Consider the following 72,089-nt stretch of genomic DNA (forward strand, 5'->3'; position numbering starts at 1 on the left):
TTCATACTTGACGGATATCCCAGCCATTTTACATACATCCACCCATTTTTACGTTTTAATACTTTTTCAATAAGATAAGTTTTTTTTGAATTTATAATTACTTTTTGTAATTCTTGCGCATAAAATATTCCTTTAATTTCTTCTCCATTCCAATCTTTTAATTTATAAGTCACAGGATTAGATTTAATACAATTATCGACAATAAATATTTCTTGTGACCATTTAGGTAAATATCCTTTTTCCAATACATGTTTATACTTACTAACACGAACATAATCACCCGAACTAAATTTACAACTTGTATTCTTTTTATTTATTGTATTTCCGTATAATGTTTCCCACACTTGATTTACATTGGAATCATTTACTTCTGCAGGCGCCATTTTAATACTTGAATGATATGAATGGTTATAATTATTGACAATTTGATCTAAGACATTAATATAACGATAAGTATTTTTTGCAGTAAAGTAACGATACAATTTTTCTTTTATCGTTCTTATAAAACGTTCTGCTAAAGCACATTTAATTTCGGAATGAACACTATAATGATTAATTTCATATTCTTTAAACAATTGTTTTACATGACGATTATAAAATTCTGTACCTAAATCGGTTTGGACATTAAACACGGGTAACTTGAAATTTTTTAAAATTTTTCTTATTGCTTTTACCATTTCAGGACCTTTCTTTGTTTTTAAGGGGACACAATATGCATAACGTGAAAAAATATCAATACAACATAATATATACTTATAATTATTATTATACTTTGCAATGTTTTGCATATCTGCCAAATCCATTTGTAATGTTTCATTTGGTGCACTAACATAATACTTTTTCCGTTGAAAAACTTTACGAATTGGTGCATGCAATGTATATGCATCTTGAGAAGCTAACCAATTTTTAATTTTCTTTTTAGATAATTTTGTTTTACGATGTAATGTTTGTATACTTGATAAAGAATTAGGATTTGAATAATCATAATATATTTTTGATAACTTTGTCATTTTTTTACATACTATATTCTTTCCAATGTTTAAATAAATTAGATACTGCTTTAGGACTGGATGATTTTCTTATTTTACGAATACGTTGTCTACTACTACTATTCAGTTTTGATGCTGGTGTACCAATAAATTCTTTAGGAACATTAAGATCTTCTAATAAATTTTTAAATTCATAAATACCTATAGGATTTCTTGAATATTTTCTTGTACGAACAACATCATTTACTAAATCTATAATATTTGAACCAGGTATTGTTTTTCCTTGGATACGGACTATGCCAGACTTATCCCACTGAATTTTATCAGAATTTGTTAACTGCTTTAATAATAGATCTGTTTTCCTACGTAGTGTTTTTGGTACTGATTGTAAAATGTCTGATACAAATGGTAAAATAGAAGTATTGTTATCCTGTTGCAAAGCAAGTGATGATAATTTTTCTTCTTCTTTTTGTTCATCCTGAATAACAGGTAATGTAATAGGTTTATGTGAAGAAGAAGAAGATGTATACTGTAAGTAACGATGCAAAGCTTGTTGATATAATTTCCATTTTTGTTGTACACTAATATCATGACGTTTTAAAATATTATTCATTTCTTCATCTAAACGTGATTGATGTGAATCTATTGATTTAAGATTGGACTGAATTTCATGTATTGCATTTTCAGGAACTAAAATCATTTTACGTAATTCTGACATAATTATCGACTAAAAATACTACTGCCTACTGCTGCTAGAAGTGGTCCCAAAATTAATGGTAAAAGTGCACCACCTTTCTGTAGTAACAACCTCTTCTTTTTCTTTAATGCAGTACGCTGCTGAGATAAAGCGCGCAAGATCTTTTTATGTCTACGTAATCGTTGCTTCTGACGAGGATTTAAAGGGATGTTTCCTTTTATTGTGTTTTTAGCTACTTGAGAAATTGTTCTTATTAAATCCCCTGAAGCATTTTGTAAAATTTGTTTTCGTTTTGTATTTTTGCATTTGCACAGAGCACGGAGCGTGTTGTAGTGTTGTTTTACCTTCAACATCTTGATAGCAACTAAATAAAAATTTCTGTATGCATGTCTTTTATGTTGGCGTATACATGCATGATTTCATTAGGAAAAATATTTGTACGTATTCGCAATGCATCGTTTGTTTTTTGGGTTAGGTCAAATAGCAAATAAGTGTGAGGCTCACGTGTTACCTCTTCGAATACATTCACAATTTCCTTACTATATCGAGGCATAATTTGCCTTGCTAAATATTGTATTTGTAATTTATCACGAGGATTTTTAAATACTATAATATAATGTGCATTTAAACTAATATCACGTGCATGTTTTCCTTTTGGAAATAAATTTTGAATAATAAATATAACAGTCAACTTTTTATGATGTGCATACTTTGTAAATAAATTAGCAACATCGCCATTAGTTTCTGACATTAAATCATCAAGTATTAATAATGAATTTTCTTTAATTTCAAAATTATTCATGTCAGGTATCCCTTCTACAAAACGTATTTTTGCATGTGCATCCAGGTTTGGTATTACTGCACCATAACACCAAACAATATTATTAAATTTTATACTAAACATTTGATCACGTTCATTAAGTAATCGATTTACAAAACATGTTTTTCCTGCCCTTGATGGACCCGCAATTAAAATGGTAGAGGGATGTTGAAACTTTAACATGTTGTACTCAAATGAATGCATGCAATAGAGCTTTTGCTTTATATACACTCACACAATTAAAAAGAAAAGAGATAGAGGTTTGTAAGAAAACAATCAACGATTGTCCTGAACTTCTATAAGAAGCAAACAAATAAATAATTAACAATGAGCTTCTATAAGAAGCGAAGAAAAAAATAATTAACAATGCACTTCTATAAGAAGCAGTCCAACAAATAATTAACGACTTTCCACTGGAAATTTTAACATAATTACATTCAATTTTAACAGGGAGTTTCCAAAGAAACAAAAGAATATAAAAGCAGAGTTTCCATAAAAAAAGAAAAAAAAACATTCACACAAGTCACATTTACTCGTTCGTGGGCCTATATCCGTAAGGTAAAGTCGCACGTTTTGTTATTGGTATATCGTCAGTCACGTCATCTTCGTCAACACGTTTACGTTTTTTATTTACCTCACGGTGTGTCTTAGTCTCTGTACGACTAAAGATGCGGAACCCTGGTTTACGCACAATACTATTTGGGTTTTCTATTACTGTGGACTCTAATTGTTCAGACACTAATTTATAAAAACTCTCAAAGTTAATTTTTTGAGAGGTCCTATCGTTTAGTGTTATCCCCCTAATTTTGAGTATGTGCCGAACATCCCCATTGGCATTAATTAGCCTATAACAATAATTTTTCGCACCTAGACCGTAGAAGGTTGTAAATTCCCAACCTTCTGGAATTTCATCTGTTAGATCACCCAGATAGTTTCCAAGTGGTAACAAAGGTTCCTCATCTTTTTTCTGTATATACATAATACTGTCAGTGTCACAGTAAATGGCTCTGTCTGGTCCTACAGTTGTTAGTAATTTATATAGTTCAAGTCTAGCCCACGAAGTAATAAAGGCAGCTAATATAACGTTTGAAAATTCCAGTGGGACATTTTCAGTTTCATTATCTCTATATGTGATAATTAAATGATCATCATTAATTGGGACCACACTTTGAATTTCATACCTTGCCGACGTTAAATACCTAAGGAACGTAACTTCGTCACTAACGATTACACTATGTGACATATCAGTGCGCTGTCCCCATTTGCCATATAATGAATTGAGGTAAAGTTTTGCACATTGCCTCAATCCCGGGTTCGTCCTAATGTTATCATAATTTAACTGTATGCCTTCATGGGCATAATAGTCCTCGATATATTTTTGCTTGTCTCCTTCATTTTTACAATAAGCAGGAAAACCAGAGGCTTCCTGCTTCATCTGAAGAAAGGAATTCACATAAGTTCCGAACAAACCACCTGAATTCCCCTCTTCAGGATCCATGAGTTCGAATTCCCATATTTCATGTATATCGAGTATTTTGTACCCTTTTTGAAGAGCCAGGTGTAACTCTGGAGTACAAAACGTACCTGTAATAGCACACTCATTGTCACTATGAGTACAATCATCAGTGTTTTCCTCTTCCATACATGTCCGGCATAAACCAAAAAGTAATCGGCCTCCAGCCACATACGGAATAATTGGAAAATACAAGTTTTTCGGGGGCAAAATAGTGCATTTTACTACACCATGAATACTTTCCACATCTGGAAAGTCCGGCCCCGTATGTATCTTAGGTGATTTAACGGGCATAGGTTTACGTGACATCACATATGGATATAACGAAGTTATATCAGCGTAACATAACTTCTCATTACCCGTACAATTCACAAAAGATTTGAACACTTCAGTGCGTCCACCATTGTAACAATTCTTGGGAATAAGGAAATCAGGCAGGCTAGTACAACGTTCTTTAATAAACCTTTGTACGTCCTTATCCGTCTTTACCTTTTCATCCCAAGAACATTCCCAGATTTCGTATAGGTTTATACCTAAACTTTTGAGATACTTTCGGCGGAGCATTGTTTGTTCATATCTTTTTTCCATTGTATTGCATGAGTCTTGAGCGTCATGTAAAATGTCGTTACGGTTGAAAGGGTAACAACGCGGGCACGAATGCCAGTAACAACCATAAAATTCGAAGGCAGCGTTGAGTCCCTCATGCCATCCATCAACTTGGTACCTACCAATATACTTTTCCCCACCTCTCCTAGCATGCTGGATTTCTATCCCTAATTGTTTTTCCATATACATAAGCCATTGCATAGCTTTAGTACTATACTTTGTCTTATGATGGAAACCCAACGCGGGAATTACGGGAATAGTATTTTCAGGTAAGTACAAAGTACGATATGTACGCATTGCAAGACCTGCAATGGTGGATGATGTCATGAAACATTGCAAACCATTTGTTTTCTCCTCGATAATGTCACTAAATTTGATGATCGCTTCTGCTAGAATTCTAACATCGTTTTCGCAATAAGACAGCATTTCCTTTTCGAGGTTAAACTCCTCGCCACTTGCCGCACGTTCTTGGTGCCAGGCTATTAATTCTTGTTTTTCTTCAGTGCTTCGTCCTTCAGGGTCATAGAATTCAATTGGCGGATAGGGACCAACATAATTTTGATTTTCCTCGGTGTTAAATAAATATGGGAAATCTCCCTTTCTTAAATTTCCGCGCAGGCCTAAAGTTTTGGGAAGTTTAGATAATTTACATCCAATAAATAAATAAAAATCTTTAAAGAAAATACGATTACCAATATTAATATTAAAAATTTTCTGACCCTGAATTACCACATTAGGAATAAGATGCTGCTCTTCTATTAGATTTCTAAGGCAGAAAAGACCATCATATCTGCTACCATTATGTGCAATACAAATTATACGTCTAAAGTCAGGTCGGTCTGCCAATACATGGTTAATAAAGTCCGTCATTGTCTTAAAAGAAAACGAACGATTTCCATTATTATCACCACATGTTTTACAGGACTCATCGATACCTTTATTCATACAGTTGTGGCAAATATGCTTACAGCATACAAGTACTACCACATGTTCCCTTTCACCGCGCGCATTTGGTGCCTTTAACATCGTTTCTATATCATATGCAATGTACATAAACCTATCAGTATGTACAGGCTTTTGTTGTTGTACAAAACATGTGTGAGTAATATCAACATGCTTACGACAAGTCGTGCAAAAATGTTCACCACACACATGGTTTGATTTTCGACGTCTGTTATCAAAAATAATACCACAATTATTGCAGATCTTAACATTATCACACACAGATTTCCCGCCTTTATTACATTTCTTATGATTCTGAAAGCATGTACCCTCAGCAAACTCTCTATTGCACGCATTACATTTAATTTTATCACTATCATAATTTCGTTCGTGTTTGCATTCACAAAGAGAACAGTGAGTTTCACACTTATGTTTATATGCTAACCCATTATATGCTTGCAAACAATAATAGCAATACTTCAATTTTCCAAGTAATTTTTTAATGTATGGAATGGGTTCAAAATGGCCAACAGTGTCACCTCTCTTATAGAAAATAAAGATTTTATTCTCTGCATACTCTCCCGGGTAACGTACTATATATTCCCGGTCATTATTTTCATCTTCCTCATACACCACAATTTGATACTCACCACTTAAATATGATTGTATCAAATCCAGGTCCTTAAAATCACATCCACCCTTTGCTTTAACGTCAACTCCTGCCATTTCGCAGAGAACTTCTGCTTTAAGAACCCATGTATCATAATCTCTTGTTTTTAATTTATATAAACTTTGCTTACTTGCGGTGTGCTTTGTAATTCCCCAAACAATTGCCATGGGTAGGCAGTACATATTATTGTTTTCTATGCGTATTAAACGCTTTTCCAAATAATCTTGATGTTTGGAATACTTTTCAACAGCACTTGCTGCATTTCTTCCGTTTCCATGCATACTCTCCGCTACATGGAAGCGAAACAATACCTCATGCCCCAAAAGGAAATCCTCATTTGAATTTAAAACTCGTTCAACTGAGGAAAGGACAGTTTGAGCAGAAAAATCGGGTTTTCTTCTAAATGGAACATATACAGACTTGTTATTTCTACTATTGCTACTATCAATGTATAGTCCAATATAATCAGTGGGGCGTGCATTAGATAACACATGTTCTAATGCAAAATTAAATAAGCTTTCAATATAGGCCTGCGGATTATCAATACGTCTTTCATTATCCACAGGTCTAACCGCGATTTCATGGCCCGTAAGGTGAAACTTACGAAACCGTTTTCTGCTCTCTCTTACTACTTCGAAGTTATTATTACTCTGATTTTCCCCCTCATTATTATTTCCACTACCACTACTACTAGTACTACCACTAGTACTACAATCAGTACTATTTGTACTTTTCTTATTATTGCTCCCATATCCAACAAACACGGGGTCAGGAGCATGTGAGGGTCCAGGTTGAGGATCAGATTGGTCCCCATAACCATGATTATCCTGTACACAAGGCTGATTGTATACAGGATTTTGTCCCTGGACTTGTTGCGTGGGTTTAACCACAGCATCGTCCACATTTTTAACCAATCTCCTCACTTCTTGTTCTTCATCGGAATTTAGATTTACTCCATCTAAAAATGCCAAGTCTTCATCACTCAAGTTACAATTTTCTTGAGGGGTCACAGTTATGGGTGATTCAGATGGAATTAAAGATTCATCCAAAACAAATCGCGACCCAAAATCAAAAAAGTTGGATAACTCTGTATTATTTATTCTATCTATTTGCCCTTCTCCGCATGCCATTAAATACATAAATCTGTCTTGAGCAAAATTGTAAAACTCCTTATTACGAAAAAATCCATATACAAATAACTCAAGCACATCGGCGGCTGAAACGCAATGATTTAAAAGTATAAGGTCATTACCTTCTAAAGCACGAAGAGCGTGTAGTAAAGCATCACATCTTACACTGGCTCGATGACCTAATCGCTGCAGCTCCATTATCGCCTTCCACGTACTGAAGACACGAGAATAGTCATCAAGCCCGCGTAAAACTTCATGCAGAAAAAGTTCATCAATCATATTGAACTCACCAGTTGAACACAGGAAATCCATCTAAAACAAAAGAAAAAGAAAAATTTTGAGTTCTATGTAATAAAAAAATCTAGCAAAACAGGCAATAATCAATAACTTGCTTTGAAAAAAACTATAAAAGAAACTTGTTTATTAATTACCGGTTAAAAAACAAGCTCAGCTAGAGAATTGTTCATGAGTTGGTTTTAAAAAGTCTTGTTTACTAAGTGTTGGTTAAATAATTAATGGTTAGAAAACAAGCTCAGCTCAAGAAATGTTCAATAAATTGGTTTTAAAAAAGTCTTGGTTACTAACTGCTTTCAATAAATATATTAATAATAATAATTATGAAATACACTCACCTTCTAATTCTTAGTTGTTCTTCAAAAACTGATAAAAATGGCCTCGCTAATTTTTATATATTGCAACTGCACACTGTAAAACAGTAATAATATTTTTTTACTAAATGTTATATTTTTAATTCAGTACTAGTATTAGCACTAATAATAAGTCAGGGGTAAACAACACGTTACGTCCAACGGCGTACAATAAAATGATATTAAAACGGAATATATAATATTATATATGTCATTACATTAAACAAGTTTACGCATGTTTTAACGCAATCATGTGGTAAGTATTGCCACCTAGCGGCCTTATTCAAAAGCATTCAGTATAGTATTAAGTCGTCTGCAAACGGGTTCATAAAACAACACGTGTCTGTGCATTTTTTTTTCCAATTCCCATTCTATACGTGTTTCCAATAACAGTACACATGTATGTAGCCTTGTTCCAATTGCAAAATATCCTAAAGCCCATTCTGTCCATCGCAATATTTATTCTCAAACTAAATATACCAAAACAAAAGGCCCTCATTCTGTACTGCGGCCCACCGCAAAATTTATACTTAAACTAAGTATAGCAAAAGAAAAGGCCCTCATTCTGTACTGCGCCCCACCGCAATATTTATTCTCAAACTAAATATACCAAAACAAAAGGCCCTCATTTTGTACTGCGGCCCACCGCAAAATTTATACTTAAACTAAGTATAGCAAAACAAATGGAGCTCATTCTGTACTGCAGCCTACAGCAATATTCATTCTCAAACTAAATATACCAATAGAAAAGGTCCTCATTCTGTACTGCGCCCCACCGTAATATTTATTCTAAAACTAAGTATCGCAAAAAAATCCTCATTCCGCACTCTATAATTAAGCTTCCTCTAAATATTCCTTCAATATACCATAAATATTCCTTTAATATCCCCATGAATATTCCTTGAATATCCCCTAAATATTCCTTGAATATTCTTTGAATATTCCTTGAATATCCTTTTTTTTATTCTTAGTATACCGCTTGACTATCTTTAGTATCCCCTAATAGTCCTTGAATATCCTTAGTAAGGGATAACTACCCTTTAATTATCCCCTAAATAGTAATTAATTATCCTTAGTAAGGGCTAACTACCCTTGAAATATCCCCTAATAGTCCTTAAATATCCTTACTAAGGGGTAACTACCCTTTAAGCATTCTTAATATCCCCTGATTATTCCATGATTAACCTTACTATGGGCTAACTACCCTTTAATTATTCTTAATATCCCCTAAATAGTCCCTGACCATCTTTAGTATCCCCTTGACTATCTTTAGTATACTCTAATTATTCCCTACCTATCTTTAGTATCCCGTAACTAACCCTTAACTATTCTTAGTTTGCCCCCTAAATAGTCCCTGACCATCTTTAGTATCCCCCTTGACTATCTTTAGTATACTCTAATTATTCCCTGCCTATCTTTAGTATCCCGTAACTAACCCTTAACTATTCTTAGTTTGCCCTAAATAGTTCTTCAATATCCTCTAAATAGTCTTTCATTAACACAATGTATCTTACTAAGTTGTCTGTTACTAACACAATGTGTCTTACATACTGTTTGCGTAAATAATCCATCGCAAAATCCATAAAATAAGCAAATGTGTTACATTATAGTCTGTTGCTTGCAGTCTAAATATCATAAAGGGTAGTGAATCGGCTCATATTCCTACAGGCTACAATACAAATTGACCTAAAGCATTTTCATTTATTTTTATTTTACAAACTAGGCAACACATATACTTTTTCTGCACTTGTAATTAAAGTATACCAAAAACAATTCCCCATTTCATAATAATTGCTTATTTATTAATCTCTTTAAATCAAAAATCTTCCATTACCATTCTCTAACTAAACACAAAGTATTAAGATTTACCAACACTGCTACAGGAAGTTGAGTCACTTCCTGTGCACGCGCTTCTTAGCATACGTATACTTCAAAATGTGGTTTCGAAATGTAATTAAAAGAAGATTATATATAAAGGTAAGTTTAATATCATTTTTAGCATTAAATTATTTAGTATGTACTAGAAATGAAATATTTCAAATTGATAATCTTTTTTTCTACAATTATTTTATGAATACTTATGAAAATCGTATTCGTCACTATGTGCATTAAGCAAATGATGGTACTCTACACTATTTAAAAGTATTTCCAACATATAAATGTTAGCCGATCGCAGGTTGTTCTTCTTTTCCGTGTTTTAAAATCAATTATATTTAGTATTTGTTATTGTAGATGTATAAAAATGTAGCAGTAAAAGTCCATTTGGGAAAAATACTTGCATTTATACGGAAGCATTCATACAATTATTATTATTAATGTGTAGCAGTGCAAGTCCATTCGGGAAAAATACTTGCATTTATACAAAAGCATGCGTACAATAATTACATTTATTAGTTCTAAACATGTAGCAGTCGGTGTACATGTAAAAAAACTGCGTGCGTTTATGTGGGCGGGGCAGGATAAAGCATACGCGCAACCAAGTGGTTTAGGGTAGGGTAAAACCGTCGCGCAACCAAGTGGTTTAGGTCAGGGTAAAACCGTCGCGCAACCAAGTGGTTTAGGGCAGGGTAAAACCGTCGCGCAACCATATGGTTCAGGGGAGGGCAAAGTCGGTGTGCATTTCCAAGCAATTATTCAGTATTAGCAAACGTGTAGCAACAAGTTAAAACAAAATAATAATAATTATTTTATACATTATTATCAAAAGTGAATAATGCTCCATTAAAATAAAGGCGCGTTACCGACGGTCACAATACCATAGGTGGCGTTAGCAAATATAAACATCTTAGGTTACTTTAGTAAAAAACCATGTGGTTTTCAAGTAAAGGCGCGTTGGCGAGTATAGGCATCTTAGGTTAGTTTATTAAGGAACCATATGGTTTTCAAGTAAAGGCGCGTTAGCGACGGTTACGTTACAATAGCTTAGTAAAAAAATATGGTTTTCCACTAATGCACATTAGCAAGTATAAACATCTTAGCTTACCTTAGTAAAAAACATGTGGTTTTCAAGTAAAGGCGCGTTAGCAAGTATAGCCATCTTAGCTTACCTTAATAATGGATAGGCAATTTAAATTTTGTGCTAGGCAACTAATTTGTCCGCGGAAGTTATATGATACGAACTATTTTATAATGCGTTCTTAAATGTAAGTTGGTGGGCGTACGTGCAATTGTAAAAAGTACAACCAATATGTGCTAGGTGCACACAGTAATTTTTATTTTATGTTTGCGTACGTGCAATTGTAAAAAGTGCAAGCAATATGTGCTAGTTGCACACAGTAATTTTTATTTCGCGTTCGCGTAAGTGCAATTTTAAAAGTAAAACCAACATGTGCTAGGTGAACACAGTAATTTTTTTTATTTCGCTTTCGCGTAAGTGCAATTGTAACAAAAGGCTTCGCCAACTTTTGTTAAATGGAAATGAAATTTTAAAATTATTTCTGTAAATGTTTGCTATAATTAAAAATAAATCTTTGTGTAAGCGCGCAACATAAATAGCATTTTAAACAAACGCGTAGCATTAATGCTAAAATATTTTACAATTAATCACTTTTTTCTCACGTTTCAATGTAAATGCATGTGGTGGTACGATAACGAATATGTGTTATACTTTTGAAGTGAATTACAATTTTACATTTGTTCGTTAGCCCTAGGTTTAAATATTAATGTACAAAAGGCGCGTCAGTGAATATGTGTGAATATTTATATCAACTACAATAATAACTTACAGTTTTCGCTGGTCGTCCAAACTTTTTAAAAATCGCAAACACACACACGTAAAATCACACAATTAATTATTATAAAAGGCACTCTCAGTAGCAACAATTATAATATATAGAAAAAGGGAGCAAGGGGATTTATATATAAGTACTTTATTTAGTATAGGCGGAACCATTTTTTTTACCCATAAGTCCGTGTGCTTTATTGTATATAGGCGGGGCATGGTCAATGTTCTCACTGTGAACATTGAATCCGTACAATAATAATTGTTCAGTTCGGGGCATTAATCTCTAAAGTTACAGTTTATTTTCTCGTATTAAATTGTAATAACAAAATAAATGTTTTCGACGTTCTCTGGTTATCTCTAAGTAATAACGTTTCCAAATTGTTTATATATATATATATATATATATATATATATATATATATATATATATATATATATATATATATATTTACAAATACAAGTTCAGTTTGTAATAGGGCAAGCGTTCAATAACCATCAGTTCTCGTGATTATCGGTTCATTTTTTTCTATCGTCAATATCATTTAAACTTAGACACATAAACTCGTGATCCATCTGTGATTAACTCTGTTAGATATCACTCATGGTTGTCAATAATAAAGGTTTTTAACCTTGCACGGGATTGTTATTCAGAGTTCTGATTAAGTTCAAATCATACAAATGTTTGTAGATGATTGCAAGCAAGCGTTCAATAACCCATCAGTTCTCGTCATTATCGGTTTCTCTATCATCAGTATCAATTAAACTCGTACACATAAACTCGTGATCCATCTGTGATTAACTCTGTTAGATATCACTCATGGTTGTCAATAATAAAGGTTTTTAACCTTACACGTGATTGTTATTCAGAGTTCTCATTAAGTTCAAATCATACAAATGTTTGTAGATGATTGCCAGTAATCTGTGATTCGTGTAAATAATTAAAGTCTATAATCACTTTTATCATTCTGATACGGTACAAAGTTAATCTTGACGTCACTAAAGCCACGCCAAACGCCTTCTCGCTCCTTCATTTCAATTTCAACGGCTCTCAAGGAAGGACGTCTGTACCACTCAGTCTTCAGCTCATAAGTAAGAAAAAAAATAATTTTTAATAAATATTACCCTTTTCATAGTATACTTGTAGGAGGGGGTAGGAGGGGGGGGAGGGGCTTATTTTTAACTTTTCACTTTGATCAAGTCGAGGGATGCTCACATCTTTTTAACAGGTAGCTTCTAATCAATTATATATGCTCACATCTTTTTAATAGGTAGCTTCTAATGAAGCGTAGGAATACATAATGTGGTTCCTGCATAGGGGCAATGGGTCCTGGGAGTCATTTCCAGGGGCCCTGCAAGGCAGGGAAGGGAACCATTTCCTTTTATCTGCTCCCACCTTTTTAACATGTAGCTTGTAATGTTCTCACATTCTGTTCGTATGGGTGCTGCATAGGGACTATGGGTCCTGGGGTCATTTCCAGGGGCCATATTTTTACCAATGAGTAATATTTTACATATTACGAACCATTACATAAGCTGCAAGCAGGGAAGGAAACCATTTCCTTTTATTTGCTTTTTAATAGGTAGCTTCTATTGAAGCGTAGGGGCCATGGGTCCTGCATAGGGGCTATGGGTCCTGCATAGGGGCTATGGGTCCTGGGGGCCATTTCCAGGGTCATCCATTGTGGTCCTGTACAGGGGCCATCCACTGTGACCTTCGTAGTGGTCATTCAACCTTTCCTTTCGTCATCTATCTCCAGGAAAAAAAAAAAAAAAAACTGACCCTATTTCATCACCTCCTTCGATAGTCCCCCTTATCCTTAATTAAACAAGCGATAAACTATCTCTTATCAACTGTCGCATCTCTTTCATGGATACCTCACTAAATCTATACTACTGTCGTCCAAGAGAGCTGATTCCAAGAATCGCGCTACAGACTCTGTCTGGAATCCAATTGTGGACATAGTCCATTGAGGACTGAAGCTGTTGACCATTGGGCGTCAAGTGTGAGCTCTGAAGACAAAGTGTTACAAGAATTGAGAGAACCAACAGAAGTTTGCAGAAGTTTCACCGATTTCGGAATAAAATGTAGACCATATGAGGAAAGTGTAATAAAAAGAATTGTTTTATTTCTGATATTTAGCAACAGAAGAACTATTGCTACTAAAACTTTTTTTCATTCATTATGTAATGATTACATGTTTCTTATAATTTTTGTGAGCTACAAACTTCAGTGACATGAAAAAAAAAAAAAAGACAAAAGCAGAAGAAAGTGCGGCCATTGTTACATAACCACATATTTTAGGCACTTCCTTACAAACCCACTTGTTTTTTTGCTGCACCAAAATATATGATTTGTCATTCAAACAACGCTGGCCACGGTGTGAAGCGGTCTATGCTGTGGATTTTTTTTATTTTGTGAAGACGCGAGAACCAAGGAACCTCAACAATTTTGACGTGCTTGATTGGCTATTGCAGGTTTAGCAGACAATATTTTTTTCTCGGGATTTCGTTGATATAAAAGACCGCTCTATTCACTGAACATTACAGATTTTAAGAAGGTCTTAAACTGTATTAGTTCAAAGGATTATTCACTTCACCATCATGAAATACTTGGTAAGTTGTGATCGTAGATTGTTACCATGGGAAGTTCTGCATTTATCGAATTAGCTACTTTTCACATGTCAATAAGGAGAAACTTATTTTGCCGTGAGGTGGGAAAAGTATGGTGTTAGTCCAGTGGCGTATTTAGAATTTTGTTTCGGGGCGGCTATGCACAACACGAGGAAGGAAGGGGAGGATCAATTGCCCATCTGAGTTTGATAATTAAATATATTTTAATTTATGCATAAATTGAAGTTTTAATGGCCAGAATTGCAGACTGGTGAATCTTACGTGATATGATACACACAAAAATTTAACAGTGAATCTAACCGTTTATTCTATTCATTGAAGAAAAAGGAAGCATCCTCTTGGGCTACCTAATTTCCCGACCTACTTATTCGCCCCTCTTGCGTTTCTTTAATTCAAACTTTACCTTCTTTATAACTAAACGATGTAAATATTCCTTTGCTATAATAACTAAAGTTCCGTTATGTTGATATCTGTGCAAGTTGGTATGGAATACCAGTTTCGCTTATCAGCTCCTCTTAGTTTTGGTGTCACTGACGACGGCCGACTTGAATCACAACTAAGCATGGTCGAAAGTATTATAGGAGAAACGAAAGAAAGTAGCAACTAAGAAAAAGGAACAGAAGAGTAGAATGGACGAAAGGAAGAAAAAAAGATAACGCAATTCTTACATGGAATGAAATTCGACAAATACAGTATTATTTCTGAACAAAGAGCATAAGAAAATGGAAAGTCAATGAAATTCTTAGAAATGGTAAGAAGTATTATTGTTGCACGTGGAATGCGAAAACTAACAAATTTGTTTCGGGGCAGTGGAGACTTCAGTCTGATAGCCCCCTAAATACGCCACTGAGTGTTACATAGGTGGAAACATGCTGTCCGCATTTAATATTTACACAGTCTCGAGACAATACCGAGCACTGAATGAATATCTAAAAACTACTATTTTACACCTTTTACATATCACGAAAAGAGAAATTAACATTAGTGCATTCCTTCGATATTCATCAGTAGTATATACAGTGCGAAATTTTGAGGAAGTGCATCCAATGAGTAAATGTAGGAGTTATAATTCGTTGACATTCAAATTTATAATGCATAAAACAGCAGAAATGATATTGGACGATGTGACTCATGGATGTGTTTAGTAAATTTCATAAACGGGTCCTGATTTGCAATTTTATTTATAAATATTGTGTGACGTTAATACGTTGTCCACTAAATCATAGGTAGGGGTTACTGAAACAACGTTTTCCATTTAGCATTTGAATTTTGGACATCCAAACTCGAAACGTATTTCCACTAAAATTCCATCAAACAGAACCTTCTGCACCTAATCAGGAAATTCTACCCAAATAAGCGCCAAATTTTAAGTTTTCATTCTGTTATTCGTAAATTTTATACTAATGTAGATATCAGTTCACTCTCGTTCCCTGCCGTTATTAAGTTTATAAAACTGTTGTTATAGAATTATGAGGAACCATGTTTTCACTGGTCCAAAGAATAACTACATAACATTTACGTAGTAATATATAATTTGATATCGAACTACACATTAATGCAGAACCTAAATTGCATTACGACGAATTATAGATTATCATCCTAAATTATAACTGCCTCAGAGATGACTTATATATGCAGCAGAGACGTATGCAGGGAGTCACTCTTTAGGTCCAGACCCCCGAAATCCTGACTCTTCTGAATTTTTTTTTCTAATTTGAGAGATGGTTTTACAAAACTTATAATTATATTGAATTTGAACCTCCCCAAAATCTTTGGACTATTCCGAATTAAATTTCTTCGTGCGTGCCTGATTTGTAGTTATGTAGCTCGAATGGTTTCAAAATTTGATACCAGTGTTTCAACTAGGTCCAGTTTACGTGCGAATTAAATTTATTTTGTCTAAACATAGGCTATTGTTATTCACTCTTTTTTCAGACTCCAGTTGTTTAATTCAACTTAATTCTCTAATTTAAAAAAAAAAAAAAAATGCTTAGCAAGATTATGAAGTCAACGAAGATATTTATCTTGTTTTCAAACTTTAAATGGAATGAATAGTTTAGAGGTTTTCGAGCAGTAAAAATGCAACCACAACATGAAATTGAAATTATTTTGATATTTAAAAAACTATAACTACAGAATAATATAGTACAGACCCAACACCTTGAAATAATATTAAACCAGGTTGTGTAAGAACAGCAAGCTACATGCACAAAAGACTGACTGACTGTATTTAAGTCTTTTCTTAATATTCAGCGAGGCTTTTTAGGTCAAGACATACAGTAAAATGTGGGATCAGAATCACTAAAATGTGTTCAATTTTGTCTTGCTGGGAATAGAAGCCAGGACCTCGTCTATTAAAGGCACACGGTTTAGACACCAAACCTAAGTAGACGAGTTCAAAGTGAAAGTAACAAATGGGAATAATTTAAATGCAAAAATAAATAAGTGAATAAATAGGAGCGAGGAAATGGTCGTAAAAAATAACATCAGTGATGAAAGTAGAGAGCAAAATACATATTTTGATCTGTAATATCTCCACAATTAATCAAAAAGAGAAAGTCATCCGCCGGAGATAAACGAGATTCTGTCAGTATCTTTTTACAATCAGCATTTCTTTCAGCAGCGAGACTATATAAGACGTGAACCTACAACTTAACATAGGATAAAAACCACATGACCTCCCGCTGGGAATCGAACCCGGTTCTCCCACGCCGGTTACACTGTAGAACTCAGATCTCCTACGCTGGAAATCACAGATATACAAAGACGTTAATCCTATATTGATTTGTGGTGGCAGGATGGATCAGTGGTAGATTGCTACGGTACGAAACGGCGGCACGAGATGGTACGAAACGGCTACAGAATATCTAAAGACATCTGATGTACAGATATCGACAAACGTTTTTTTTTCCGTTTGGTGAAATTAGATTCATAAATAACTTCAGAATTGGACAATTTGAGTACAGTTTTCAGTAAATTATAAAGAATGCAACATTCTGTACGTTCCAGCAGGGCCGGATTAAGGTTCTTTAGGAGGGCTATAGCTCCGGCTCTCCACGTGGACAGGGGTCTCCACTGTGATCAAAATCTCAAGTGGCTATCTGAAAAGAATCATTTAGATACAGTCATCATTATAAAATAAAATGACCAAAAATATAAAACATATTCACTTAACTTTTCTACTGTACTTTCACAGAAATATATTAGGTGAAGTCAGCAGGGGCCACATATTTCTTTCTAGCCCTGGCCTCCAAATGGGTTAAGCTGCCCCTGCGTTCCAGCCATAGCACCGTTGTACCTTCCAGCTACACCATCGTTATTCTCAAAATAAGTTTTACCGAACGGAAATAACTTTTGTCGTTGACTGTACAAAATTTAAGAGGGAGAGAACTTGATCAATTGAGAGCTTTCTTTCGAATGGTGACATACTTTTAGGTCTCTTTCGCCGAAATTTTTAATGCATGTTCCCTTACCAAAAACTATTTGTAGTAACCTAGCGTCTGTTTCACTATGGTCCTGATACGTGCTTTAAATGATTTAACTGCCTTACACGCTGGTTTAGTTCGCAGCGCGTGCGACTTTGGTCACAGGATCCTGGGTTCGATTCCCGGTGGGAAAGCATTACAGTGCATGACATCCTACCTTACTGTAAGTCTACGTCTCAAATAGCGTTGATGCTCGGAAGAGACGCTAAACAAACTTCAACAAACAACAAGAAGTAGTCAAATGGTAAGAAACTATATTCTCGTCTGTGTATTTTTTACGTGTAACATTTTATCTTATTTTAACTATTTTATCTAAAAGCCCAGATATCGCAACTTTTCGGTACGATAACTAAGTAAATCGATTTTGTTTTGTTTGTGTCATGGTCCTGTGATCCACTTCTCTTAAAGGCGAAATAATATGGTGGGTAGCGGCCTCTGTGAGGGTTGATGTTGCCTGATTGTCTCAACACTCGCCAAATGCAGCCGGGTTCAAGCCCTCGTCGTGGTCCGGATCTCACGGATCCCGTATATTAGTTTCCGTCCTTCATAACCCTCATATTGAATACGGTTGAAAAACTCAAAACAGATTCTTTTCCATTGTTGTCATTTGTTCACCACAATTGAGCAAGTTCGAGTATAGTTTGAAATAACTAACAAACATTACCTTGTTTGTTGTGACTATAACTTGTGATTGTCACCTTTGTAGAATTACGTACAGATGCATGTAAAATAGTATACCAATGACGAATTTAGGAATTTCTGTTATGAATTGCCTTTATACTACGTACTATAAATAATTATTGGTGATAGATTATAATTAGATTCAGAGCCGGAATTAGGCAATTTGGCGCTCTATTTCTACAGAACAAACAAATATTGTAAAAACAACGAAGGGGAGGGAAAGAGCACTAGCACTCAAAAAGGCCTAAACACTACAAATAAAATCTCGTTGTGTTTGTTTTTCTCTTTAAATAATAATCTCTTATGTTAGTGAAAGATAAAAAAAAAAAAAAAAAAAAAAAAAAAAACATACATGCAGAGGAAAGATGATAAACCTTTTATAGAATTCAATATCGCGCTTCAATCTCAATATATCAGTTTACAACTCCAGTGTAACTAGCTCTTTTATCTTTATTTCTTGATTTTCATTCTACATCTGCTAAAAAACCAAAAAATGAATAAAATAAAAAAATAAAAATGATTCCACCTTCAATGGTAAAGAACTTGTTTGTGACAAAGACGAGGTAGCTTTCATACCAAAACTGTGATAACTAACTAAATAGAACAGGTGTTCGCTACTGTTCGAGAATTGAGTTCTTGTGTTCACGTGACCTTGAACTAATACGACCTAAACATAATTTGTATTCAAAAACATGGCCAGCTTAGTAAATTTAATTACCATCATAATGAAGTTTGTTTCCAACAAGAAATATTTATTTTAAATAACATAATTATGACAGATTTTACCGCCCCTTGAAACTTGCTGTTTAGCACAAAAATGTTATGCATATGGTACAGTCGGTACTGATTGTAGGTCATATTAATTTATTGCAGAACATATTTGTAAGTGATAAAATACATTTAAATCTACCTTTTTCCTTTCAGACTACTTTGGCGCTGCTATTTGTAATGATAGGAGTCCTAAGTGCCCAATATCATGGAGGCCACCATGGTGGTGGTGGTGGTGGTGGAGGACATGATCACCATGGATTCGACCATCATGGAGGTGGTGGTGGTGGCGGTGGACACCATGGACATGGATTCGACCACCATGGAGGTGGCGGACATGGTCACGAATTTCACGGAGGTAGCGGCGGTGGACACCATGGATTCGACCATCATGGCGGCGGTGGGGGCGGACACCATGGGTTCCACCATTAAATCATATTTCATGTAATTCCATTATCTTGTTATTGTCTTATCTTTCGTTATACTAGTTTAATAAAGTGTTAAATTATTGACATAAATGTTGCATTTTATTTGTACGTTTATTAGTTTATTAACAATGTGCAATTGACTGCACATTGTACAGTTGCTAGCAAAAGTAGATATTTACTTCCTACTTATTTATTATACTTATTCTTTTGTTTTCTCTTGAAAGCAAACCATTTCAGAATACAAAATTAGGTAGAAGATATCAAAAAAGGCTCTGAAATACATCCTTTTATTCTGAAATCCTTGTCAATAGACTGTGTACACTAAAATTAGCTGCCCTTGCGATTAAATCCTCTTTCGCAGAATGCTTTATCAGTGTGCAACGTTAAAAAGTTTACCAATTCCTGTTCTGCAGAAGTATCCTAGCGGCTAAATTACACCATGATTACCTCGTGTTTTGCGGAATCACATGAAGAGTTTTGCGGAATCATAATATTAGAAATATTTGACGAAAGGGAAAAAAGCACCAACATAAATCTGAAGAAGTGAATGTAATGAGATAGGCCCTACGGGATTAAAGTACAGAATATGGCCAACCTCGCCAGACCTAAACTTGCTCTTAAGAAACCGAGTACGACCGTCTAAACGTCTCCACAATCTTCTCCGTAAAGTTAAATTGCTTGCTTCCAACACCCGCTTCAGGCATAATTATGGATTTGATCTTGCTTCAAATGTAGAATGAACAGTAGATATTGGGATGACTTTCTGTCGACTTACTATTAAACTTGGAATGCTGTCTCGGCATTGTTTGTGGTTCTTTCGCTATTGTTATCAAATTGGTTACATATTGCCCTGAAACATTAATGAAAATTATAATTAGTACAACGTAAAAAGTCAAGTAACAATCCAACAAAAAAAGTAAACTTCCAAATATTGTTGCACTTATGGGTGGAAGGTTGCATTCAGTTCGTCAACATAGGTATTCACCTAGGTGTCTACGAAAACCTACGTCTCTGGGATGTCGATGGCATCGTTTTGTATATATGGAAATGCATCAGGAATGTCTTCAAGAGGAACGAGGGGAAATGTATCTGCTCTCTTATCCTATTTCCTCATATCATTATCAGCTTTGTAGAATTGAGTCAACTCAATATCTATCTTTCTCCTCATAGATTGAGTGAAATGGAACAAGTAAATGAGTATTGAGCTTGTTGGAATGATCCTGTTGTAAAATTTATTGCCCCTTGTTCAAAGCCAATCATAAATTCTTGCACACGAAATTCAAAGCAACAATTTTCAACCTTTTTCTTGATTTGCTGAAGCGTGTGTGTGTGTGTGTGTGTACAATGACTGACCTATACTTTGCAACAAACAGAAAAGGAGTGGAAAAAATGTTCGAAATACTTCCCGTGCAATATATCTAACTATGAATATAGATGCAGATAAATTTTAAATGTTCCAATCATCACTATCTTTTCGTTCTTTTCACTTTATAGAAATTACCTTTCACTTTACGGCGTGCTGATATACCAGTCATCTTGACTTTCTCAATAATTTATGAAATAATTTGTTTCTCACTTACAATTTGTATATGTGATGTCAGTATTACGATGGATTGAATTTCTCATGTAATACAACAAATATGGATGGCTACTTCCGGTACAGCACAGATTTCCCACATACCTATGTGAACATTAAAATCTCTTATTCTGCAAAACAGGAACACATGCATTGGATTATTTTTCTGTTTTTCGAAACATGGCAAAACTGAGCGTGAAAAACCATTTCGAACGTTTATTTGCGAAACAGGAGCATACGGGTCTTACACGTCTATTTAGCAAAATCAAAGTATCGTTATTAACAAAAGGAATTAGAGAAACAAACAAGTTTTTTTTTTTCTTATGATAAATGAGATAATAAATTTAAGCGAAGATATTAATATTTTCTCCAAAGATTGATAATATGATTCCTAAAAGAAAGAAGGATGGCTAATTTCGTTTTAAACCAAACTACAGTTTTGGTTACGTCGATGCAATTAATATTGCTTCCCTTACATACGTGTTTTGAAGTTTTTCGTTGGATTTTAAGAAGGTGCATGTTATTCAGTTCTTTGTCCAGTAGCTTTGAAAATCAGCCACACTCTGGTGCGAATTTTGACACAAAATGACCGATTTTAAACAGAGTTCAATTATTCTAATAAAAACGAAACATGAAAGTTCGTTTTCCTTTTTTGCTCTAAACGAGATTGCAACTCACGGCCAGTTGTCTTTAGCTTAATTCCTTAGATTTGTTAGACATGATTGTAATTTTCTATCATATGTTTCTGATTTTTCTTGTATGGAAATTTGAAGAAACAAGTTGAATGAAACATCTATAAATCGAATAGGACGATTTTAAAAAAATAATTTTCGTTAGTTAAGAATAGTCATTTCTCGATTGCTTGTTCAGATACAAGTACACAAATTCTATATTTTTTGTATGATCCGTTCCGGGTAGTAAGGATGTGAACTCAATGAAAGTCACGCGTAATCTGAGCATTTGAAAATTAGATTTGAGATATTCGAGTAGTAATATCATAACAGCTCTCTGACAGCAAATTTTCGTATGGCCAATATGTATAGTTTGTAGCAAATATTCCTCTTTCCCTTACAAAATGGTTTGAAAGGAACATGGTTGATTATTTTGACCGTTCAAAGTGCACTTTTAGGAAACAAATGTTTGTTGAGCTCTCCTGTACTACCAGGAACATCCATGAAAATAGAAGACGTACCTATTTCTGCAGTTTATTCAAGTCATAAATTGCATAGAGATTCAAAATGTTATAATATAATAAATTATTTTGAGTTTTTGAATTTTGTTTTACATTGTGTTAAAATTATGAAAATGCTTTTCATACTTTGAATTTACAAATGTTACTTTTCACGAGCTTTATTTTTGTTACATGACACCTATCACTCAGATGTCAATGGGAACAGAAGTGATGGCCTACAAGCAAGTTTTAGGGTACAAATAGCGCCCATGAGAATTTTTTCTGAGGGAGGAACAATTTTTATTGAAAATGGTACAATCGAACATTAAATATACTGAAATGATGTTTTAGAGAACGGAAAAGTTACGCAATCGAATCAAATTTCCACTGTAAACGAAGTTATCTTTGTTTTTCCACCACCACCTCGTGTCTCCTATATAGTTTTTTGACGGAGGGGATGGACAACAATGGTAAGCCTGGGGGGTCCCATCCCATCCAAGCATTTGAGGGGATGAGCACCTTAGAAGGGATGAACATGAATATTACAGTTCCAAAGAGAAGCTGAATATTTTATTGTTACCACAAATATGAGTAGTCTTTTTCACTCAAAATATTTCCATGCCTTAATATTTGTTTTACTGAAATTTCTGTTTGCTATTTCTGTGATTTTCTTTATTAGAACTATTGAAGGGTCAAAAAAGTAGAGAAAGTAAAATACTTCAGTTTAATGTTCCATGATTATGACCTTTAGGCTAAGAGAGACAATGATTAAGGCAAGTGAATGATGATAGAAGAATTGGTGGAATGAGAAAATGGGAGGAGAAGGGAGTACCCCGAGAAATTGCAGTGTGAACAACTTTTCACACTTATGAAAAATAGCAACCGCTGAAGCGAGATACAGATTAACAGACATTCATCTCAATGGCTAGTGCCAGCAGCAAAAAATCCGAAAGGGAGTGACACGAAAAAGATTCCAGATGTTGGGAAAAAACAATAAGTTTTCGTCTACTAATCATATTTCCTTATGTTTCTTCTATTTCTTAAAGAAATACAGTATTACTTAATTATACTCACGACTTTTGGCCCACTTGAGGAATTGACTTACGGATGCCTGGTCTACGACATACTATTGTTACGGGATATGAAGTAAGGACAAGTTAGGACATCTTTATTTCATGCGTAAATTCAACCAGCCATCAATGGAAGCCAAGCAGCCTTCAAGAGTTCACTGCCTAATGTTATTAACACCAATATACTGTTGTACGTCGCTAGCTGACTTTACATTCAAAGATTAATTAACTATTGCTTTGCTGTTATTGAGGAAGTCTTTGTACTTGTAATTTGTAATAAACACTGGTAGCGACCTTCAGAACCTTCATCCTTTAACAGTCTCACATGCGACGTTTTTAATTTGCTTTGTTAGATCAATTGCTCCTCTCAATTGGTTCGACCTCATTGGCCTCTCATAGTCAGGCTACTACAAGACATTGTCCGTTTCGTTCGTTTATTCACGACATGATGTTACAACAAGGAAGTAATAAATACAGAAGTAAGTACTTTGACTCAGGTGAGTCTCCTTTTGGTTCGTTTACCTGACAACGTTAGCAATCTCAGGAGTAAGTTTGAAAACTTTGTGTTTAGTGGACGACATGTTGAAACATGGACTTGATCAATGCCAGTTTTGGGTAATCGACCACGCTCAGGAAACTCTGTGGTGTCACCATCATCTCATTCTGACGTCAGAGGGACAGTCAGGTCAAAAGCAATTGAGAGAGCACGATCTTGGTCTTTCGATCTCAACCACGACGCGAGACACATCAGAGTCTCCCAGCCTTTGGGGTCCGGCATTCAATGCCATAGTTGATTGTGGGACAAGTTTTCATCATGGACTTCATCAGGACAACCCAACCTGCAAGCCACAGGAACTTCGAGGACAGCGCCTAAACATCAGGCAGTGAACTCTTGCAGGCTGCTTGACTTCCATTGATGGCTGGTTGAATTTCCACATGAAATAAAGATGTCCTAGCTTGTCCTTACTTCATATCCCGTAACACTATGTTCATATATTAAATATGGTCAAAGGTCAATTCAGGCCCAACCAACTCTATACGTCAGTCACTGTAGACTTTGGATAATGTTCCTGATTAGAATTCGCTTCAAACTTATTACCACTATCATCATAGGTGACCTGTCATTAGAAACGTACCTGCCACAAACTTGGAAGCTTTAACGCACCACGGCTTTAATAAGCTAACTTTCTTTGCTAAAACTGATAATCATTGTATCCTCAACAGTTCTTCCTTTCTACCTTCTACTGTACATTTTATCGCATCCTTGATGACAGAGTTTCTTCTCAGCCAAAGTCCCGACCGGTCTATGTTCCTCTTTTTCATTAGATCTAATATTATTCTTCCTACTTCTACTATCTGTAACCTTTCCTCACTCACTGAGCGGTAAAGAAATAAAATAATCGTGTAGATGAAATTTTCTTATATTTAGGTGATTTTTCTAATAATATTTTTCCTAATATTTCCATCACAAATATGCTTACGGCATCAAACGTTTCCCTTAAACAAATACAGTACTGTCTTAGAAAAGGCCAAAAAACTAATTTCAGTTTCAACGACAAACTATTTTACATATTTCTATCATCGAAAAGGACATTGATACAAGTTATTTACATAAGAACCTGTATTTCGTTTCCTGCCAATGTCTTTCTATTCTTCTTTTCATGTTTTCTTTCTTGTTTGTATTGTTGGCTGTTTTTAGGTAGTATTCAATGTTGCATTGATAGTGAAAACATGGATGATATTTCTTCTAATTTTGTCCGTTTTGATTTATTTATTGCTATTTTCGGACGCTGTTGAAACCTTGCACAATGAATAAAGCAAGTGTTCTGTTATAGAATTTAAACTATTTTAGCAAATGTGCTGTAAAATATTATAGACTAGCAGAAATTCCCGTTCTTCATTCAGGAAAATTAGGTTCATGGAAAATTAAATTGCATCTTTCTCCTCCTTAGTAACACAATTTTCTAAAGAGTCTTCATCCCGGCAAAATTAAAATACCGCTAATTTTACAGTAATTATGTGATATCTTCAAATAAATAAAAGGTAATCGAAATGTGGAACAAGAGCGTCCTAGACAATATTATTTTACATGAGAAACCGTTATCACGAGTCACTTATCTGCTTTCGATTTCGAGTCATTTTGAAAATCGGCATTTATTTTCGCGTTTCTAAACAGCTGAAAACGGAAAGGCACTAGATGCCTTGTGATAACGGTACCTCACGCAAAATAATATTGTCTAGGGCGCTCTTGTTCCATATTTCAATTATCTTTTAACTATTTGAAGATATCACATAATTACTGTAAAATTAGCGGTATTTTAATTTCGCCGGGACGAAGACTCTTAAAGGCTTGGCACGTTTACACATCTGTTTAATAAGGAGTCTATATACGAAGTTTCATCTTCCTAACATGGGCAGATCAAAAGATACTCTATGTTTTTGCAAAATTCTTCAATACGTATTTTGATTCGTGTTCTCTAATTAGAATAATTATAATCATCATATGTATCTATCATATGTATTGGGAAGTCACTTGTGGCACTTCTCGCATGTTCTATCGTCTTCCGCTAACCTTTTCGTCTTTAGTACGATTTTTCCGTTTTGATATCCACCAATTTCAGCCTTCTTTGCCCCCCCCCCCTCTCTTTCCAGTCACCATACCCTCTAGCATGTCCCTCGTGATACAGTTTATTGATAGCCAATGTCCCAACCAGTTTCCCTTCCACTGCTCAATAATATCTAAGACTCTTATTCTCTTCTCCACCACTTCTAACACCTCATTAGCTTTCCGTTCGACCCAACTAATAAATTCTCTCCATTCTTTTCCACTCAAGTTTCAAAAGTTTCCCGTCGTTTTTCATCATTTTTCCCCAATGTCTAGGTTTCTAGCCCATACTCCACACGTAGAATTTTAGAAGTCCTTTTTTCAGTTCTTTATTCAAGGTCCCACAAAACAGTCTTTTCTTCTTCCTAAAGGCTTCTTTCGCTATTCCTATCTTTGCTTTTATTTCATGTTAATATGTATCTCGATAAATGACGAAAATCTAGTTCGAACCAAGTGTTCTCTATGTTCCAAATTTTGTTTCGTTCGGTTGGGCCAGTTTTCGATAATGATGAGACAGACAACGTCGATCAGGTGTGATAGAAAAAATATAGAAGTTGTCTTCTACTTCAGAACGGAATTTTCGAAAACGCTATGACCTCTGTCCAATTATTTTTAATAAAAATTTTTATATAGCGAATTTCATGTTGAGGTAGGGCCGCGGTGGCTCAGTGGTAGAGCGTTCACCTCTGGCGCTTGGGGTCCGGGGTTCGATCCCAGCCCCCGCCAAGTGAACTTTGTGGTGGACAAACACAGTGTGCGTGGGTTTCCTCGGGGTTCTCCCATTTCCTTCCACTTTTTCATTCCACCATTTCATTCATTACTCATTATCACCGTCTCCTTTAGCCTCACCGGCATAACCATGGGACGTAAAACTCAAAGGTTTTTCATGTTGAGGTATTTGTGAGATACTCTATCTTTGTTATAGAATTTTAGGCTCCTCCCTCCCTTAAGCCGTACATTCTAATCAAAGTGAAATAATATTAACCTAATTCATGGTAAATATTACCTATATTTTATAATTCATTTCAAACAATGCGGAGTTTTCTACGGCGCATTCCCAAAGATCACTTTCATCTTTATTAGTAGAGATTAGATCTAGTAAAGATAATTTTAAAGAAAATAGGAGTACACGCAAGTAGTACTAAATGTGTTTGGATTTTATGAAAATACTATACGTTGAAAATCTGGAGAAAGATCAGCAAGACACTTGGATGGATGAAGAGTCACACAACTTAATTTCTTTTTGTTTGCTTTAGCTCCAAAGCTTATAAAACCCATACACACAGTTTTACACTGGATCCGGACCTCATGACGTTATTACGGGAAATCGGATCCTGGTCTTTCGTGCCAAAGGCTCGAACATTGACTATCTGACAATGAAAAAATATATCGGTTCGAAAATGCTGTAGAATACCTTTGGATAAGCTTACATAATTGATTGGAGGGACTCCTATGTACACAATTAGAAAAAAATAATTGTTACAGTTATCATAGAAAGTTATTTTGATATATTTTGTACGTCAGAAAAGTCTCAAATTGAGGTTACCTTTATCTGTTTTTAAACCGTTTAACCTAATCTGATTTGAACACCTAGCAACAAGAATAACTAACTCTATGGCCTATGGAACTCGTAGGTTCAATGCCGCATCCACAAAAACACTCCATTGACTTCTATCCTTAGCCCACTGGATTTAGTTTCTAATTTGTACTCCTATTTCTGCTAGATGCATCTTAATATTGTCCTTCCATCTGCGTCTAGGTCTACCTAATGGTCGTTTTCCTATTGATCTTCCAGTTAAAACTTTGAAAGCGTTCCTACGTTTTCCATTCTGGCTACATGACCTGCCCACCTAAGCTTCCTGGATTTCATGACTCTAACAATGTTTGGTAAACGGAATAAATTATGTAGTTCCTGGTTATGAAGTTTCCGCCATTCGCCATTCCATTTCCTCTTGGATCCACATATTCGTCTTATTAGCTCGTTCTTAAATCCTTTTAGTCTATGCTCTTCCCTCAGAGTAAGTGACCATGTTTTGCAACCAGCAGTACAACAGTCATGATTATCGTTTTATGTTTTTAGGCTTAGCGACAAGAATAATTGGCAAACCTTAATGAAAATATACGCCGCATTGCATAGAAATGGAGTAATTTTAAAGCAAGTTATCGAAGAACTATGATGTATTCATCTAATCAATACCAATATACACGAACTCTTCACTTGACGTTGATATTATTCTTCCTTTGAACCCTCTCGCTTTTTTACACATTCTAACCGTAGCCAATATGATTATTTCCTAAGTATCAAACAAACGAAATATGCGTTTCATTACGAATTTTACGCAAGACATCGTGAAACACATTAAGAGACAAGTATGTGCATGTTGAATCGATACGATTTTATGAAAAAGTACGCATGTGGATTTTACCTCAAGCATGAAATTTTGCTCAGCTCAATACAAAGTATCAATTGATATGTGCATGAGTCAATTGGAATGTCTAAGTGTATGTCATAAACTATGGCGTGTAAATCACCTTCCTGGTTTAACATTTGTCCTGGAAAGTGATAACAGTATACTTCAGTACCAATTACATCTTAGCACAGCATCAATGTTTCCCGTTAGACGCTGGTGATAAAAATGTACTAGTGTGCAAAACTTAAGGACAAAAGTAAGTTTCTTATGCTGTGTCGCAAACAACTGGTAGAGATTTGTAAACCTCTTAACATACATAACAAGAATTTTAGGAATGATCCAAAAACTGGATCAAAAGATTGCGACCTTACCAAGAATTTTAGGAATGATCCAAAAACTGGATTAAAAGATTGCGATCTTACCAAGAATTTTAGGAATGATCCAAAAACTGGATTAAAAGATTGCGATCTTACCAAGAATTTTAGGAATGATTCAAAACTGGATCAAAAGATTGCGATCTTACCAAGAATTTTAGGAATGATTCAAAACTGGATCAAAAGATTGCGATCTTACCAAGAATTTTAGGAATGATCCAAAAACTGGATCAAAAGATTGCGATCTTACCAAGAATTTTAGGAATGATTCAAAAACTGGATCAAAAGATTGCGATCTTACCAAGAATTTTAGGAATGATCCAAAAACTGGATCAAAAGATTGCGATCTTACCAAGAATTTTAGGAATGATCCAAAAACTGGATCAAAAGATTGCGATCTTGGCCAAGAATTTTAGGTATGATTTAAAAGATACATCAAAAGATTGCGATTTTGGCCAATAATTAGTTTTTGGATCGGGGGCTACAAAATTTTTGAACAACCCCTAAATCTTGGTAATAAGCACATCATTCTGAGTTAATTTTTAGTTTTGTTTTGGCAACACTATATGTAGTTTTCGAGATATGGGGCGTACAAGAAAATGTTTGATTGAATTAAATATATTGTAATTTTTTAATTACGAGTCACAACATTTTTGAACGGCCCCTAAATCGAATTTTCGTACTTTTTACTGAATAAGCACATCATACTGAGCTAAGTGAAAGTTTGGGTTTGGCTACACTATATGTAGTTCTCGAGATATGGGTCGTACAAGAAATTATTTGTCTGACATATATACCTAATTATATGATCTCTTGATCCAAAAAGTAGACTTACAATATGATACAGGACACAACAGGCAGAAACATGTGATTAAAGCACCATCCCACCTGTTCTGTTCGATGCGATCGCGCATTATCACCCGTGAAGAAGTTATGGCAGACTACATCTTTGAAAAGACGCACGGGAGGAAGAGGTGCAGCGTTCCAAAAACGTTGACCAGTAAGTGTATCGTATTCAGAAACTGAGAGATCAGTACACACATGTTACATTATATATCCCTACATCGGACCACCAAAATAGTCATATTCGACAATGTTACTGAGTTAATTGCGGATTCTTACCTCTCACCAAATGAAAGTGCGTCCGGAGTCACTACTCAGACTGACTTGTGTTCTCAGCGGAAAGAAGAACGCAACCCCAGTATTGCTCGGTTCAGTCCTGATGTTTTGGCACCACTGCAAACGATTCCGCCAAAGCGTGAGTTTCAACGGAATATGTTGTAATGGTCATCGGACAAACAGACCACCTCCATACAGTCAACTGTCACTGTGAAGTGTGAGATTGGACGACTTACAGTTCTCTTAGATGTGTTTACAATTGCACCTACTCCTTGACGTAGACCTATCTCTTCTTGCCTGCTTCGCAATATAGCTGAACATGATCGACTACCAGCTTCCCTTTGCATAGCATTCTCCACATGCACCTCAAACAATATTGTGTGCAATACCAAACTCCATTTCCACACTCGTCACAGTTTGTCCTCTTTCCAGTTTTCCAACAATTCTTACCAGTGTGAAGTCACTCAATGTTATCTCAGGGCCATATTGTTGTAACACTACCACAATAGAGCTTAACAGTTCCCTGACTAACACACTGTCTCGTCCGTTTCATACAACTGCTTCGTGTTGAGGAAGCAGATCAGTTGGGCGCTACAATTACGCTGACGTCACGCTATCCTTTGCACGTGGGGGAGACACCTGGCAACGTGTTGCCAGGCTTTAGTTGATTTCCATCTATTAAGCAATGTTTTATGATACTTTACCGATCTTGTCCTGAAGTTTTGGACACCCATATATTTTGTAGAATTAGCTTTTAACGGGAAAGATTTTTCAAAGATGAAATGTATACCAATCGATATATCTTATCAGGCTGAACAAAATAACATAAGTCTGTATAAATCCTTATACGTATGTTTCTATGGAGAACGAATATTATCTACAGTAAACCTAAAATTTGATGTACAGTAACCACTTCTAATATTAAGATAAAGCTGATACTGAAATATACAGTAATTAATCTTTCATTAGTACGATACAGTATAGTGATTTATAGTACAAAATTATGATTAATTCTTAAACATTAATTTGGTTGAAAAATGAAATGAGATCTTTGAGTTTTACGTCCCATGGTTATGCCGGTTAGGCTAAAGGAGGCGATGATGATGAGTTATGAATGAAATTGTGGAATGAAGAAAGTAGGAGGAAACGGGAGAACCCTGAGGAAACCCACGCACACGGTGTTTGTCCACCACATAGTTCACTTAGCGCGGGCTGGAATCGAACCCGGGAGCCCAAGCACCAGAGGTGAACGCTCTACCAGTGAGCCACCGCGGCACCCGAAAAATGAAATAAAATGAAATGAAATCTTTCAGTTTTACTTCCTATGGTTACGCTGGCTAGGCTAAAGGAGATGGTTTATGATGAGAAATGGGTATAATGATGGAGTGAATACAGTGGGAGGAAGCTGGAGAATCACGACAAAACACAAGAACACGGTTTTTCTCCACTATAATGTCCACTTGGCGCGAGCGGGGATCGAACCAGGGAGGCCACGCACCAGAGGTGAACCACTGAGTCCCCGTGCCTCCTTTAATTTTGGTTGAACTAGGCCTATAATATTACCCGAAGATAGAAATGAAAATGAACTTAAATCTTTGAGTTAATGCCCCACTATTATATCCTTGAGGCTAAGGGAGACGATGAGTAAAGCAAATGAAAATGAATGATGATGGAAGAAGGTGTGGAATAAGAATCTGGGAGGAAACGGACGTACCCCGAAAAACCCATGGGCACGATGATGTGGACTACAAACTTACGTGACCGAGAATCGAACCTGGGACTTTACGCACCAGACTTAAGCACTCTACCACTGAGATACAGTGTCTGCCCAAAGATAAGGCACATACATCGATAGCCTAATTAATCTCTATTAATTTTATGAAAATTGCATGATGGATGGTAAATTATTACTCGTAGATCTTGAGAAAATCAAGATAACCGAATTTTATGGTACTAAAGGGTACTGGCTTTCATTGTCAATAATGACTGATAAGGATAAGGATTGATAATGATTCGTACGGATTGGCCCGCATCCCAAACATAAAATACTGTCCGGTTGAACTACCAGCATTAATTGAACTTTCCCGAGGTTTTGTTACCTGTTTTTAGCAAAGTTTATTATGCAGATATATGAAATATATACACACAAAGCAACCCAGCTTAAAGTGTTGTGTTGGTCTTACTCGGCGTTGAACCAGTGACTCCTTACCCAAAGTGGTAGCTTGTTATGTAATGTGACTTTTGCCTCACTCTATACACTGTTGCACTTCTTTTGAGAAAGATAATGAAAAATAAACTGCAGCAATGAAAAACAAAATAAGTGATCCATAGAAAATTGTACAGATTGTAAAGGGAACAGTATTTATTTATTTCAACCGTCATACATTCAATTCAATTAACCGAGACGAATCATTTTTATGCTCCAAGTAATGAGAGAGGAAAGTGAGTTCTCAGAACACACAGTTAGTGCATCCAGCGAGAAAGAAATGCAAAAACAAAACAACCAAACAAAACAAACAAAAAAAAGCGCAAGTATTTGGTGCATACAGGTACCACCTAACTTCTAACAACTTGGAAGATTTAGCTGAATCAATCTCAATTGGAAACGATTGGTAATACCTAAAACGGACATGCATTTTATTCATTGTACTTGTAGATTTTTATAATCAATAAATGACGTCATTATTTTGATAAGGATAAAAGTCAACACCAGCTGCAAGAAGGATATCAGTCAGTTGCTTGTCTTCTTGTTAGAAGATTCATCTTCCTAAAACGCTTTTTTTTTTCAAACACTCTCTTGAATGTTGTGTATAATACTTATCTTATCGCAATGAGGACACTGGTAAGTTAATTTCTTGCTCCAACAATTTTCTGATACGTAACATGAACAAAATGGCGTCCCAAAGCTCCGTTAGTTAGCGTGTTAGAGGAACTACGACAATTGGGAATAACATGTAATGTTAGTATAAGTTATTTAGTGTTTTCGTATTGCTGACTAATTGGAAGCTTGGTTATGTACGTGTGATGATATCTAGTTGGGCTCACATAGGAGATGGACATGTCTGTAGTATCTGACGTGTCTACATCGCTTCGTGATGAACTAGTAAGATCCATATCGTCGCATGAGAACCAGAGGAACTTAACTGGACAGAGAGGACAAAAATTTTATTTTCTTAGAAAGATGTGATTCTAATAAGATGGTAATTGAACTACATTACAACAGATGATCGGCAAGGAGAACAAATAATGGTACATTCCGTTTACATAAAGTGGGGCTAACAAAATAACATGAAATGACATGAATGAGTCCAAACATGAAGAAAACGAAAACAGCATTTTTGGAGTTATATACTCTACCTGGAAAGACCTGCTTGAAACTTATGGGTTGTCCGTGGTTGCAAGGACATGGGGTAATTGTTCATCCGTTCTAACTGCTCATGGAATACTCGAAACCTTTCGAGAAGGAAAAGGATTACACCCATTCAGTGCGGCCAATCCCAATATCCTGTAAACACAGTCTTCGGTTCTTAGGACAGTCTCGGACTTGGGGGTATAGGGCCCGGTCAGAAGCCTCACTTAGAGGGCCCTATCTTCCCTTCCCATGTAGCATGTAGGAGCCGCATAAAGCTGTCAGCTTCACTTACGCGTGGTAATAGCAACGGGGCGGGGATCTGTTTTGTTTCTTTATGACATTGCAATAACTTGTCAAACGACTAGGGCTCCAACAGGACTTTAATATTCATTATATATATATATATATATATATATATATATATATATATATATATATATATATATATATATATATATATATATATATATATATATATATATATATATATATAGGGTGTCTCAAAAGTCCCCTGACATAGGGTTACTCTGTTATTATCAGAGTTACAACAAAACATAAGAGAGGAAACCGTCTCCAAATATGATGTTTTCAATCTAAAGTGAAGGATTTTTTTTAATTGAACGAGCCGTTTGGGCTGTACACTCTTTATGCGCCCAATGTTAAATGAAAATGCAAAGTTGCCATTTACCTGGACCCACAACATGAATAAATGAAGTTGAAATAGGGGGTAGACCATCGACATGTTAGCGTAAAAGACAGTAACTTCATTACAGAGGGCCCTGGCAGGGATTCCTGCCTTTCTGCCCTGGCCCGTCCGAGCCTACCTTAGGACCTTTGAGTGTATTCTGGTTATCAAAGAATCTACCAGTATCTACAGACTGGCACTTGAGTGTTATAAGCCAAGCTCACGTCCCACTTGGAGTCAAGACCTCAAGTTATTAACGATCAACGCAAATCCAGGATCCTTTGGAGTTCAAGAGAGAACTTTCTAATTCTAGACCCTACCGATCTCACATAATTGCATAATGGAAGCTTCAAGAGTGATAATGATGTATGCTACAATTGTGAACTTCGAGATAAACTCCTTTATCATTGGTATTGTTATGGTGCTCTCTTGAAGATCGGTAAGACATGCACATTATACATAATTAATGAATCAGTGAAACTCTGAGTGATTATAGAAGAAAAGTCACATAATATATTGGCACAAAAAGATAAAAATGTTCATATGTACTAGTAATAATTCCAAAGGTATCAGTTGTTGGAGCTGGCCAAGCATAAATTCTAATTAAATACTAGAGAACTCTAAGCTAGGAAGATAGTGCTGCCTAATAAGATATGCAAATTAAATATATACATCGTTATTACTTAATATAATGCATACTTTATAGAAAAGTGTATAATTTATATCTTCCAAAACAGTTTCAATAACCATTTTTCGTTATCAATAGTGAGGTAGTTACAGTTATTTTATGATAAGAAATATTAAGTAGCTTGGCATTAGCTATGAAAAGATAAAGAAAACAAGAATACCAAGAATTTAGTTCGGCAGAAAAATGTAGAATATACACTGTTTAAGGAAAAAAAGCCTATATATTATATTTCTTAATTACATTTAATTATTGTTCAAATATGTGTTACAAACCTTGAAGTAAGTATATGTTTACATCAGATGTTCAAAATGTTGGGCGTTGCTTGGAACGCTCGGTAACATTCGCCAGAAAATTACAGAGGCATGTGCATCGGTCTCCATTAATACGTTGACCGTTGCAGCTGCAGAGACCGCTCGTTCTTCCATGGCGCCTCAAACTTATCAACAATGCGTTAGGCGGGTTGGTGGTTCAGTATCAAACTACCCTCTCCACTGACGCTGCATTTCGATGGCATTCTCAAACCTGGTAAAACACTTCAAAACGCACTTCCGCTGCTCGAACGTTAAGTGTGCTACAACCATTTTCTTAGCCCACTAACCGTGCTGACAGTACCGACATCTGTTGAGCGAAAAACTGTACTACAACATAATTTTAATTGAAAATGTTTGACAATGCCGACATCTGTTGGGCAAGAAAACATACTACAACATGCTTAAAAATTTCAAAACAATTGTCAATGCTATTATCCTGATATAGAGTGACAAAGTGTATACGTTCTTCTGGCGGATTCTCTCTATATATAATTTTCCTTTTCTATATTTTATTTTATTTTCTGACAAGCTTCGTATCTCACTTATTGTAAAACGCTTCGTATAAGATTTTTAACGAGAAGAGAAGAGGGAGAATTTTTCTTGCCAAGATTTAAGGCAAGACATAGGATTTAGGATGTAGATTTCTAGGCTTTCGGAATCTAAGGCCATTTAGCCCGTCACGATTTGAGGGATGACGTCCCTCGGCGAGCACACAATCCGTGGAAAGGGAAGGAAAAAAGCGGCCTGGGACCTATAAGGTAGGTACCACCCTGGCATTTGCCCGGTGTAAATGAGGAAAACCCAGGAAAACCTCATTCAGGATGTCTGGCCGGAAAGAGCATGTTACGCTTTTTCGACCGAGTGACCCCACCGGGAATCGAACCCGGGACCGCTCGCACCGAAGGCGAGAGCGTTAGCGACTACGCTACGCGGGGGCCTAAGGCAAGTAATAGTTCTTCCAATAGAAACAGATATACTCTTCTATACGAGGCATTACTTTGATGACACCTTTTTCAGACAAGACAGCCTGATGTTATTTCGTAGGAAACCAGTAACAAAATACGTTAGGAAGTATAACACTTTAGATTGCAATCTACTTGAAAGGTGTCTTCAGAGGAATATGATTACTGAACTTTATCCTAAATCTTCTGAACAGTTTTGTCGAGCGAACAATATTTAACTTTCTCTTTCAATGTGGTCCCATCTAAATATGTCAATATCTAATTTATAGGTGTGGTGTCTAATTTTAAGTCCGAGAAACTCTTCAGTTTTATTACAAATCCATCCTCTGTCACAGAATTGGGATATGTACTCAGCTGACTTTTATATGTAACTCTTGTGGCTTGTATGAATCTGAAGAAACGAAAGGTCTTTCTGATGAAAGCTGAGAATATGCAAGATATGGATAATGAATTTGAATTCTCTAATTATTTATTGGTATATTACTTCTAAGCTTAAAAAAGACGCTATGTTTGATTGCTATTCTGTTTTCCATAACTTGTATTTATTCTTTGAGTTGTATTTATAAATAAGGTAAGTGCAGCTAAATTCGCCATGTTAAAGCTGTTGGATTCTTTTTTATTTTGGAATTAATTTTCATGAAACACAAAGAACAAGACATGTGTCTTGCAGTAAAGCCTTTTCCGAGTGCAGAAGAAAAATATGTCAATGATACGACTCACTTCTATTTTGTACCCACGGTACCCACGGTAAAAGAAAAAGTGTTACAAAGTGGCAGATTTACCAACACTTGCAGGAAATTACGCCAAATCTAAGGTACACTAGAAAAGTATAACAAATAAATCAAATGCTTACATCGCTTTATACGAACTCAAATATCACTACACAACGTGGCTGAAGCAAAAAAAAAAAAAATAATAAAAAAATAAAATAAAATAAATAAAATAAAATAAAAAATAAAAAAATAAAAATAAAAAATAAAAAATAACCGAAGTACAAGATGGAGATAAGATAAAATATAAAAACATAATCTTCAAAGTTAAAATGAAGTTCCAAACTGAAAACTTTAATGGTTCCTTAAGAAAATAAATAAACAGTGTCATTGTACTGTGACTTAAAAGAACTACATCGATATTACATGACGCATGTGGAACAAATGAAGACATCTTTGTCTTCTGCAGCCAGTCCTGCAGAAGCCCTGGCGTATTTCGCTGCACCAGGCTTGGATTGATTTAGTAGCCACGGAATCACAAATACTGACATTACACTTATAAAACAAAATGTTCCTACACGGACACGAAATAAATTGTACATTGTTGTAAACAATCGGTAATGATCTAAGTTAGCACGGTACTAATAACGGATTCTTACCTCTATTGAAATAATAACTTCCTTCCACGGAACCATCCCGAAGCGAACAACACTGCATGGTGTGGCGGTCTCAGCGTTGTCTCCCGGAGTATTCGTCAAATTGGACTTGTCCAAGACCATTTCACATATTGAGGCACATTTTAAAACGTCCCAGCAGTGAGTATTTGGCGTACTTAGCTGCACTGGCGTATTAAAGTGCAGTTAGCTTAATTATAACTACGACTTGTAATTCTCCATTTCAGATGTTACTCGGCATAATGGGCTTTCTAGCCCTATTCGTTGAATCCACGCATCATGGATGGCACGGTGGTGGAGGAGGAGGAGGCCACGGAGGTGGTGGTGGAGGAGGACATGGTGGTCATGGAGGAGGAGGAGGAAGACATGGTTGGCACGGTGGCGGAGGCGGTGGTCATGGCGGTGGTGGTGGTGGACATGGAGGTGGCGGTGGAGGACATGGCGGATATGGAGGCGGAGGTCATGGCGGTGGTGGTGGTGGCCATGGTGGTGGAGGTGGTGGTCACGGTGGTGGAGGTGGTGGCCACGGTGGTGGCGGTGGTGGTCATGGCGGATACGGAGGTGGTGGCCACGGCGGTGGTGGTGGTGGAGGACATGGCGGATACGGAGGCGGTGGTCACGGCGGTGGTGGTGGTGGTCATGGCGGCGGTGGCCACGGTGGTGGCGGTGGAGGTCATGGCGGTGGTGGTGGTGGTCACGGAGGTGGCGGTGGAGGACATGGCGGATATGGAGGCGGAGGTCACGGCGGTGGTGGTGGCGGGCATGGCGGTGGTGGCCACGGTGGTGGCGGTGGAGGTCATGGCGGTGGTGGTGGTGGTCACGGAGGTGGCGGTGGAGGACATGGTGGACATGGAGGCGGGGGTGGTGGCCATGGTGGTGGAGGAGGTGGACATGGTTGGCATGGATGGCGTTGATAAATTATTGTTAAGGTATCATTTGGGTGATTATACACTTAAAAATAATGTAATGTAAATCAAATTGTTGAAAATTTATTTGTTAATCAATAAATTGTTGTCAATTATTTTCTTAAAAGTCTTTAAACAATTACATATCGTTTTAAAAAATACATCACTCTATCACCTAGTATACTTAATGTCCAGTAATGGAAATTTTGCGTAACTTTCCTCTTTCTATATCGTATGTATTTTGACTAAGCATACATTACACTTTTATTTAGAGTCGAAGTCTAACGTCTCTTCCTACGATTTTGTATCACATATAAACTTACAGTTTACTGTCGGATTCAAACCACATTAGCACACACATGGAATCAAACCCAGGTCTCCTGCATACAATCAGAACTTTAAATTACTCCCTTTTTAAGACGTCTTTCATTTTTTTAAATATAAAACTAGCAGCGTTCACCCCGCTTCGCTGCGGTCACCCCGGAACGCAATAAACTTTGTTACTTAGATAATTTTTACTTTTTCGCTTTCAAGTGATATGATAAAAACCATAGAAGATTGCAGTAAATCTTAACATTATATCGCCTGTCATTTATGTTAACCCGCCCCGCTTCGCTGCGGTCATCCCGGTGCTGGCATATTGTAAAAGTGTCTTTAAAAATAAGCAAATCAATTAAAAAATTTTAAACAGAAGATTCAAGCTATTTTCCGCTGTATATCGCCTGTCATTTATGTTAACCCGCCGAGTGACACGGTCATGCGGGTTGCATATAAATACGTTTATTTTTACCTATGATGAACTAATAACAAAGGATTTGTACGTTATGGACACTTGAATGGTCAATTATCTCAAGACACTGGTAATTAAAAATTAAAGTGATATGATAAAAACCATCTAGGGTCCAAATCCTAATAACCCCCCAAAAATGAAAGAAATTGGTTCAGCCGTATTAGCGTGATGAGCGGACAAAGGATTTTGTACGTTCTCTTTTATATATATAGATTACATCTGAAAAGAATATACTTAAATTTGTCTATCAGCTTGACTCATACGTGAAGATTTTGTTCTTGTCCAAAGAGCATTGTTGAGTTTGCCCGTTACAATGTTGAAAGTAAAGGAAATAGTAAAATGCACCCCATATGGGACAGACGAATGTAGCCTATGGGTATTGAGGAAATAAGGCTCCAAACCGTCTTATGGGATTATAGAGTGATCTCTATGCTCCTGAACATTTACTTCCCAGGTTTTCAAAGAAGCTAATCACATCTCTGAGCTGGTTTAGAGGGATTAGAACTGAAAATAAATAGCATTCTTTCCGCGAATCAAATCCGGGTCATCCAGTTGGTTTCCAGGCGTCTAACTGACTACTCCATTACCACGTCATGTTGGGACTGTAGGTATAATGTTACATGTTAAGAACAAATGTGCTGAGTAATATTAGTGATATCAACAAATATTAACAAACATATATAGGATACAAAATGTCTATTTTGGTCTTCTTGATGATTATACACAGTTCTAGATGTTGAAACTCAGTTTTGGAAACAAATGAAGATTTGAAAAGAATGAGTAGATTACTTCCGTTTCCAAACTGCACAAATACTCGTCAAAAAGTGTTTAAAGGGGCTAATCACTAGAAATTAAAATACCGCTAATTTTACAGTAATTATGTGATATGTTCAAATAGATGAAAGGTAATCGAAATGTGGAACAAGACCTCGCTAGACAATATTATTTTGCATGAGTACCGTTCTCACGAGTCACCTAGTAGCTTTCCGTTTGCAGCCATTTATAAACGCGAAAATAAATGCCGATTTTCTAAATAGCTGGAAATCGAAAGCAGATAAGTGAGTCATGATATTGGTATCACATGTAAAATAATATTGTCTAGGACGGACATGAAGATACCACATAACTACTGTAAAATTAGCGATATTTTAATTTCGCCGTGATGGGACCTCTTAAGTTTTTGTAAATAAAAATATCAATAGACACATATTTGAATACTTATCGTATTGTTCAGTGATGAAGTCCATTGTAGTGTGAAGTCAATGTATACTAAACGCAATGAGGCGAAACAGATTACTTTCGTACCACAAACTGCGAGAAAAGAAATATGTGAAAGTGATCTGTTCATCCAGTGTTGGTAGATGTATCCTATTATGGTCAAGGGAAGTGTATAATTGTTCATGGCGTTCAGCGATGCCTCCTTGTTTGTTTTTAAATCGTTGCAGAAGCCTGTTCAAACTTCATATTGTTCAAAATTCTAATCAAGATTTACGTAAAAAGTAAAGAAAACTAAACATAATCTATTCCAGAATCAAAAATGTATCAAAAAACAAATTAGTAAAAAGATATCTTTATTGTTTTATTAATCTCAATATGAAATAAAATGATTTTTTTTCAGTTTAACGTCCCACAATTAGGCTAAAGATGAATAAGAGAAGTGAATGCTGATTGAAGCATTCGTGGAATGATAATGCGGGAGGAAACTTAAGTACTCGAGAAAACCCATGGACACGATGTTTTGCACGACATACTTCGACCTACTTATCCGGGGATCGAATTAAGGAACCTTACATACCAGAGATAAGGGCTCTTCCACTGAGCTACCGTAACCCCCCAATTAATCCCAATACAGGTAATAACATAGAACATGAGGCCGCGATGGCTCAGTAGTAGAGCGTTCACCTCTAGTGCAAGGGGTCCTTCATTCAATCTTAGCTCGCGTCAAGTGAACTTTTGTGGTGGACAAACACCGATTTCTTGGTGGCGCTCCCGTTTCATCCCACATTCTTCATTCCAACAATTCATTCATTTCTCATCATCACTGTCTCCATCCTAGCCGGCATAACCAATAGACGTGAAACTGAAAGATTTCATTTCGTTTTCCTTATAACATAGAGAGTTCATAATTTTATTACTGCACAACAATATTAATTAGGACAACATAAAAAAATAATATTGAAACATTATTTTACCAATACACTTATTTGCCTGTGGCTCTATGTACAATAATCATAGACAGAACAAGTAGTAGTGTCACGTACGCACATTTGTGTAGCGTGATATTTTCTCAATTAATATTAAAACCTAAAATGCGAATCGGTGTCTACTATTAATGGTTTTAGTATAGAGATTAAGGTTGTGATAGAGTATATTTTTGAGACTATTAATTAATTACAGAAAACCGCTTCTCGCTATCTGTTACTGTTTATTCTGTATAGCGATGAACGTTAAAACCGGAAGTGGTTATTTTCCCACACTTGCTAAATCGATCCAAAAGAACGCTTCTCACCATCTCTTATCGTTTTTGCTCTATATAAATCACAATTGTAATCCCCCCCAAAAAAAAAAGATTTTTTGTCAGTTTTGGTTCTAGTTATCAGTCAAGGATGAAGATAAAATTTACCCTTGAAACTGTTAATCGAATGCAGGTTTCGACTTTCCACTATTTATTAACATTTTTTGGTTTATAGTGATCAACGTTAAAACCGGAAATAGTTGTATCCATTTCTCTGCATCCAGGGCTGGCCCTAGACAATTTGTCTCCCTGTACAATGGCGTCATTTGCCCTCTCCCTTTCTCCAGAAAGAACAAATCTTAAAAAACACACGATTTTAAGCATGCTACCCCTCATAAACAACAAAGGGGAGTGAAACTGCACTTCAGCACTTGCACTCAGATAGCGCTAAGCACTACAAATACAATCTCCTTTTGTCTCCTGTTTCCTTTAAATAATAATTTACTATGTTAGTGAAAGATAAAGCAAACACACCTACAAAGGAAAGATGATAATCCTTATATATATATAATTGAATATTGTGCTTAAATCTCAATATATCAGTTTTGCAATTCCAATGCAACTACTTATTTTACATTCATTTCTTATTTTCCTTCTACAACAATTTTTTAAAAGAAATCTTGTTTCCATCTTCATTTATAAGAAATATGTTTGTGATAAAGACAAGACTAGCTTTCATATCGAAGCTGTGATAGGCCTAGCTAACTCAATGCAACAAGTGTTCGCTACTGTTCGAGAATTGAGTTCTTGTACTTGAAAACAACCAAGCAATTCATGCAGGGGGATTTATTTGACCATTTGCTTTAGCACTGTCCATGTGATCTTAAACTAATGCGATCTAAACATGATTTATGAATGTAGTATTCGAATAGAAGGTCATCTTAGTAAATTTAACTACAATCATCATGAAGTCTTTCTCTAACAAGGAATATTTATTTAAAAAAAACAACATAGTTATGACTAGAGACCGGATGTTAGGCAAAATGCCTATTCTTTATTATTAAAGATATGATCAAAAGTAACGTTTTAAAATTTATATGGGGGCTTATAGTTTCGATTTAAGCCAATTTTATTTTGTCTATTTTGCCTATTTCGACCTTTACTGCCTAAATAATTGGTTTAGTACTATTGCCTATTCTCTGCATTTTCTTCAAAATAAGCCTTCATTGGGAAAATATATAATTTATATAACATGAATAATACACACATATTAAGTATTTGTAAACACAAGCACGTGGTACGTTACGATATATATACATGGGGAACTTCAAAGGTGTGCACATTTGGAATCGAAAATTGAATCATGACAATTGGAACGGAACCGAAAGATGTGCACATACTTTGAGAGGTGATTCGTGAAATGAAAAGAAGACAAAAAGTCCTCTTGAATTTTTTGAATGTCACGAATCACCTCCCGAAGTATGTGAACACCTTTATGTCTCGTTCCAATTGTCAGGATTCGATTTTGGATTCCAAGTTGGCCCCCAGTCACTCGCACACGAAGCGGAATTTGAGAACATGCAACAGGACTTTTTGTCTTCATTTGATGTCACGAATCACCTCCCAAATTTATGTGCACATCTTCCAGGTTCACCCAGTATATATGGAATGCATAACAAGCTTCGTTTTTATATGTACAATAAAAGAAGATATTAACAAAGAAGTATGTTTCTATATTCTTTGAACATTACCTATGACTTGAATCTATTTTTTAATGGTGTTGAGTATTTATCTTCATTATTTCGAATTACATTTTAGTGCCTATTTTACTGCCTATTTTTTAAAAAAATTTAGTGCCTATTTGCCTGCCTATTTTCCAGGTTTTTAGTGCCTAAACATCCTGTCTCTAGTTATGACAGATTTTGCCGCTCCTCGGAAGTTACCGGCCCATGTAAATACACATTGTTGCACATATGGTACAGTCGGCCCTACTTTCATCAAGGAACTCGGTTTCTAATGTTTAGCCATCTACATCTTAGTCAAACCTGATGCTGATCCATCGAGTAGTTCTTCAGAGCCTGCCTTACTAAAAATAATACAAAATTTCCCATTTTTCTTCTGCTTATTTATTCATAAGTGAAAGGAGATAATAAAATACAACTTACCACAATCGTAGATAATGTTATTCTCCAATAGAAAATATGGGGAACCGGTCAAAACCCCCACAGCCAAAACCCCCACACTCAAGAAATGTCAAAACGCCCACACAAACGGTCATAACCCCCACACGAATGGACAAATCAACCAAACGCACGAACGGTCAAAACCCCCACAGCCAAAACCTCCACACTCAAGAAATGTCAAAACGCCCACACGATCGGTCATAACCCCCACACAAATGGACAAATCTCCCAAATACACGAACGGTCATAACCTCCACAGCCAAAACCCCCACACTGGTAGATGGTCATAACCTCCAACGGTCATAACTCCCACACAAATGGACAAAACAACCACACATAGCAACGGTCACAATCCCCACATAAATGGACAAAACCCCCACACAAATGGACAAAACTCCCACATGCAGAAATAGTCACAACTGCCACACAAATTGACAAAAGCCGCATACTCATATATTGCCCTTGTACTTTTTAATAACATTTTTTATTCCACTTAAACTGATGTTGCAACTATTCTTCCTGGGCGTCATAAAGAGCCGCAACAAAGACGTGAAATGACGATCATTTCAGAGTGTGGGGGATTTGTCCGATTTTGTGGGAGTTTTGTCCATTTATGTGGGGAATATGACCGTTGCTATGTGTGGCTGTTTTGTCCATTTGTGTGGGGGTTATGACCGATTGTGTGGGCGTTTTGACATTTCTTGAGTGTGGGGGTTTTGGCTGTGGGGGTTTTGACCGTTCGTGCGTTTGGGAGATTTGTCCATTTGTGTGGGGGTTATGACCGATTGTGTGGGCGTTTTGACATTTCTTGAGTGTGAGGGTTTTGGTTGTGGGGGTTTTGACCGTTCGTGCGTTTGGGAGATTTGTCCATTTGTGTGGGGGTTATGACTGTTTGTGTGGGTGTTTTGACATTTCTTGAGTGTGGGGATTTTGGCTGTGGGGGTTTTGACCTAGACCCAAAATATGAACCTGAAGAATTTTCAGTGTTGCCATCCATAGAAATTACAGTGTTGCCATAATTACAATTCCCCTAAAATCTGAGTTAAGGCTAGAGCTCCCTCGTGGCTAAGCGGTTAGCGTACGCGCCTTTGGCGTGGGAGATCTGGGTTCGATTCCCGGCGGGAGCTCATGTGGTTCGGATTCCACGTTAATCAGTAGGTCCACGTCTCATATAGCCTCGCTGCTGAAAGGGACGCTAAAATCAACTCAACTCAACTCAACTAAGTTAAGGCTGTGACTAGGCGAACGAACTCCACTGCATTTGATTATGTATAATGTTATTTTGGTTTGCTGTGAACTACTTTCTAAATAAGAGCTGTATTTACTTTGTAATAAACAAAATAGTTTTAACATACAGTTATTAAAATTAATGTAGTTCCCCGTAAACCAAAAGAACACGATATTTAATCAAATACAATTGAATTCGTTCCTCTAGTCGCTGTTTTAACTTAGATTTTAAGGGTATTGTTATTTTGGCAACACTGTAATTTCTATGGATGGCAACACTGAAAATTCTTTAGGGCCATATTTTCTGTTGTAGAATAACTTAGCATTATCTATGATTGTGGTAAGTTGCATTTTATTATCTCCTCTCACTTACGAATAAGCAAGCAAAAGACAAATGGTAAATTTTGTAAAATTTTTAGTAAGGCAGGTACCGACTATCTCCCGGATGGACAACTGTACGAACAGATCGAGTTTGATAAACCAAACTCCTTAAAAGTTGTGTTCCTGCTGTTAAGTTTATCCTTGCTACACGCCAATAGGCCAACAATGGGAAACGGTGGGCTGCGCAAGTGCCAACGTTGAATCTATTATGTAAAATGATCGCTTTCAAGCCGGACACTTCGCAACTATATATATATATATATACAGGGTGTTTCAAAACAACACCGACAATGCTTGGGAGATGATTCTTAACACCGACATAAGACAAAAAGTATAAACCAACGTGACTGAAGTAATGCTTCCTTTCGAAGTTATAGGCTACCAAAAACATGAAAAAAAAAAAAAAAAGATCTTTTAAGGTCCATACCACAGTCGGGTCAAGACTTCACTTAGGAACTAGTATGTACCATATCTAAAAATACAAGTTTTACAATTCTGCCCGCAACAATTTTTATAGAGGTAGTTTGGTGAGCACTTCACATTATATGCCTGCAGCCAAACTCCCTCTATAAGAAAAGGTTGCGTGAGTACCGCAGGATTCTGAAACATGTATTTTTGGATAGCGCATATATTAGTTCCTAAGTGAAGTCATGTCCTGACAATGGTAGGTTTCATAATTTTGTCGCTATGGACCTTTAAAATTCATTGAAAGTGACTATGTTTGTCACTTCATATCTCTTGAACTGTCCGTCCAATTTCGATCAAATTTTCAAGATAGATGAGGTTCTGGCCTCGGATGGCTTTTGTCATTTCACTATGATGGTGGAACTTGGGGTTAGGAGGAGAAATATATAGATATATATACAGGGTGGTAGGTAACTCCACCGACAAACTTTGGGAGGTGATTCCTTATATGAAATGAAAGAAAAAAGTTCTTATAAACATAGGTCGAAAAACATCTCATTTCAGAGTTATGAACTTCGAAATCGAAATCGTTATAAAATTCGAAAAATCATGTTTCTAAACGCCCTGCCTTAGAAACTATAGGACCTATCACAAGCGGTTTAAGGAATTACACGGGAACTAGTATGCGAACTATCTAAATATCCATGTTTTACCATCCTCCGTTATCGGCGAAACGAACGCGTTATTAGTACTTAAAGGAGTATCCCTATACCTCAATTTCCTTTTTACAGCTCGTTTCGCCGAAACGAACGCGTTATTAGTACTTAAAGGAGTATCCCTATACCTCAATTTTCTTTTTACAGTTCGTTTCGCCAATAACGGAGGATGGTAAAACATGGATACTTAGATAGTTCGCATACTAGTTCCTTTGTAATTCCTTAAACCGCTTGGGATCGGTCCTGTAGTTTCTAATGCAGAGCGTTTCAAAACGTGGATTTTCGAATTTTCGGCGGTTCATAACTCTGAAAGGAGACGTTCTTCGTTCCATGTTTATTAGAACTTTTTTTCTTTCATGTCGGTGGAGTTACCTACCACGCTGTATATATATATATATATATATATATATATATATATATATATATATATATATATATATATATATATATATATATCCCCTTCCCAAAGTGGTGGAGCTGAATTTGGATTTAAACGGCATCGGAAGTGTCATTGTTCTTCTCAGCAACCTATGGATTTGACAGTAATATTGATCATTTTCAATCATTTTCATACATTTCCCCCTATCCCTAGAAAGATCACTACGTATCACAATGCATGTTATTATTACCTCGAATAGGAGGTCTCTCCCCTTTCTCAGCACTGGCTTGGGATTGATCATGAAAGCTCATGCGTAGATATCGAATAAATGAAGAGAAAGGAATTTGGTTTTGAATCCAAACATTGATGCTACACTATAATCCCGCCACTTATTCAGGTGAAACTAATCTGAAGTATGGCGTTATTAACCGAAGTATGGCAAGAAAGCTTTTGGCCACTTGGCGCGTGCTTGGCTTTTGCTGTTTACGCTTGTCCTTTCAACGCGTGCTTTCATACAATTTGTGTTTTGTTTTATTTGCAAGCGATTCTTTCGATCCCTCGCAGAGCGTCATAGCATCATTGGACGTTCATTGCCTATTGACTTACCGCCAGCGTAAAACGCTTATGTCAAGCTTGAACACTTGCTTGAAGCTTGAACACACAAGCTTATGGAACACTGAATGCACTGTTGCTCCCATGTAACTTCGTTACAGGAATCCAACTTACGGCATGCTTGCACACTTTCCAATCAAGCTGGATGCAAGTTTGGCCGACTTGTAATGCAAGCTTACAGCAAGCTGTTTGCAAGTTGTCTCTGCTACTAGGGAAGTACTTCATTGTAACACTACCGATATAAGAGTACATAATATGGTTAATGAGATATTGACGAAAATTATCACTAATTCTTGACTTTTAATTTCTGACCAACTAAAATCATGTACAAAGTTGGTAAATAACATGAAGCTGGAAGAAGTTATATACTTGAGGGTAGCTATATTTCTTTACATAAATTTCGTAAAAGATCGAAAAAAGTTATAGCGCTAAAAAGAACGCCATGAAGAAGAGTAATTGGCAGTTTCTATTGTAGTGAAACGTTCCGTTATTTATTTAATTACGTCCTTAACTAGGATATTGAATGCATTGTTCTGTGTCTTTCTATCATAGTGACACATATATTTCTTACAAAGATAGAAAGTAGTACCTCAACCATTTACACGCATAATATTCTTAACGTTATGAATAATAACGTAATATTATAATGTTTTGTTTCTTTTATTAACATCAATATTTCGAAGAATACATGTATTGAACATAAGATTGCTTCAGATTGGTTAACCATGTACTGCCACCTCAATCTCTAAGGTGATAATGTGGCGGAGCCACTCTTTCGAAAGGAAGATAATATTTTGGGTGAATACGAGGCCCATTCATTGGATAATTTCTGACAGGAAGAGGTTCAAATCCAGGATCTATATTGTAGCCAGGTATTCCTCTACCACCAGGATATGCAGGTTGGTAATTTAACGGATGATAATGTGGATATTGGTGGTCATACCTAGGTAATGGCCTTAAGCTATCCTTTGGTCTAGTTGTTTCTAACGGATCTCTTCCTCCAGGCTGATGAAAAATGTTCCATTTGCCACCTGGTGCTGCTCCTGTCCCTAAACTATCCTGGGACTTAGCAAGTACAGTAGGAGATATTATTATGCTTAGAAATAGCTGAAAATATAGAAAAGAAAACATTAAGACAAACTAAAAAAAAAAAACTTATGAGATAAAACAAATCAAAAACGTTTCAGTTATAAAAAAAATCAGAAGTGGGTGTCTAAGTTACAGTTATGAAATCAGAAATTACATTCAATCTTTTGAACATACAGAAAATATTTACAATAGGCCTACCTTTAAAAGTTAGACCGATATACAAGGTGACAATTAATAAACTATATGAAACAAAACGAAAATTGGTGACAAACTACGTAGTACACAAACTGTATTGCACATGTAAATGATACTACAGACATTCGAATTTGGGTTATGACATGTTCGATATGTCTGCTATCTCTGGCGATGATGTAGCGCAGACAAACAGCAAAATTCTGCATGACCCGCTGAAGTATCGAAACATCGATGCTGTCGATGACCTTTTAAATTTTCTGTTTTCAGCTCGGCTTGGTTTTAAGGTTATTGCTGTACACCTTGTCCTTAACATAGCCCACAAGGGGTTCAGATCCGGGGAATACGGCAGTCAAGCGAGCTCCCTTCTAGTGGCCTCTGGGTACCACAGAGCTAGAATTCGATCCTCAAAATACTCTTTCAGGATATCAAACACTCTCATGGTCCGATGGTGTCGAGATCCGTCTTGCATGAACCACATCTTGTCGAAATCAGAGTCACTTTCAATAATGAGTATGAAGTCATTTTCCAAAACCGTCACGTATCGTGCAGTAGTCACCATGCCGTCAAGGAATATCGCAGCGAAGATACGAAAAAATAGGAGGGGAAAGTTGTTGGAAATATAAAATTGGCGGTTTTGAATATATATATATTTTTTTCCTTCGAATTGTATCAGCTGTTTGGACTCCACACTGGTAAGGGCTCTCTATGAGAAAGAAACATTCTTAAATCCAGTAGGCTGTTCGAAACAAACGTAAGTGTACGCAAAATTAACACAGAGAATTTGGATATTGTTGTGTGAGAGAATGTGTGAACACCTAAAAATCTGTTTTCAAACAATGTTATATTGTTTTTATGTTGAGAGGTCAGCCTTTTTCAATTACCAGTGTGGAGTTCAAACTGCTGGTGCGGTTGAAAATTTCCACCATTCTAGTTTGAGAAAAACATATTTTAAACAAGTTTACTGACTTTCATTCTTTGGTATTTTAACTCATAACGGAATTGGCCTATAGCCCCGGTCCTTCGATGTACCCTCCTCTATATTATTTTTCAACTATATAATATATATCAGTATGTTAGTTTATTTCCAGATGGGGGGCGCGGTGGCTCAGTGGTAGAGCGTTCACCTCTGGTGCTTGGGGTCCCGGGTTCGATCCCAGCCCCAGCCAAGTGAACTTTGTGGTGGACAAACAACATGTTCGTGGGTTTTCTCGGGGTTCTCCCGTTTCCTCCCACTTTCTTCATTCCACCATTTCACTCATCTTTCCTCATCACCGTCTCCTTTAGCCTAACCGGCATAACCGTGGGACGTAAAACTCAAAGATTTCATTTCATTTTTTTTATTTCCAGATAAATGATTATTTATTGGCAACAAAGTGGTTATTATTGCTTTGTGAAGATGTCTTAGAATGTTAGCAAAATATAAGTTAGACCGTTATCTTGATGTCGTTGTAATTGTTAAACTAATGAATATATTTATTTTAAAAAAAACAACACACTAAAATTTCATACCACGAAAATATCTACATGTGCACATCATTTATTTATTTATTTATTTATGATTTATTTTACGTGGCGAAGTTAAGGCTCTGCAGCCTTCTCCGAGCACTTAACCACGTGCATACATTTTTTTTAAAAAAAAGTACCAATACATAGAAAATATTAACAATTACAAAATAAAAGTATTGAACCACTTAAAAAAACAATATACTACTTAACTAGAAAAAATAGTTAAACACTTCAAAACAAAAATTGAAAATAATATACAATAGAGAAAACTAAATAACATGGAGAAACCTAAATTGCATATTGCATATAGCGGTACTAGAAGTATGAATATATAAGCTGTACAAATTAACATAGGTTACCTATTGGTTGTGTGTTCATATATGGGTTATTAGTAATTTGGTGAAACGAAGATACCTCATGTGCTACCAGTATCCTTATCTTTACTTAAGAGAAGTGAATTTCCGATTTTTTAAATTTGGCAACTGTGGAAACGTTGTGTATTAATTGAGGTAAACTGTTCCAGAGGCGTGTAGTACTTACTGTGAAGGATTTTGAGTATGAATCAGAATTATGACTGGGTATGGAGAGCAAGAAATTATCTTGTGATCTTGTGCTTCTAGTATAAAAGTCTGATAAATATAAAAATCTACGGGCTAGGTACGATGGTTCTGACGTAGTAAGTATTTTGTACAATAGGGTAAGATTATGTAAATTTCTTCTTTCAACTAACGTCAGCCACGACAGTTATTTTATAAAAAGATGTGAGATGTTCCCTGTAAGTTAAATTGAAAATAAATCTAATGCAGGCATTTTGCACTCTTTGCAAGCGCTTTGATTGGTTTTCTGATAGATCAGAATAGACTGAGTCACAATAGTCAAGGTGTGGAAACACCAGTACCTTGACAAGTTTGATCTTCAGAGATATTGGCAAGAAATTTCTTAGTCTATTTAACGTATGCAGGGCACCAAATGCTCTCTTACAAACTCCATTTATTTGATCTGACCATTTGACATCATTTGACATCTTCCGCAATACCACTACATTAACAGGGTGGCACATTCAAAATGAAGTTTCATTTTCTAAAAGTGGTGCCTACACCATATTATTAGATATTTTTGAAATTGATATGTTAAAGGAAGCATTACAATACCATATTATTCAATGTTGCAAACTAAGAATGCTGCAATATCACTAATGTCTAAATTTTGGAGGCCTCAACAACAATAATAATACCATCTTCTTCTCAATCCATTACTGCTTTTAAAAATATGTTGAATCATAAAATTAAGTAATTGTACAATATTAATAGTGAAAAACGGAAAATTTCTTTTTCAAAGATTATACCAATTCAATCGATAGATATAATTCAACAGAACAAAATATTATAAGTTAGTGTAAATAGTTATGAGTAATTTTGAAGAAAATAGAGAAAAAAAAAATGTTTTTTAAACCTAAGAGAAATGATTCCGACTTTTACCTATTAAGTATAAAGGTCTGAGCCGCTGCAACGCCATCTGTTAGCGACAGGCTTAACTACGTCCAAGCTAGCGACAAACACGTGATCAGAGCTCCTTCGTGGCTAAGTGGTTAGCGTACTCGTCTTTGGCCTGGGAGACCCGTATTCGATTCCCGGTGGGAGCTCATATGGAATCCACGTTAATCAGTGGGTCCACGTCTCATATAGCGTCGCTGCTGAAACGGGACGTTAAACTCAACAACTCAACTCAATACGTCGTCAACGTGCTGCGTCTCACTGTCTCTTAACAGACGAATCAGGAACTTTCTAGACATAATGGTCGTCATATATTTTTATTCACGTGACTCCCCAGTTTCGCTCACGACACTGGGTGGAAGCCGAAAATTAGGATGCACTGACCGGGAATCTATTAAGATATTACCGATTAATCATATATCCACTCTCATGGAGTTTTCCATTATGATATTGGTAAGATAACATTACACAGTATTGTTAATGACTGCAGGCCAAAATTATAATTAACTCAAGAACTATTGTTTGTTCAACAATAGCATTGTCCAAAGGAGACACATACATCAAACACTAGATCACATAAAACTAAACAAAATCATACACTTGACAGTAAATTTTGATACGTAAGTTTCGAGAGAAAAAAAAAAAAAGAAGAGAAAAACAAATTATTATGATGCCAAACATATCAGTAGTAATTGATATTTGTTATTCCATTGAAATAGATAGTAAATTTATTTATGTATTGTATACGTAGGATTGCCAATCGTCCGGTATTTCGTCGTATAGTTCGCTTTTTTTTTTTAACTTCCTTGACCGGTGTCCTGGTACATCAAAACCGAACGGTAAGTTTCCGGTAATTTTGGCTCTTATAGTTCAATTCTCTGTTCTATTCAGGTCATTTTTTAATTCCGTGGAAAGTAGATTTAGTTAAATCTGAATTGTAAAAATAAACTGCATTCGACAACCGACTGACACCGAAATTCAATTCCGCAGCGGAATGAAATGAAATCTTTAAGTTCTACGGTGATGATGAGAAAGGAATGAAATGGTGGAATGAAGGAAGTGGGAGGAAACGGGAGAACCCTGATTAAACCCACGCACACGGTGTTTATCCACCACAAATTCCAATTGGCGCGAGCTAGGATCGAATCAGGGACCCAATGCACCAGAGGTGAACGCTCTACCACTGAGCCACCGCACCCCATCCAGTCCGCAACGAATTTGTTATTCCGTCGCGGTGATGTTATCGTTTGCAAGGTGGCATTCATGCACAATTTAGACCAATTTCGGTTAAAGTTAGCATATTTGTAGAGGCATTTACTGCTAAAGGTAAACTAAAGTATATTTTCAAGAGCGCAGCTAACACTGTTTCATCCTCAGCTACATCTTCTAGTTAAATAATGCATCTAGATCCAGTAAAAGTATATAGGCATTATGAGACATTACCAGCCTCAGCGAAACTTGTAAGACTTATTTTTCAAGTATATTTTGTGCATGTCATAATTATATTGCTAATTATATTTGCTTTTCTGTTTTAAATACCATGTATTATTTATGGTAGACTACAAAAATTACAAGTGCCATCTCAACCAAACCTGGAATAAGTACGTTTAATAAATGCTTCTAAAGTAATTAAAGTTATTCAATTCGAACTTTGAATCGCTCAATTTTATATGAAATAACTACTTTTTTTTAAATGTGAAATAACTACTTTCTTATGATGTGAAATAACTACTTTTTTATGTGAAATAACTACTTTTTTAATGTGAAATAACTACTTTTTATGTGAAATAACTACTTTCAGATTGTTCATAGTTTTGATGTCACAATCTTAATAGTATACTCCAAGAGGGTATCCGATATTCATATTGTCGAAAGTTGATAATCCTATATATACTGAAAATATCAATGTTAATTAGCAGATGGACCACACACACACACAAATATACACTTATATATATATGTATATACTAGTAATCGTGATGAATACACGACTTGTAAAAATCCTAGGGGCAGCTAGAGTACTTACCAATATATTCATCGTAGCAGGAAATGAACCTACGTACATGTAGCACTCAAAGGAAATGAAGTAATTGTCTAACAAGAAATAAGGGAATGAGACAATTTATCATATTTTCTGTGACAGGTACGGTTTAAATTGAAAGGCATAATTACAGACATAACTCCAGAAGGAAACAAGAAAAGCATATCATTGATTCACGTTTGAACAATAGTTTTTCCTTGCATCTGATCAATTAAATGATCTTTAGTTCCAAAATACTAAACACTGCAATTTAGTACTAAATTAGAATTGAAACATTAACAATGGTTTTGTTTCTATTTCATTTTACTGAAAATACATTAATGCTTTTATGTCAATCTTTGCATCTAGCAAAATCTGAGGCAACAAAACAGTAATTGGTTTCATCTCCGTACACATAGCATACTTGACAGAACAATTGAATTCTACTTTCACAATTTTCCTTGCAAAATGTTAAACACTTTAAACATATACTGGTATTAATTTCATAATTTACGGTTAACAAATATAATAAGATATTTATCTTTCCAACAAGTAGAAACATCTGTAGTATGGAATCACTTTAGTAATAAGGAGATATGTTTGTAAATACGGTTTTCAACTTCCTCCATTTCGTTTTGCAATGTAATAGTTTTATTGCAAGAAATGGTGTACGCTGAATTTCACCAATCGAGTTGTTTCATGTAGTTAATAACACTCTTTCAGGACATGCTTCATATACGTATATAACTAGGTGAAATACTCATTGTTCGAGTGGGTCAGATAAAATATCTATGTAAACAAACTTAACAATGAATCAAAAAATATCACCATTTTCTACTACTTTTATATATCAAGGTAACCTCGCCCTGAGACCCGCCTGGTTCGAATTAAAAAAAAAAAAACGCCTTTGGCCCTCAGCCGATTTTGGCTGTATTTGGAAGTCAACGCCTGCTGGAGTATCACCATTCATCTCAGCAACCGTGAAAACTATGGATTTGACACGAATATCGGTCATTTTTAATTATTTTTACACGTCTTGGTAATAGTGGCTGAATTTGAAAGTCATCGCTAATGGAAGTGCCACCATTGATCTCAGCGAATACAAAAACAATGGATTTGACACTAATATCCGTCATTTTGGATAACTTTTAGGTGTCTTGGTATCTCCTCCCCGGCTACCCCCGGCTTGCAGTCCAATGAGGTGACTTTGGAAGTTAATGCGATCAGAGTTTCACCATTGATCTCATTGACCGCGAGAACTATGGATTTCACACTAATATCGGACATTTTGAATTATTTCTACATGTCTTAGTATCTTTCTCGATGATCCCAGCCCCACAGCTGAATGGGGTGAATTTGGAAGTTAATACGATCGGAGTTTCACCATTGATTTCAGCCACCGCGAAAACCATTAATTTGACACTAATATCGGTCATTTTCTACTACGTTTTAATGTCCCAGTAAACGCTCCCTCCCTTTGGTTCGAATTTAGAAAAAACGCTTCGTCTTGGTCTGGAGCCTGGACCAAGGTCAATGTAGTAACCAAAATTTGGTAACTCTCTGTTCACTCGTCTGGTACCCAGATAACACATAGACACACAGAGACACACACAAACAAACTCTTTATTTTATTTACATTGGATTAGTATAGTGCATTTTTGTTTTTACATAATACCTTGGTCAAGCGGGCTGCTTAAAACCCTGAGACTGCCTCTTGCATATGCTAATACAGTGATTTCCAACCTTGATTGCCTGGAGCCCTCCTTCATAAACCTTGCATACTTCCGTCCCCTCCTCAGTTTTTTTTTGGGGGGGTCATACGTGGTTTCGGCTGACCTCTTCTGCATCTTTAGATACGGCTTTGAATTTTCAAATCTTCAATAATAATAATAATAATAATAATAATAATAATAATAATAATAATAATAATAATAATAATAATAATAATAATAATAATAATAATAATAATCTTCATCATAGGTATTCTGCCATTATTGACAGGTTACTTGCTGCAACTGAGAAGCTTGCATGCTCCACAGTCTTCTGCTAATCTCTCCGTCTTTACGTACGATTTTTCTATTTTAATATCGTCTATTAATTTTATTTCTGCTTCGCCCCTTATGTCATTATTCCCCTCTAGCATGTTCCTCATGACATAGTTCTTTTTTAGGCAATGTCCAAATTAGTTTCTCTTCCTCTTCTTCAATAATATCTAAAATTGTTCTTTTTCCCCTCACCATTTCTAACACCTTCTCATTCGTTTTCCGCTCTACAAAGCTAATTCGCTCCATTCTTCTCCACACCTACATTTCGAACGCTTTCAGTTGGTTTTAATCATTTTTGGGTAAGATCCATGTTCTTCCCCATACATACAATACTCCGCACAAAACAGTCTATTCTCACGAGTTTTTGTTTCTTACCAGCAAGACTTATGTGTACTATTGTAATGCAATATTGTTATTTTTATTGTTAGCTTTGGTCTTTATGAAACAACAGTTCTTAATAGTTACCGATATTTAATTTATACGATATTTAATTTAATGCATCTTTGTTACAACATTTATAATATTTATAAGTTCACCAACTATAAGAAAATTCGTAATTTAGTATACATTCTTGGTTCCTCGTAAATCAGTTATGAATTATTAAAATGCTTTATTTATTTATTTATTTATTTATTTGTACTTTCAAACACACCGACAACCCTTTCGACAATTAAAAAAAAGTAATGGAATTTATAGCAAGCTTTAAAAACGAAGAGTTACTGGTAATGTCGAAAGAGCGCAGAGCAATTTTTAGTTTTTATTTTCGGCACCCTTCTAATAATTAATCCTCGAAAAGCCAAATAATTATTTAGTTTGAAGCTGATTAATGATCGATTCGTAACATGCTCTATCTTTCTTGTTTCATCAGTGTCATTATTTTGCTTGTGAACAGGCCCGTAGTCAGCCCAAAAATTTAGGGGGGGCCGGTAGAAGTTAGGGGGGCCCGACCCAATCATATTATACTTCATCACCATATTATAGTTCATTTACAAGGCTACAGTGAAATTTTATGGGGGCCAGCCAAAAGTTAGGGGGGGCGGCCCAATTCCCCCCCCTGTGGATATGGGCGTGCTTGTGAACAATAAACATAACGCATTCACAAGCTTCGAAAGCTTCTGTTCGTTTCATTATTTTTTTCAAACCGATCTTCTGATCTTAGAACAGTGTTGCCACAGTCCTAGCTCTGGAGTGGGCTGAAAAATAGTACAAAATTGAAACAAAAAGGCCTCAGTGTAATACATGGCTCTATAACACGAAACTAAAAGAGGTAAATTTCTACAACCCTCCTTCCCTCTTCCAAGAGTCCAAATCAAGGAAGTGTTCTTCTTAAAAATTACTTTTTAAAAACATTCAAATAGTAGGATCCCGAACAACCTCGGAAGTAGAAGAAACTTTTCTCGCACGTACTAAGTATAACAGAGACCACAAATTAAAAGGGAAAATAGTTATTATCTTTGGTATGTATTATAACGAAACCAAACGCGCCTTTATTTCAAAGTGACCAATAAACCAAAAGAGTATTATGGCCATATATGAAAAAAATACATAAAATAAGGAACAAATCAATCATCTCCGAGTTCGTGTGTAAACAGTACGTTATAAATAATAAAATATTAAAATATAAATTATTGCACCTTATTCTCGCTTATTTCACGACCGAAGGAGAATAATAGACTGTAAGGAGAATAAGATAAGTAAACTGACATTTGTAAAAAATGTAAAACCGGTCCAGGGTCCTAAAACCTTTCTTGAAAAACACCACTACAGATTATTAATAATTTTAAGTATTATAACAGTAAATATTTGTTAAATGGTGCTGAATCGGGTAGGATTGTACCAATGTTTTCACAAAGGGGCTGAAAGTGCCAGCGTGGTACCAACTAGTCAATGACAAAAAAGGCTGAATTTGGTACAACTGTACCAAGTGTGGCAACACTGTTTTAGAAGTTTATTTTCTGGTGTTGTGAATGATTAGATGTATAAGATTTGCAGTTGATATAGCGCTTGTTGCAGAATCTGAAAAAAAGGCAATAAGATGTTAGAAAACCTGAGGGAGGGCTGTGAAAAATATAGGATGGAAATAAATGTTGGAAAGACAAAAGTCATGGTGATTGGAACGAAGCAGTCAGTGTTAAATATAAAAGTGGAAGGGGAGAAAATAGAACAAGTGAATAGTTTTCCATACTGTATAGTATTCTTAGTAATGACATGAAGTGCAAACGTGAAATGAAAACAGGAGAAGCTTTTAGGAGGAAGAAGAGTCTGTTTTGTGGGACCTTGAATAAAGAATTGAGAAAAAAGAGGCATAAAATGCTTCGTGTCGAGTGTTGTAGTGTAGGGGCTGAAAGGTAGACATTAGGCAAAAGTTTTGGAAAAGGACTGGAAACTTTCGAAATGTGGGCTTGGAAAAGAATGGAGAAAATTAGTTGGATTGAGCATAAAACGAATGAGATTCTATTAAAAATGGTGGAGAAGAAAAGAACACTTCTAGATATTGTTATTTAGAAGAGGAGGAGAAACTGATTGAGACATTACCTAAGAAGAAACTTATCATGAGAAACGTGCTAGAGGGTATGGTGGCAGGAAAGACAGGGAGCGGGCGAAGGAGGCTACGAGGGGTCACTGAAAAGTTTTGAGTCTAACATAGAAAATGAGAATCTAGAATAGAATAATTATATGTATTAGAATAGTATAACCTTTGATATTAATGTGTATCAAGCTCTTGATTCTAAGTATTTTTTTTTTAAGGACAATACTATAGTGATCTTTTGAAAAAAAAAATCTTCAAGTGCTAATTCAAGATTAAGGCCACAAATGATGTCCAGACGCGTTCTCTACCATCATGACAATGCTCCCGGCCATACATCAGCAGTTGCATGGATACTATTCACGAATAAGGCTTTGAACTCGTTCCTCGTTCACCCTATTCTCCAGATTTGGCCTCCTCAGACTTTCACTTGTTTCCTAATTTTAAAAAATGCTCTAGCAGGATGACGTTTTGCAAGCGATAATGACGTCATGACAGCCGTGGAGGAGTTTCTGTGGTAACAACCTAAGGATTTTTTTCTACAGGGACAAGAGCACTGCAGAACCGTTGAAGCAAGTGTGTTGCTGTCTAAGGGGATTATATTAAAAAATAAAGATATTACCAAATCTGTACTTCTTATCGTTTCCTCAAGGCTCAAAACTTTTCAGTCACTCCTCGTACAATTAATAGATGATATGAAAGCAGAAGGATCATACGTGAAGAGGAAGAGGTTAGCGGAGGACCGTAGAGTATGAAAGCTTCTCAGCTGCGGCAAGTAACCTGCTAATAACGGAAGAATACCTATGATGATGAAGATTGTAATTTCTCGTTCGTGTCACTGTGTGTGTGTGTGTGTGTAAAGCAAAATTGCAGCTTCCAGTTCAAAAACAAGATTGTATAATGAAGATTACATCAGGTAAGGTTTTATTTCACTGAGAAAATAGTATTCAAGTACCTCAGTGTGTTGTATGCCACGCTGTCCTTAGTAATGATTCTCTCCGCCTCGTCCGATTGGAACGATGTTTGTCAACGTACATTTAATCCTCAAAGACAAATCTAAAAGATTTTTTTATTGTGAAAAGAAATTCGCTAACACGTATGAAGTTGGACTTCTCTGGAACATTTTACGAGCAATATGAGAATGGTGGTGATGAATTTTCTCTTCTAATAACCAAACGTAAAAAAACTTCATTCTATTGGTGAGACTCTTATCAAACCTTTCTATTTAAGGCAACCAAAATTGTACTTGGGGAAGAAAGTCAGGAAAAAAATGACAAAATACCGCTTTCAGACAACACTATGAAACGTAGAATAAATGAAATGGCCTTGAATTTAAAATATCAGGTAGTTGAAAATGTAAAAATTATAAATAAATAAAAATGAATAAATCTTCAGTTTTTGCTCTGTAGTGTGATAATTGCACGAACATATCTCAGTAATAGCGTACGCTTATTTAATGAAATCCAGTTTTTCCACTCTGAGTAAGTTTTATATTTTCATTCTCCAACCATCGACTGCTACTCATGTCTCTAATATGACTGTTTTTAAGACATTTTCAATGCAGTACAATCGCACAAGAATATTTCCTCCAGGTATACTTACTGGAAATGCTAATAAGTTTGAATCACTTCCAGTTTTAGTAGCGTGTTGCAGACTATGATGAGTTTACTTGAGAATGAATCGATTGTCAAAAAGATACTTCTCGATTCTTGCAACGTTCTTGCTCTGATAACTTTCGACATACAGTCAGATGGATGGGCTTACGGAAGGATTACTGTTTTATAAAACTTACGAAACTTATACATAAATATAAGGAAGATAAATAATACACAAGATACTGTATGTGTGCGAATGAAGAAATAGTGAATGTAAAGTGCTTTCAAAACTAGAAACAAATTGACAGCTCAAAAAAAAAAAAAAAAAAAAAAAAAAAAAAAAAAAAACGTGCAGATTTATTTTGAAGAAAGGAATCTACGTCAGATAGTTATTGGGGGCATTTTGCGAGGTTCGAATCATAAACGTCCTTTTACCAACAGTGGGTAGTGGGTTTCCGTGACAACAGATCTTAACATCCCAATGTTGCCGCTAGTAAACACGTGTATTCAGAAGTAAAGAAAATGTTTTAGTCTTTCGTTTCTTTGTGCGTGGAAGTGATTTTTAGATTCTCTTTACTTGTTTATATTCGTGTTCATTCGAGTATTATCTTCGTATACAGTCCTCTAATTCTATTTGTATATGTGACCTTTTTTGTTGTATACCTATATCGTGTGCTGGTGTACAGTAGCGGATTTAAAGGGGGAGCTTTGGCGCTGAAGCGCCCTCCAAAAATGTCAGAGTAACAGAAAATTGAGGTCATTGATACTAAAACAGCCTTTTAAATACATGAGTTAAAATATCAGGTAACACCACTTCTTTGGCTTCATGAACTAATCTATTTTTAACTATATACAAGTGTATTAATCAAATTTGAGCAGTAAAAATGAGTTCCACTGTTTTTGTAAAATATTTTGTTCCACCCCCTCAAAAGCAATTTCTGGATCCGCCACTGCTGGTCTATGCGTTGTATGTTTCTTTATGTATGTACATATTTGTGTATATAACGAATACATAATTTAAATAATGTCCAGTGAACTGGGCAACATTGTCCCTGCAAACTCATGAAACTCACAAGTAAACCTTACGTTTGGGTGAATCGAGTTGCTGACTGAGACACATATGAGAAAGTAGTACTAAATGTGGTCAGTATTTCAGTGAAGTTGTAGGTGCGAAGCTCCAGGGGTTTAGGAGTTACAGCTACCAGAACATCACATGGAAGTACAGAATAGTCTACATACAGTTGGAGGTAAAAGCCCTGTAGGACATCTTGTAACGACAAAAGGTGAATAACAAATATATGGGTACATATTAGGACTAGGGGGAAGTCATATAGTAAGGGTATACTTGACGGCGGCCATCTTAAAATCCGCCATTTTGAATTAAGGTTAAGTTTCTAAAATAGGAATATGGTCATGTGATACATGATTTAAGGCGCAAATTTAATCAGAAGAACAATGGTGACGTTAATTTTGATTTACGCGCAATTGGTAAAAAATTACAGGGAAATTAAATATTGTTGCAGCATATGTATTAGTCCTTTACCCCACCTTGTAAATTTTGCGTTAATGATAATAATTAAATAAAAAGCAGGTGGATAAATATTAGGTCTATGGTAAGAGTTGCCTTGATGGCGGCCATGTTCAGATCCGCCATTTTGAATCAGACAAAAGTTTTAAACAAAACGCATAACAGTGACACCTTATTAATAGCAAATTTTGCCATAAATCCAACGGTATAACTATTTTTGCTTTATCATTAACCAGTACAAAATTAAATGGGAATAGAGTAATGCAATAGATGACTTCGGGCTAGAAGTTAATCAGAAATACAATGGTGGCGTTATACCGTTGGATTTATAGTAAAATTTGCTATTAATAAGGTGTCAATGTTATGCGTTTTGTTTAAAACTTTTGTCTGATTCAAAATGGCGGATTTGAACATAGCCGCCATCAAGGCAACTCTTACCATAGACCTAATATTTGTCCACCTAATATTTGTCACCATTGTTCTTCTGATTAAATTTGCACCTTAAATCATGTATCACATGACCATATTCCTATTTTAGAAACTTAACCTTAATTCAAAATGGCGGATTTTAAGATGGCCGCCGTCAGGTATACCCTTACTATATGACTTCCCCCTAGTCCTGATATGTACCTATATATTTGTTATTCACCTTTTGTCGTTACAAGATGTCCTACAGGGCTTTTACCTCCAACTGTATGTAGACTATTCTGTACTTCCATGTGATGTTCTGGTAGCTGTATCTCCTAAACCCCTGGAGCTTCGCACCTACAACTTCACTGAAATACTGACCACATTTAGTACTACTTTCTCATATGTGTCTCAGTTAGCAACTCGATTCACCCAAACGTAAGGTTTACTTGTCAGAAAATTCATTACTACAACCAAAAATTGTTTGCTTATCCCATGGAAGAAATACTTGTTTCTTACAAGCAGGTTCCCTCTTCATAGACAGTGGAAACAAAATTTTATATAATTACGGTTTATAGTAATGATCTGAATATTTTCCTTCGTGTTATGTATATTCATCCTTGTAATGAAATGGACGGTTAACTTCACGCATTATTCTTATTTCTGAATTTTATAGCTTTTCGCTCGAAAAAAATCAATAGTAGTAAACATTTTCAAACATTGTATATTCAATGTGAGTTCCTTAGTAAGGCACTTCTTCGTCTTTAGTGAAAGATCGAGGGTTCGCTTCCCGAAAGACAATGTGGTTCAAATATATAGGCTACATTGAACTGTGAAGCCACATGTAATAGACTATATACTTGTGAAATTGGACGCTAAACTCAAAAAAAAAAAAAAAAAAAAAAAAAAAAAAAAAAAAGTTAGAAATGAACCTTGTTTCTTCGCAAGCAAGACGATAATGATTTCTTGCAATGTGACCATGATTTCTTTATACACGAGGTCTCTAAGTTCGATTCTTGGTGATTCACTTGCCTCGCAAGGTTCTAATCCAACAGGTAGTAAATCCCATCTCAGCCGCACATAGCTTCGGCACTGAAACTTCACAATCAAGCGGAAGTAAGATCATTTATTTGTAAATATTTGTAGAAAAATTCCTATAACAAATGCATATCCTCCCAGCCCCAAATTCCAGATGAACCCGGACATTCAGAAGTGCTTTATAATTTCTTTTTGTCCTCATGATTAAAAAAATATTTTTTCCTCATAAACATTTTTAAAATTGATCTACTGTTTCATATATAAAAAAAACACATATTAAGAAAACAGTACTTCTTTACAATCACAAGCAAGATCTTATTTTCTCTCTCTCTCTCTCTCTCTCTCTCTCTCACACACACACACACGCAATATGCAAACAAACACACACAGCCTTCCCCCCTCCCAACATGCACAAACATATCCTTTCATCCATCCAAACAAACCAATATTTAGAGATTTTCGTTAAAACTCACATGACAGTTCCAGCTGAAGATTCAACGGCGTGCGCACGAAGTGGCAACAGCGTACAACGTGCTTCTCCAAACGTCAATTTGTTTTTAGTTTTGAAAACACTTTAGTTGTTCTCGGCCAATCAGCCAGGTGAATTCTACGTCGTCCAACATTTCGAGAATTTACAACATTATTCTCTTCTTCAGGGTAAAGAATAAACCAGAAACACAGTGTTCAATGGAAGAAAACTATACAAAAAGTCAATCAGATCTTGATAAGATAACCAACCCAGTCAACCAGCCAATCGCAATTGATGCCAAGACTGACGCTGATTTGACGTCGCCATTGACCAATAAACTGCGCTCCTTCCTGCCAGCCAGCACCAATATAATAAAGGCTTCTGTTTTTCGTCTCTCATACTTTACCTGAAGACGAGAACAATGTTGTCAGTTCTCAAAACGTTGAACAACTTGAAATTCATCTCGCTGATTGGCCGAGAACAGCTATAGTCATCTTGACACCAGGAAAGCTTCAGTTCTTATGAACAAATAGTGGTTTGAAATACTTTTCTTCACCTTTAGTTTTCTGATCAATCAGATGATCATTAAACTGATGCACTCACTTGCCTTGATCATTTGTCTCCTTTAGCTTAAAGGGCACAACACATGGGGCGTTAAACTAAGAGATTTCATTCTTTTCAGATCATTAGTTCTTTTTCGTTCGACGTCACATGATTATGAACCAAAGCTGAGAGTACTAATGAAATGTGTGGTAATGGTGGAATGACAAAAGCAAGAGGATACTGGAAAACTGCCGATTGAAAATGAAGATACACACTCAAAGACCAATCAAGTAGCGCGGTAGAAGCTTTGGTACACTTGCTTCAGATATGGAGGAGCATATAAAGTTATCTCGATCCAAGACGAAAAAATAGTAGAATGAGTCAATTTTAATAAATATTGAGGAGAGAAGAGAAATACTGGACGAAATTATTAAATCGAGGAAGAGAAAGTGATTAGTGAGTGAGTTGACAAACTAATATTTTGTGATTCGTTGCCAGCGGTCCTGTGTTCGATTCCCGGTGCGGGAACTCGGTCAAAAAAGTGTAAAAAGCTTTTACAGGCCAGCCATCGTGAATGAGGTCACACCAGGCAAATTTTGCTGGATTTTCCTCATTCACACCAGGCAAATGCCGGAGTGGTACCTCGGAGGCCGTTTTCTTCCTTCTAAAAATCCTTTCTTCCTTTCCCTTCCCCAGATAGTGTGCTCGCTGAGGGACGTTGTCCTCAATACGTGATAGGCTAAATGGCCATTGATGCCGAAAGCCTAGAAATCTAAATTTTAAATCCTATTATTTTGTGAGATATGTCATAGAGAGTTTGGTAGCATGTATTGAAAGGGAAGTACACAAAAGATATTTTATTGGTATACGGACAATAAAACCATTTAAGAAACAAATTTAATTCCCGAAGAAAGGAGAAAGGTCAATTTTGCTTCATTCTGAAAAACTGAATTAGGTACTTTGAAGCCACAGACTACTTAGTGTAAAGCAGGAACAAAAGCAACAATACCAAAATATTCTCTGTATATATCGTATCCAGTATATCTATAATATTAGGATAGAATTTTCTACTCCTCAAGGTATACACTAGGGATGGCCAGAACCGGTTCCTGGTGGAACCGGTTTTCGGGTCTGAACGGATCCGGTTCTGAAAATCGGATCTTTAAGAACCGGTTCCACTGAAAATTTGTGACCATCTCTACGCTAAATCCGAGCTGCTGGCAGGCTGTGAACAGTGTGCTAGATGAAATGGTGGAATCGACAGGCAGGCGCCTAGGAGGCGGCCGCTTGTCTTATTTGGCTAAATAAACTGGGTAACTGGCAAACTCATTGGCTAAACAGGCAAACCGGCCAACTCATTTGGCTAAACACCCACTGGTGGAGCAAAAATTTTTTTGGAGGCACAAGCGGGTCTGGGCGGGGAGGGCACAAGCGCATGTTTTGAAGGTGAACTTTGTGCCTCCTTTACGGGTCTTTGGGGGCTTTCGGATCAAGGTCTGGAACCGGTTCCTGAGATCCGGTTCTGGACTGGGTTTTCAGACCCAGGTCTGGAACCGGTTCCTAAGATCCGGTTATGGAACCGGGTTTTCATATCCAAGTCCGGAACCGGTTCCAGAACCGGTTCTGAAAACCGGATCTCCGAGAACCGGTTCCTCGCGGAACCGGAACTTTATGGCCATCCCTAGTATACACATACATCCATGTTATCCATATTTCAATTTCGACTAAAAAATAATGGTGTCATAGTAGCTCAGTGGCTTACCTCTGAGTCCCTGGTTCAATCCCCGGTTAAGCAAGTTTCTGGTGGACAACATGCCCGTTGGTTTTTTCGGGGGTACTGCAGTTTCGCTTCACTTTCTCAATCTACTAATTCTTCCATTACCATTCACTTGCTTTAGTTATCGTCTACCTGAGATCAAAGAACGTAATCGTGGGACGTTAAACGGAAATATTTCTTTTCATTCACTTTTCGAGCAAAGAAATGACATTTCGCCTTTCGTTCATTGTACTCTTGAATTACTGAAATTTCTTTTTCACAGGTAAATTTTTAACTTCGTATCCCACAAGATATCCATTAATTCTAGACAGGAGGAACTGTGGAGGCTGTAACGTTCATTGGAGTTTGATACAACCTTTGTGGTTCGGGTCCAAGATTAAGCTGTATGTCCACGTTTTGAAAGCCTCGCTGTTGAAAGTAACGCTGAACTACAATTCAACCAACCAAAAAGCTAAAGTGTTTGCTGAGAAAATTAGGAATGAATACGCTTTTTAAGGATTTAATATAATTAATGTCCTGTCTGGCTTTTCAATTTTACGCTTTAATGATTCTCTTGTATCAGAAATTTGTTTCACTGGGTTTGAAAGTGAATCGAGTGATAATTCTAAAAAAAAAGGAAAAGACAATTTAAAAAAAAAAAAAAAACCGAATTAAAAGAAAAAATAGTTAAACCATAGCTGATTTCTATTATTATTATTATTATTATTATTATTATTATTATTATTATTATTATTAGTAGTAGTAGTAGTAGTAGTAGTAGTAGTTGTAGTATTAGTAGTAGTAGTAGTAGTAGTAATAGTAACACTTGAGGACAAAATGGAACTAGTGAAACTAGTTCACTCATAGATAGTTTCAACTTTGCACATAGACCAGAATTTTTGGATTCAGGGCCAGATTTAGGGGGAGTGCTCCGGAGTACGTTTAATCCCCCATCGTTCTGTATATACACTATCTAAAGTGAGAAACTGGCAGTGGAAATAGCAATACTTTCCTAAAATTTCATATCATGTTTCCGTTTCGGGCTTAAAAGAAAGCGGTTTTGCTAAACACAATATTTTAAGTCAGTTCCTCATACACATCACAGAGGCCTAAAGACATTTAAAAAAAAATTAAATTTGATTCAAATGTACTGATAGTTATTGGTGCACCCCCCGTTCAGAAAATCCTGGATCCGGTCCTGTGTGGATTCATAGTCGGAAGATGTGATGAAGTAACACATTCTAATCAAATTCACATAGCTTTTTGCAAAGTTCAAAAATGCAAGCGAGGGTTATTTCCAAGAATGAGTAGCACAGCCTCAAACAAATCAGCTATATTTTCTCCGCGAATTTTTTTGTAAGAAGTCACGATGAATATGCTACTGTAACATTTCTTCCAATGAAATTGTATCTGCTATGAGGAATCCATGGTGATCTTAATTAAAAATAAACATTTATTTGACCTTTGGTCGAGCTACTCCACATTCGTTTGGTCGTCGGGGAAGATTGAACTCTCGACTCGTTGGACATGCTAACATGACCAGTATGAAAACTAGAACCAAAAGATAAGCTATGCTATGGTCCATTGTTCACTCAGTGCAAACTTTACGTAAGGCACTGTGAATTTCTGTCAGGCTTTTACCACGTAGAATTCCAATTTTAATATGGAACTTTCATCGTTACAGACAGTTGCTGAATAACCCGCAGCTTCCATTTCCAGCACCTGTCACAGTTAACATGTAACAATATAGAGCTCAGAGGCATACGTCTTATTTCCTCATAAACCGAACTTCAAATGACAGAAAGTTTACCGCAAGGTTTGTCTTCACCACAACACAAAGTTTCAAACGTGTGGATTACTTACGACATAACCCTCGTAATCTACGAAACATTATGTATGAAAAATAAATTAAATCTTAAGTTTTGGATGAATTTGGTCTATTTCTTATTTTGATTGGAAATAAATGATAAAGCAAATTATTAGTAAACACGTCCTTGCTGGTCTAGTTGCTATGTATGCGCCTTTCGTGCATTTGGTCCTGGGTTTGGTTTTGTAGAAGAAATTAATAACATTTCAAAGCATTAAGGTAATGCAGATTCCTCATTTAAATTGTAGGTCCACATCTCATACAGAGCCAGTGGTGAAAAGAGATGGTCATCTTGAACAAACAAATGAAAACTGTAGTATAAAGCTAATAAAAAATGAATAATAATAAAAAAAAAGCAATGGACAGAATGTTGCTTACAATATTCTTGAAAACTGAAATGGAATTGAATTTTCTGGAATGGAACATGCACTCTTATTATGACTTGCTTTTGGTTTATTTTCAGTTTAACTTATCCTTCAGCAACAAACTTGTGCAATAGGTGGACCCAAAATTTAATCTACGATTGTGATACATTAAACTCCTATCAGGGATCGATCGATCGAAAGATGGGGACATTAGCCAATTGGCTCTGAAGATTTTTTAACGTGAAAAGTACGAGTAACGTTTCTCACTTAACACACCTCAGATATGCAAATAAAGGTAAGAACTCCCAAGTTTCTGTTGAGATAATGTTTTAAATTAAAATTTTAAAAAAGTATCATTTATTCTAAACTAGATCGATAATTACAAAATTTAAACGAACGATAATTATTACTTCAGGGTTGTAATGGATAAGTTGGTACTTTAAGTTAGACAAATAACCTTTTTGTCTTAAAACCTGGAAATAACACTGTAACATCTAGTTTATAGAGTCTGTTTAGGTCAGTAGATAATGCACATCAAATTGAACTTTTCCTAAGTAGATTAGATTAAACCTTGGAAACTTTCCGAGGTAAAAAAAAATATATATTTCCTGGTTTGCGTACGTCCATGCCCAAATTTTAAGAATAATTGCAGAGCTTATTTGCAAAGGAAGGCATTTCCATCTCTCTCTCTCTCTCTCTCTTTTTTTTTTTTTTTTTTTTTTTTTTTTTTTTGCTTAACTAACCTTTAACGTTTTCAGAATTTATGGGATGAACTCTGTCGAATTTATGCTACTAAATAGTTTTTGCATTTAGGAAAGTATTGGGTAGAAATCAAAATGCACAGTTAATCGTGTCTGTAAGAAAAGTGATATACGAGCATGCGTCTTATTCATTCACTTCTCTAAAGTGAGCAATTTTAACAGATATCACACCAAAGATTGATAAACCATGTAAGATAAAAGTGATTGAATTTAAAATAAACTCCTGAACTATAAGTGTAATTCGTCTTGAGTTAAGGCCTTTCCAACCGTGTCATCCGGACGTAATTGATTATTTCATAGTTACGAAAGGCTCAAGCAAGGAATATTGTTTGTTCCTGGTTTCTACGATATAATTTGATGCATGTTAAAAGAACCAGGAATTAAAGAGTATGAAGCAATATGAATGAATAATCTGTGGAAGATGTTATTCGTACATCTATCAACAGACAGTCGTTCAAGAACTATTAGTTGAAGAATCTACATCATAAAATGTTTTATTTTAAATCAAGTTTTTTGTTTCAAAATTCACAATGTAAAATGATTTAATGAGAAATTATCACTTTTGCCGATTAATGTGGATGAGTAGGTAATAAATTAATATCTCTAGTAGTTGAGAAGTAGGCAACTAAACATGTGTTTATAAAATAATAATAATAATAATAATAATAATAATAATAATAATAATAATAATAATAATAATAATAATAATAATAATAATAATAATAATAATAATTTGCTTGTCCTAGCACAAGAGTAGACTAATAATGTCAACGTCAAAATATGCTATTGGAAGGAATGTACACATTGTTATCAAAATAATGGAAATAAAAAAATGCAATGAAATCTTTTAATTTAACGTCCCATGATTACCCTTTAGGCTAAGGGAGACGATGATTGGTGAAATGAGTAAATGGGAGGAAACAGGGGTACCCCGAGAAAACTCACCGACATGGTGTTATAAATCAGAAACTTACTTGACCGGGGATCAAAACAGGGTCTCCACGTACCAGAGGTAAGCGATCTACCACTGAGCCACCATGCTCACCGTGCACCGGCTGAGCCACCGTGCACCCAATATAACGGAAGTAGGTATGTGGGAGCAAATATTAGTAGCGACATTCGTCATTGAATGGAGATAGGCAGATCGTTATCGAGATAATAGAAACGCTGTAAAAGATAACACCTAATGTATAAGTATGACATTGGACTATCACCCTCAGATTTACAGGGTGTTGGCCAATGGTGTGCCAAAAACAAACTTTCATTGAATATCTCTAAATGCAAGTCTTTATCGTTCTCAAGGAAAGAAAATCCCATCAATCATCTGTATATAATTAATGGCAAACCAAACCAAACCAAATTCTGCCTGTGTAAACCAAATCCAGTTAAAAATTTAGGAGTAATTTTTGATTCAAAATTTACCTTCTCTCATCACATCGATGCATTCAGAAATCTCGGTTTTATCTATAGAATGGGTAAAGAGTTTAGAAACGAGTCAACATTCATTAAACTTTATAATTTGTACGTAAGGTCCCGATTAGAATATGCGTGCGTTATTTGGACACCGAATGTAAATAAATACTTACAAGCAATTGAAAACATTCAATTTAAATTTCTAAAAATGCTTACGTATAAGAAAACATCTTTCTATCCCAAACAGATTCCCTAGGTGGACTTAGTAAGGAGTTTTGGTAACTTTCTATTTCATTAAATGTCAAACGGCATGAGTTGGCATTCTAATCCTTTTGGAATTGTTTTGTCATTTTTTTTTACTCTCATTTCTCAAAGATGCAATCCTTTTATTCTTCTCGTACTTGGAGGTCCATTGTATTGTTTCTTTGGCGTCCCATTCGTCCTTCAGTTGCAAGGTAAAACAAAAACAACTAATTTCTTCGATGGCGGTCGTCGTGCAAGAGAACCACAAGATCAAGTTCAATGGATTCACAAGTAAAAGTTAAGGAAGGGTTGTTGACAATGAAGAAAAACTTTTTCCTGAAACGTTGCGAGAAAAAGCGCACGAGTAATAGAAATGACTGAGATTCGACCTTCTAATTTGAGTGGTTCTTTTTTGTTCATCCTGAAGAAAGCTTCTCCGTAGTAAGACGGAACAGTACAAAATATTGGATTTATCTACATTGTTTCTTAAGATATCTTTTTTGCCTTGAATCGTCCAGAAAGTGGACACATTTCTGATTCCTTTCTCTTTGAGCATCTTGGTACGGGATGGATGTAAGGAAACCTTCTCCATAAAAGCACCTTCAACTACTTACAATTGCCATTTCTGCATATAAACAGTCTCGGAGTGAATCTTGTAACATTATTTCTATTTTAGTGTTTGTGTTTCAGTGTGGCTTTTCTAATCATGAATTTAGTGGTACGTATTATTGATAGAACTACAACTTCAATGGGAGTCGGATTGCTCAGTGGTAGAGTGCTTATCTATGGTGCGTAACAGGGGCGGATCCAGGATATGATCAAGGGAGGGGCTAAACTATATTTTGCCGTTTTATCCAGTGTAAAGAAGGATAGAAGCCCATTTTATCCAGTGTATACCTTAGCGTCAAGGGGCGGGGCTATAGCACCTGTAGCTCCCCCCTTGGATCCGCCACTGGTGCGTAATGCCCCTGGTTCGATTCCATCCCTGGTTCATGATGCCCCTGGTTTGATTCGTGATGTGTCTGGTTCGATAAATGGGCTTTTGTGACAGACAAACACTGTGTTCGTGGGTTTTCTAGTTTTCTTCCATTTTTTTTCCATTCCACTATTTCGTTCATTATCATCATCACCGTCTGGTTGGCCTACGAATATAATCGTGGGACAATAAATGAAGAAACACATCGTATTAAAAAATGTTGAAAAAATAATTACTATATGTCATGAGATAGAGTGTACTTCTATATTCGGAGAGGATTATCTATTCTCACTTGTTTAAACCGTGCTTTTAATAAAAGGTGTCCCAAAATAGGTTCCATTTTGAATTTAAAAAAAACAAAATGACAGTCGAAGTATTATATTCATGGTGAAAAATAGCACATGATATGCAACTAATTGAAAACAATCGCTTAAAAATGTTTTTTTCTGTGTCGAAGATGGCGTCGAAAAGATGACTACCATTTTGTATACCGGAAGCCACCACATTTCTTTGTAAGGGCATTTCCTGCAGAAAACATAAGTTTTTAAGGATCCAACATCAGAATTTTTCTTATAGCTTACTGGCGAAACCATTGAAATAAAGGTAGGCTTCGCCTGAAAACTACCAACGACTTATTCTGCATAAAGTATCTTTACAAAGCAATGAAGTGATTTTAAATGTACAAAATGGCAGCCATCTTTTGGACGTCATCTTCCAAAGAGGAAGGTCATCTTGTGAAAAATTAACACGTTTAGAATTA

At 36.0% G+C, this 72,089-nt stretch overlaps 2 protein-coding genes and 1 long non-coding RNA gene across 3 annotated transcripts; 2 read left to right on the plus strand and 1 right to left on the minus strand.

Annotated features, from left to right (window-relative positions):
• Window positions 1–14,274: 14,274 nt before the first annotated feature.
• On the plus strand, window positions 14,275–19,811 carry LOC145662199 (uncharacterized). Its single transcript, XR_014127010.1, has 2 exons — window positions 14,275–14,351; window positions 19,460–19,811. It is a non-coding gene; the product is annotated as an uncharacterized LOC145662199 (long non-coding RNA).
• A 12,984-nt stretch (window positions 19,812–32,795) lies between these two features.
• LOC145661896 (uncharacterized) lies at window positions 32,796–38,353 on the plus strand. The gene is made up of 2 exons (XM_081727238.1): window positions 32,796–32,899; window positions 37,667–38,353. The coding sequence occupies exons 1-2, from the start codon at window positions 32,888–32,890 to the stop codon at window positions 38,351–38,353; spliced, it is 699 nt and encodes a 232-aa protein (XP_081583364.1). The 5' UTR covers window positions 32,796–32,887.
• A 9,793-nt stretch (window positions 38,354–48,146) lies between these two features.
• LOC145662200 (uncharacterized) lies at window positions 48,147–53,931 on the minus strand. The gene is made up of 2 exons (XM_081727533.1): window positions 53,802–53,931; window positions 48,147–48,599 (listed from the first exon to the last, which is right to left on the minus strand). The coding sequence occupies exons 1-2, from the start codon at window positions 53,838–53,840 to the stop codon at window positions 48,231–48,233; spliced, it is 408 nt and encodes a 135-aa protein (XP_081583659.1). The 5' UTR covers window positions 53,841–53,931; the 3' UTR covers window positions 48,147–48,230.
• Between the last annotated feature and the right edge of the window lie 18,158 nt (window positions 53,932–72,089).

The sequence above is a fragment of the Thermobia domestica genome, chromosome 10, assembly GCF_964235325.1.
Source record: "Thermobia domestica chromosome 10, izTheDome1.hap1.1, whole genome shotgun sequence".
Taxonomy (NCBI): domain Eukaryota; kingdom Metazoa; phylum Arthropoda; class Insecta; order Zygentoma; family Lepismatidae; genus Thermobia; species Thermobia domestica.

Coding starts and splice junctions, on each gene's coding strand:
- LOC145662200 (XM_081727533.1), bottom strand. CDS start 53,840: ATGTACGTAGGTTCATTTCCTGCTACGATGAATATATTG. Junction 48,600..53,801: donor CTGCTACGATGAATATATTG/GTAAGTACTCTA, acceptor CTATATTTTCAG/CTATTTCTAAGCATAATAAT.